The sequence below is a fragment of the Populus trichocarpa genome, chromosome 4 (assembly GCF_000002775.5).
Source record: "Populus trichocarpa isolate Nisqually-1 chromosome 4, P.trichocarpa_v4.1, whole genome shotgun sequence".
Taxonomy (NCBI): Eukaryota; Viridiplantae; Streptophyta; class Magnoliopsida; order Malpighiales; family Salicaceae; genus Populus; species Populus trichocarpa.
In genome coordinates, this window is record NC_037288.2 from 8,318,670 (window position 1) to 8,390,758 (window position 72,089).

General features: G+C 32.0%; 5 protein-coding genes and 1 pseudogene across 7 annotated transcripts; all 6 read left to right on the forward strand.

Moving 5' to 3' along the window:
* The first annotated feature begins 4,860 nt into the window (after window positions 1-4,860).
* LOC7477440 (LEAF RUST 10 DISEASE-RESISTANCE LOCUS RECEPTOR-LIKE PROTEIN KINASE-like 1.3) lies at window positions 4,861-10,805 on the forward strand. The gene is made up of 4 exons (XM_024599645.2): window positions 4,861-5,861; window positions 9,141-9,173; window positions 9,245-9,565; window positions 9,671-10,805. Exons 1-4 carry the CDS (start codon window positions 5,081-5,083, stop codon window positions 10,570-10,572), a joined length of 2,037 nt encoding a protein of 678 aa, XP_024455413.2. The 5' UTR covers window positions 4,861-5,080; the 3' UTR covers window positions 10,573-10,805.
* A 4,993-nt stretch (window positions 10,806-15,798) lies between these two features.
* Window positions 15,799-18,370, forward strand: LOC18097608 (PR5-like receptor kinase; annotated as a pseudogene).
* Window positions 18,371-23,451: 5,081 nt separating this feature from the next.
* On the forward strand, window positions 23,452-27,686 carry LOC18097609 (LEAF RUST 10 DISEASE-RESISTANCE LOCUS RECEPTOR-LIKE PROTEIN KINASE-like 1.3). Its single transcript, XM_024599299.2, has 4 exons — window positions 23,452-24,893; window positions 25,993-26,025; window positions 26,100-26,420; window positions 26,525-27,686. The coding sequence occupies exons 1-4, from the start codon at window positions 24,035-24,037 to the stop codon at window positions 27,424-27,426; spliced, it is 2,115 nt and encodes a 704-aa protein (XP_024455067.1). The 5' UTR covers window positions 23,452-24,034; the 3' UTR covers window positions 27,427-27,686.
* Window positions 27,687-31,641: 3,955 nt separating this feature from the next.
* LOC7477438 (LEAF RUST 10 DISEASE-RESISTANCE LOCUS RECEPTOR-LIKE PROTEIN KINASE-like 1.4) lies at window positions 31,642-46,781 on the forward strand. 3 transcript variants are annotated; one of them, XM_024599302.2, is made up of 5 exons: window positions 31,642-31,749; window positions 43,545-44,263; window positions 45,215-45,247; window positions 45,325-45,645; window positions 45,751-46,781. In XM_024599302.2, the coding sequence occupies exons 1-5, from the start codon at window positions 31,721-31,723 to the stop codon at window positions 46,569-46,571; spliced, it is 1,923 nt and encodes a 640-aa protein (XP_024455070.1). In that variant the 5' UTR covers window positions 31,642-31,720; the 3' UTR covers window positions 46,572-46,781. The 3 variants fall into 3 exon arrangements, with proteins under 3 accessions (XP_024455070.1, XP_052308040.1, XP_024455069.1); XM_052452080.1 differs by lacking the exon at window positions 43,545-44,263 and having other exon boundaries at window positions 31,721-32,468; XM_024599301.2 differs by lacking the exons at window positions 43,545-44,263; window positions 45,215-45,247; window positions 45,325-45,645; window positions 45,751-46,781 and adding exons at window positions 35,037-35,081; window positions 35,165-37,256 and having other exon boundaries at window positions 31,721-32,468.
* Window positions 46,782-50,449: 3,668 nt separating this feature from the next.
* LOC7477436 (uncharacterized) lies at window positions 50,450-51,446 on the forward strand. The gene has a single exon (XM_002305792.4). It carries the CDS (start codon window positions 50,950-50,952, stop codon window positions 51,391-51,393), a length of 444 nt encoding a protein of 147 aa, XP_002305828.1. The 5' UTR covers window positions 50,450-50,949; the 3' UTR covers window positions 51,394-51,446.
* Window positions 51,447-62,918: 11,472 nt separating this feature from the next.
* On the forward strand, window positions 62,919-66,922 carry LOC7456837 (uncharacterized). The gene is made up of 5 exons (XM_002305791.4): window positions 62,919-63,558; window positions 64,596-64,632; window positions 65,019-65,255; window positions 65,334-65,381; window positions 66,277-66,922. Exons 1-5 carry the CDS (start codon window positions 63,233-63,235, stop codon window positions 66,667-66,669), a joined length of 1,041 nt encoding a protein of 346 aa, XP_002305827.1. The 5' UTR covers window positions 62,919-63,232; the 3' UTR covers window positions 66,670-66,922.
* The last annotated feature ends 5,167 nt before the right edge of the window (window positions 66,923-72,089 follow it).

The following is a 72,089-nucleotide window of genomic DNA, read 5'->3' on the forward strand; positions in this document are numbered from 1 at the left end:
AATTAATTTTTTATTAAAAAAATTATCAACTCCTACTCATTACACGCCAACAAGTGGGTGGTGTCTACATTATTTGGATACCGCGTGAGCCGTCATTCGGTGCCCAAAGCTACCCTTCCATCGTGTCTTTGAAAGCACCACAGTTTGTTTTTCTCATGGTTATGGTGGATGAAAGGTGGTTTGTCGCCGTCGTTTCTTTTTCCTTTCCTTCATTTCTCTCCTCTACCTGAAAAAGTACTTGGTTGTCCTTTTTGTTTTTTGTCTTTTAATTCAAGTCCTTATTCTTTTGATTTTTTATTTTTGGTTTTATCATTTTTATAAAAAAAATTATTTGTTTTCAATTTAGTCATTGAATTACAATTTGTCATATAAAAAAGTACATGGTTATTTTTTTTCTTTCTCTTTTTGTTAAAGTTTTATTGGTTTTCAATTTCATCCTTCAATTAAAGTTTATGTTGTTTTATTTGTTTTCAATTTGGACCTAATTCTTTTGATTTGTATTTTTTTGTTAAAGTTATTTCTTTTCAAATTAACCATCCAATTGAATAATTTTGATTGCCCTCTAATTTATTTTTTATTTTAATTTTCACATTCATTCTTTCAATTACAATTTTTTGTTTTAAATCCTTTAGTGTAATTGATTCTTTTTTTCCGGTTTTGTCATTTGACATTTGACTTGTTAGAGATTGAGCTTTATGATTTTTTCATTTGTAGTTTTTCGAATTTAATGACTCGGGTCAGGGTTTTAAAAGTTAATGCGGTTCGATATCATTTTCTTTGATCATTTTCTTTTATGATTTTATCTTTCTACATTATCATTTAAAAAAAAACATTGGTTTTGTGATTATCTTCAAAAAAATCTCTATCAGTTTACCCCGTCTTATAACCTAAGTCACGAGTTTTGCATGCCTTTTGTGAATAGAGTTTTTTTATTTTATTTTTGAAAATATTTGTCTGATCATCTATAATTTTTTATTGTTTTATACAAATGATATTTATTTTTAAAAATAAAAATATATTTTTTAAAATAATATTTCTAATATGTTCAGCTCGCATAATATTTTCTTTTTTTTTTATTCAATTAGCTTCATGTGTATTTATATTTTTATTATATTTTTATTGATTTTAATAAACAAAATCAGTAAATATAATTGGATAAATATTTAATTTTATGGGTTTAAATATTTGGATTTATATCTATCTCTTAATTTTCTAAATTTCACTTTTAGTTATTGTTACTGATTTGTTTTTTTTTATTTACATAAATAATTATTGATTTATTTAATTAGATACTTGTATAAACCCTTTGATTTATATCTTGAATTTTTTTATACAATAAACTTATTAAAATAACTTGTATGTTCAATTCTTTTTTAAAAAATTGTAACTCGCAGCAAAACACGTGTTATAAAAACTAGTTATAATACAATTTTAGGTTTTAAAAATCTAATCTTCATAATAACTTTTTTGGGCTTTTCTCACGTATGCTTTCCAACTTATCTGAATTCTATTAAAAAAAAAATTCGAGCCTACAAAATTTGTTTGGATTTGATTTGATTTTGAGTTTTAAAATTAATTAAAGGGTATTTTAAAATTTAAAAAGTGATTAATAAGGTTTTAAAGATATTTTTTAGATATTTTTAAATAAAAATAAATTTAAATTTAAATTTTAAGATTCAAAATATAATTTTAGTCAAAACCTAATTTTTGACTCCCAGATATAATTAGACATGTTGTCATCTATCTTAGATGAACGAATCTGTTTATTTTTTGGAAAAAAAAAAATCTCAAGCAAGTGACATTGTCCACTTGAGATAAAAAATAATAGACTTTCCTTGGGCTTTTTTCTTTTCAACATCAGTTGCGTGGGCCTAGACTTAACTTTATTGGACCTTTTATTTTTTATTTATTTTCAATAATACAAAATAAAACTCTTTTCTAATAAAATAACTATAATGTTATTTTAAAAATTATACGATGATACAATATTTTTTTAAAAAAATTACAAGTTTTTAATGTTAAAGGTAATGCCAGCAGTTATTTTATAAATAACTATATATGAAATTAGTGCGTGTAATGTTTTAAAAAAGCAATTATCATGAATATTCAATGAGAATGAAATGTCTAATTTTTTTAAAAAAATTTTATATAATTTTCTCAAATTAATTTTTGTTTTTTTTTATAAAGTAGCGTTTTTTTTTGGCCTTTTCATTTAAACTTGTTTTTCAAATCATGGAAAGTTTTTATTCATATATATATATATATATATATATATATAAAAGCATGTTTTAGCTAGAGAAATTTTTGGAAAACATATTATTTTCCCGACACAATTGTATCTCAACAATATTTTGGAGAAAAAAAAAACTTTTCCATGTTTTTCTCTACTTTTTTATGAAAATAATTCGGCCTACATTGTAATAAAATTTTTATATAAATTAAGTTAGTTCACAATCAATAAATTTTTTTTAAAAAAAATAAATTGAATAACATTATTCATTGATTTAAATAGAAACTTTTAGTGTAGCGCAAACAATTAAACTAGTGAAAGTTATTATTTTTATGATATATTAAACCCAACTTAGGAGTTGACTTGAAAAATCCATTACCCAAAACCTAACTAGAATTAAGTTTTAATTTAAACAAAAAATACATTAAGTGAATCAATATTTTAATGATTTGATTGATTTGGTCAAATTATCTAGAGTCATTTTTAAATGTAACAATATTATTGTTATAAAAGAATTAACCTAAATTGGTCTGATAACATTAACCTAATAATCTTGATACTTTTTCAAGTCACACACTAGATGAGGTTTAAGGGCCTGTTAGGAATTGTAATAGATTATAGTTCAAAGTGGTTTTTTACTTAAAAATGTATCAGAATGATTTTTTTTTTATTTTTTAAAAATTATTTTTAAAATCAGCATATCAAAACGATTTAAAAACATAAAAAAATAATTTTTATCAAAAAAATAAAATTTAAAATTTAAAAAAACCCAGTTTTAATCACGTTTGTTTAAAAAAATAAAAAATAAAAGTACAGTATTGCCAAGGGCTAGAAGAATTCACAATGCAATTATGAAATATATAAACAGCGTTTTCAAAATATAGGATTGCCAAGGGGCTACTAGTAGCATTCACAATGCAATTATGAAGTATATACTGTTGTCAATAAGTCAACAGAAACTTCTCTTAATCCCCCACCTAGAAAAAACAGCCCTAGTTGTTCGCTTCTTGCATCTTATTAATTTCTTTGAGATAAATACGAGGCCAAATGAACACTTGCACCTTTAAATTATAGTAATGATTATAGTTTAAAGTATTTTTTATTTAGAAATATATTAAAATAATATTTTTTTTATTTTTTAAAAATTATTTTTGATATTAATCTGAAAAAATATATAAAAAATATTTTAATAAATTTATTTTCAAAATTTATCAAAATTTTAAAAAATATACACTTGTAATGTGCGTGCCTGTCTCCATCTGTTGATGGACTTCGGTGGTAAATAAAGTGGAGATAACTTATTTATCATCTCCAATGGAGCACAAAAATCAATGGTTAATTTGAAGTTCAAGTTTTGTAATGAATTACAATTCTCTTCGAGATCTTTGAGAATCATTAGCCAGGAAGTAGACACTCTAATCCCGGCAAGTTGTAGCATGTAAAAAATAACAACACAATAACTCCACTCGGTAATTAAATAACTGTGAAATGAGACTGTAAAATATAATTTAAAATTATTTTTTAATTTAATTTAACAAACTAATGTTATATCAGATTAAATACACACAAGTTTGAATTTTATATTTGTATTCTATTTGATAAAAAATTAAGGGTTTGCATTTGACGATGTCTATTAAATAATTATATAAATCATATTTTAGGGCTTGGTTTTTTTTTTGACAAAATATCATATAATATAATTTATGCAAATGATCGTATCATTCATCAATTACAAACTTATTCTCAAACTAATCTGCATTATGGTAGTAGTTGTTAGTTACAAATTAAGTTGGTAGTTGGGTGTATCTAGTGGTTAGTAATTAACAGCTAATTAGGCAGGCAATACCTGTTCAACATGCAATCAAATTAATGACGAAAGGGAGCTCTATTTCAGCAGCATTAACAAACCCACACGGATTTGGCAGCACGAGTTGATTTGCTAGAGATTGCAATGATATTATACGTGAAATTAAACCAATAAATTAAGTCAATTTTGATAACCATGTCTCACCATTACCTGTCCATGTTTTTTTACCTCCCAAAAAAAAAAGAAAAAAAAAAGAATGATGCGTTTTGGATATAGACTTCATTTTGCAAAGAGATTAATGCGGTAACCAAGGGCGTAGCGATGAATTTTTCTGTCCTTTTACTATTAAATAAATATATAATTTTTTTAAAATTAATTTTTAAATCATGTATATGAATTTTTAAAGTTAAAGTAAAATTATAATTCAAATATATTATCTAAAATATTAAAAAATAAATTTAAAAGTATATAAAATTAAAGTGAAAGTAAAAATATTAACCAGATTTTTTTAAAATATATTTTGAGATTCTTGTAAAATTTTAGCTCAATCTGATAGTCGGATTGCAAATTATACTTAATAACGTAAAACTAGTTAAATTGTGATTTTTCATCAAATTTTTAATTTTTTTTAAAAATTCAAGTTAAAATATTATATTAGAAAGCTTCATATAAAATTTTAAATTTTTTTAATAACTTAATAAAAAATTATAAATTTTTTTATATAAAATTAATTAAAAAATATTAATAAAATCTTAACCAAAAAAAAAATATTAATAAAATATGTCGTGCAAACCTTTAACACATATGCTTCCGCCCTTGTCGGTAACCTTCTTCCAATAAAAAGAAAATTAGTCAGCTAAGCATTCAATATTCTCAAGTATTGCATCAGCATCTATCACTTCCTGATGCATTTATTTTCCTGAAATTGATGCTTTATCGTGGAGTAACTCGTTTCTCTGTCCTCTGAACTTTCCCTGAAGCAACCAGGCTCACTTTACTAACACACAATTCCATCTCTCCTATACTACTTCCTCTTCGCCAGAATGAATTCCTTGGTTTTTTCGTTATCTTCTTTTCTTTCAGTTTCTGTTATTGTATTGTTGCTATTCATTCGAATTCCTTTATCACTAAGCAACAACGACCTGTTCAGTGACTGTAGTAATCAGTTTGTGTGTGGCAATATTACCGCAGACTTTCCCTTCTGGGGAAGTGCCAGACCTTCTTCCTGTGGCATTCCTGAATTGGAACTCAAGTGTGAGAATAATATCACCAAGATGAATATTAACGAGGTTAGATACCGTGTTTTGGACATAAAACAAGATACTGAAATTCTCAGGATTGCAAGAGAGGACAGCTTGGTTGGATTGTGTCCGCCTCAATTTGTGAACAGCACGTTCGATCCGATGATGTTTGAGTCTGTTACTGGTTACATGAACTTTACTTTTGTTTATGGTTGTCTGCCTTTTGATTTAGATGGCCCTGCACTATTCACTTGCAGAATCAATGGGGTTAATTATCAAAGTGGTTTTGTGCTACCAAAAGCTAGTGGTCCTGGGGCTTGTTACAGTAGTGTCTTTTTTCCAGCTCCTGTAATAGCTTTGCCATCAATTCTGGATGTGCCAGCTTTGAAACAATACTTGAAAAAAGGTTTTGAGATAAGATGGAAGGTTGATAGCACAGCATGTAGAGAGTGCTTAAGGTCTGCAGGAGTTTGTGGTTATGACAGTACTTCTAATGAAACAACTTGTTACTGGCCAAATCAATCTAAAGGATCAAATACATATGCTCCAACCAGTTCAACACCCACTGCTGCTCCTGTTTCAGGTATGTACCTTAGCTATGGCTCGGATCAGTATATGAACTCAAGCCAATGCTAGATGCTTCACGTCTGAGTTCCTTTCCTGTTTTATTCATTTAAATTTTGTCTTAATTATACTTGGACAGAAGCAAACACTGATATGACCATCTTTTTCTTAGAACAGCTTGCCTAGTAGACTAGCTAGGAGGCTCAAACTTCAGAACTAGACCATGGTAATAAGGGATATAGCTTTCCAGTTACATAGTGGTCATACCACAAGAAAATCGAGGCCAGTGGTGTCACTATGATACCAAGTAGTCATAGGAAGTTTTGATAGCAGGTTCTGCAGAAGATTAGGATGACAAAGAAAATAGTGTGGTTTTTGTTTAATACTTGGTCATAGCTAAGAATTTTACTGAATCTTAACAAGGAAAAGCTAAAGACATCCAAGATAAACTCATCATATCAGTGACGCTCTCGCCAATGTTTGCATAACAAAGATGAACTTGTCTGCTTTTAGGATTTGTTGCTCTTGTGTAGACACTGTTCATGTGGTTACATATGAACCATGGAAACAAATTAAGGGCAACTGCACCTTTCCTCTTTCGCTGTTGTGTAAATTCAGTTCATCATATTCCGTTTCTGTATTGCTGAGCTGTTTAGATGTAGCAGAACAAACGTGATTATTAATTACAGGAAATTTACAAGCGGATCCAAAAATTGAGTTCATATCATAGACTCGATGGTCTTGCCGGTAATATCATTTTTGGTTGTAAAATGTTTAGTGGTCTTTTTCCTTGTACAATGTAGTCTAATAACTCAAACTTAAAATCTAAACCCAAATTCTCACCTCTTGTTTCCGTCTGATCTTGCCTTTGTTGGCATATATGACAGTTATTCTGAAACATTGACAGCTTTTACTCTAGGATCTTGAACCTAGAATATCATAACATCACAGCATCTTTATTTTTATCTGCATACCTTACTTTTATTCCTTGCTTTGTCTGCTATACTGTTTGTTATGCTCAGACCTGTCAGGACAGATAGCTCAGTCTCCCGGAAATTAGTTGGAGGAAAATTTATCTTTTTATTTTTTGGTTTAGTCAACCTTGTAAACCAAAATGAATAAGAAAGTGTGTCTCGGTTTGAGTTTGCCGCAGGCCGTAGCACAGCAAGTACAAAGGCTATATCAGACCTGAAACTAGGAAAATTCTACAAGGCCACAGAATTTACGATCAGGATACCAATTATACATTAAAAATTATTTTATCTTGCTAAGAAAATGACCTGCCTGTTTGGTTGGCTACCTAAATTTCAATTGATGCCACTCTTATCGCTCTAATGGAAGCTTCTCGTTGAAAAATTTAATTCCCTTGGTCAAATACTCACTACCAATTCTATTATAATAGTTGAGTGAGATAACTTCCATCTATTTTGTTTTTCCCCTTAACTCAATACTTGATGAACAGTCTTTCCTTTCAATCCTCTCTTTGTGAAAATGCGACCACATCTCCTTCTGGCCATGTCTTGGTTTATCCTGTTCATAACCATAATCTTTGTCTGTGGTTTCACACTTGTGTTCTCTGCTGATGATGAGCGGTATCTAATCTGCAGAAACTTGTTTGATTGCGGAAATATTAAGGGTATTGGTTATCCTTTCTCGGGATCCAACAGGCCTGATTACTGTGGCTATCCAGGGTTCGGGCTCAATTGCAGTAACCAAGTTCCGGAGATCACAATCACTCAATCGACATACAAAGTCCTTGCCATCAATAATCAGTCACGGACTCTTAACGTTGCTAGAACAGATTACAGAGAAAATCTGTGTCCTACTCTCCTACTCAACACAACTTTGAATCCCAGTCTTTTGAGTTACACAACGGATGATCATAACATAACAATCTACTATGGTTGCCCCGCTCAAGCTCCTTCAACTTCCTATCTCTCAACTCAGTTTCCATGCAGCATAAACACCACTGAGATGACGGGCTACTTTACAGCAACAGACGACTTCTCTTTCCTTGGTAACCTTGCTTCTAACTAAATCCATTACCTGGAATCCTGCGACAACAGTGTTAAAGTTCAAGTACGTCAATCAGCTCTTGAGCCAATTATAGGAAATGCAACTGAAGCAAAGTTGCTTGGAGCTCTTAATCAAGGTTTTGGGCTGGTGTGGAATGCAAATGATACCTTATGTGATACATGCAATTCATCTGGTGGTCAGTGTGGGTACGACCAGACAACTAAAGCATTCGCTTGCTATTGTGCCGATCGACCTCGAGATTTTAATTGCCTACCATCGCCACCTAGTCAGTCAACAAGTACATCCTCTTTCCAGTCTCTTTCCTTGATGGCATAATAGGATAAATAGATGTAGCTCAAAAGTAGGAGGATCTTTGGTAATAGAAACAGGCGTGAAACATTCCTTTGAGTAGAGGTAGAAGCCTAGCCAACTATTAGGAATTACTCGTCATCCCCACTAGTCCAGGTTTTTCGTTTAGTAAACTTCAATTATTCCAGGTTCTTCCTTCAACTGGTCCAGCTTTTTTGTTTTCTGAAGTGCAACTAGCCATCCTACTCTTCTAAGCAGTCAAGGAATAAATTCATCTTTGCAGATATTTGCAAGTTCTACCGCAGTTTTCAAGTCTGGTCAGGTTTTAGCTTGCCATATTTTCGTCTTTGGTACTTTATGAGTTTGATAGCTTTCAAGTAAATGCTCCAATGATTTCAAGAACTCGATGCTTGCATTACTTTCAAAGGCTCAAAATTAGGATTGTTTTCTTCAGTCTTGTGTTTACTCTGGCCCTTTAGAGCTCCATCGGGTGATTGTTTGAGCACACAAAAGAATTCTACACCTTGTTCATGGAATTTTAACTAAATCTCAGTTAATCTGTGAGAGTTTTTGTCCATGCCTATTTCTTTAGTAGTTGTGTTTATTGCTTGCAAAAACTGAACAGTTCAATTACTCATAGTTTGTTTCCCCTGTTTTCTCTGTTTTTTCCATGTCTTTTTCGCCACTTTCTAAACCACTGTTATTAAACCTGGCATTGTTCATGGGTTGATCTGGGACCTAGCTGACGCGGGTTGGTTTTCAAAAAACTTTTTTGGGAGTTGATTTGGTGTAGCTTGGTCAAAGACCCTAGTTGACTTGTGTTTATTGTTGTATTCGACAAATAAAAACTCAGATAGCCAATATCATATTTTAGAAGTTAGTCAATTTATCGTGCCTACTGCCTACTGAAAATTTGTTTCAATATGATCATTAATGTTTCAACTGACGTTTCTCGCTTTCATTTTTTTCGCAGAGGAGACCTCTAACCCAGATTCACTTAAAATAGGTATGGTTCTGCTACACGCACATTAAAAAAAGAAAAACAAAAAGCTGAGCAGTTTTTTTTCCTACTTCCAGGACTTAGCATAGCAGGTACTGTTGTTGGTGTCTTTTTGGGATGCTGGATCATGACCATTATACAACTGAAGAGAAGAAAAGCTGCCCTACTGAAAAGCAAAGACCTTCCTATAGCAGCTACTCCTTCAAGCAAAGGCCTTGCTACTTCAACTAACCTCTCTCAAACCACCCCTTCTCTTACCCCCTCAAAGTCTGACATTGATAAGGGCAGTACCTACTTTGGAGTGCGGGTGTTCAGCTACAATGAACTTGAGGAAGCCACTAATTGTTTTGATTCTTCAAAAGAACTTGGAGATGGAGGGTTTGGCACTGTTTACTATGGTTAGAAGATGAAATTATTTTATTTTGCAGTATAGTAACATTGCATATGCTAACTTCTTTGTTGACTCCTTTCTAAAGTTTTAACGTAATTGCTTGAATTATCAGGAGTACTCAGGGATGGGCGTGTGGTTGCTGTCAAGCGCCTATATGAGAGCAACATGAGACGTGCTGAGCAGTTTATGAATGAAATTGAGATCCTAGCTCATTTGCGGCACAAGAACCTGGTGGAACTCTATGGATGCACCTCAAGGCATAGCCGAGAGCTTCTACTTGTTTATGAATACATTCCTAATGGAACTGTCGCTGATCATCTTCATGGAAGACAGTCGAACTCTGGTTTGCTCACTTGGCCTGTTCGGTTGAGCATTGCTATAGAGACAGCCAGTGCACTTGCATACCTCCACGCTTCAGATGTCATACACCGTGATGTCAAAACCAATAACATTCTCCTAGACAACGACTTCCATGTGAAAGTGGCTGATTTTGGTTTGTCGAGATTGTTCCCAACTGATGTTACTCATGTATCGACTGCTCCACAAGGAACGCCTGGATATGTTGATCCGGAGTATTATCAATGCTACCAACTGACGGACAAGAGCGACGTTTACAGCTTTGGTGTGGTCTTGATTGAGCTGATATCAGCTTTAGAAGCAGTGGACACCAATAGGCATCGGCATGATATTAATTTGTCCATCATGGCAGTGAAAAAAATCCAAAACCATGCTTTAAATGAGTTGGTTGATCCATTTCTTGGATTTGACAAGGATTTCGTGGTGAGGAAGATGGTAACATCAGTTGCAGAATTAGCTTTCCGGTGTTTGCAACAACAGAGGGAAATGAGGCCTACTATGGAGGAAGTGTTGGAGATCCTGAGGAGAATTGAGAAAGAAAATTACGGAGCAGAAAAGGCAGATGTATTGGATATTCGTGAGGATGATGTTGGTCTATTGAAGCATCCTCCTCCTCCACTTCAACTATCACCAGATTCTATGAGTGATCAATTTTGAGCAAGCAGTTCTTCAACTACAACACCGCATTCCTACTAGTTGTAGAGATATCCTTATCCTTTGTGCTTAAAATATGTGAGTAGAAATTTCAAGTGTTGTACAATCAATGAGATTGAGTTTTACTTTCTTCTCTTGGTTGGTATTGTTATGATGAAATAATCGCATGATTGATATGCTTGTGGACTGACATAGAACTTATATATTATGCGGGAATTCGTGATTTTCTATCAGAAGGTTAACCGAACTACATTTGTGCAAATCCTCTAAAGCTAAATAAAGCAATGTTGAAGAAGAAAAGGAATAAATCCATCAAGAGAATCAGAACAACATGCTGGAGCAAAATTTCATCAGGTTGATTACAAGATATGTGATGGGAAAAAGGTGGTAGAGCAGTTGTCCGATTCACCGTGATGGACCAGAATTGCTTAGAAGTTTTAGATAGAAAACTGAATGGCGTTGTCCATGACATTTGTTATTGATTGATTGATAGTTTTCCTTCTTTAATTTCTTGTTGATATATCACTTTCCTGTTCATAAAACGATTTGCATTGACAGGAAACTTAATTGGGTAATCAGTTACTGTCTTTCCTTACTGTGTATTGAATGCCTTCTTCTGTTTCTTTCATATGATATGCCTAGAAAGTGTCGTATTTATATTTATTATTGTTTGTTTCAAGCCACTGTCATTGATTTCCTATTTGTATTTATTATTGTTTGATTTAAGCCATTTTCATTAATTAATTTTAATTTCCTTGAAATTAATAAAATATAAATATATATTTTAATCTCTTTGAATATTTATATGCAATGTTTTTGAACAATTATGTATATTGGTTTCATATATAATTATTAAGAATTTAAAAATAATATCATAAAAAGCTCTAATTTTATTTAAAAAAACACAATATAATCAGATGATTTTTTTTAATATTATTGTAATTATTCATTTAAATAGGATTTCACTAGTATTTGGAACTTGGAATCAGAAACGACCTTTTGAATTGTTTTTGAAGAATTAAAGTTCTATATTCTCCTATACTACATGGCATATAATTCAAAAATCTTAAAATTAAATACGTCAAAATCATTCAATCTTTGTTAAAAATCTTGTCTCATAGACACATTAAGTTAATTGTTTTTTTCTTTTTTCCAATTGACGTTAATTTTATTAATTTTATTTTTTTTATAATGTAAGTAATATGAGTTTTAAATTTGTAAGATAATTAAGTTCTTTTCATTTAAAATTTAACAATTATGGACCAAAGTGTAAAATAAAGAGAAATCTCATGGCCAATCTTAAATTTTCTAGAAAAACTTATACTTAGTCCCCCACTTTCTTTTTCTTACTCTATAGTACCTTTAATTTTTGCAATTTTAATTTTGATTCAATATATACAACATCCTGCTATCCCAAAATTTTCTCGGCATACTTTTCCTATTACTTTCTCGGCATACTTTTCCTGCTATCCCAAAATTATCAAATACCTGTCTGTAGGAAATTTCTGCTTCAATTTCCACTTGACTGACTTAAACAACTTTTCAGTCAACGTACCAGAGCCAACCCATTGCCATAACCCAGTCAAGAGTCATATTGTACTATCTAACCCCTCTTCCATTAGGCCAATACCACACTACCCTGTTTCCTTGCAGCATTCCACACCCGGAACAACCACCACCATCACCCCCTTCTAATTCCACCACCAATGCACCCCCTCAGCACCGCTGCTGCCACCTCCTTCCTTTCCACCCTCTTATTGTTCCTCCACTTAACGGCATCATTTCCTTCGAATGACATGAGTAATCTTTCAAACTGCAACCGTCCATGCCCCGTCCTATCCAATAGCACCACTTTTGATAACGTTATCTTCAGCCTTGCCTCCAACCATGAAACCCTTACTTTCTTTTATGGGTGCAAGAAGTTAAGTGACTCTGTCGAGGAAAACTCTAAGTTCTCATGTCCCATGCCAGGAGATTCAGAAGAAGGGTTTTTCAAGTTTGGTGATCATCCTTCTGGGGACCGGTGTCGGACTAGTTTTCAAGTGCCGTTTCTCTGGAGTTGGAAACAACAACTTCAGGCTGAAGGGTCATCATTACTTGGTAAGGTTTCGAAAGATGGGTTTGATGTCAGTTATAGGAATCCTTACGGTGCTAATTGTCAGAAATGTTACAAGCATTCTGGTAGGCAATGTGGGTTTGATGGTAAAGTACCTATTTGCATCTGTAATGATCAACTCTGTACTGGTAAGTTAAAGGCCATGTTTGTTTCCCGGAATTCACTTTCCGGGAAATCACTTTCCAAACTTTTCTGTGTTTGTTTGCCATTAGAAAAGTTGGTCAACGAAAAACACTTTCCGGTCAACGGAAAACACTTTCCAATCAAAGAAAAATTTGGTTTAGTTTCCAAGAAAGTGTTTTTCCTTTTGGCTGTGTTTGTTTTCCGGAAAGTGGTTTCCGAGAAACCACTTTCCAAACTTTCCTGTATTTGTTTGTCATTAGAAAAGTTGGTCAACGGAAAACACTTTCCAGTCAAAGGAAAATTTGGCTTGGTTTTCAGGAAAGTGTTTTCCTGGAAAATTTGGGCGGAAAACACTTTCCGGAAGTTGTGAAAAATTTAAAAATGTCATTATTTGCTGATTATTTCAAATTTCATCCTCAAACTTTTGATTGCTATATATAATTTGTTTTGTATATTTATTTTTCAATTTCATCTCTTAAATTTAATTTTTATATTAATTTTGGTCCTTATTTTTATAATTGCTATTTGCTTTTTCCTTATCATTTTTTTATTGAAATTTTTTATCTATTAAATTTGGTCCTTATTCTTTTGATTGTTACTTATTTTATTTGAAATAATTTATGAAATGTTAATTATTATTATTTTAATTTATTCACTTTTTATTTTTTTTTTAATTTTTTAGATTTGATCTCTATTATTTTGATTATTATTTATTTTATTTGAGATAATTTATGAAATTATATTTTTTTTCAATTTCATTCTCATTCAACTTTTTAATTTGTAAGATTTGTTCCTCATTATTTTAATAAACTTGAGAAAAATAAAAACATTAATAAGTTATTTTCCAGCTCATTTTCCATGACATAACCAAACACTGGAAAATGTTTTCCAACTTATTTTCCATTACACTACCAAACATCGGAAAATACTTTCCCGGAATTCACTTTCCCCGGAATTCACTTTCCAAAAGAAAACTACTTTCCAGCAAACAAACGGGCCAAAATCTATATTAATTTTGACTAGCCAAAATCTATATTAATTTTGACTAGCCAAAATCTTCTAGTTTCCGTACGAGTTTGGTAGCTTTCAAGAAATGCTAGGCCTTCTTGTGGTAATTGATATGGAGGGTTTTTTTTTATCAAATTATGCAAAGCTTCAATGATTTCAAGAATTAATGCTTGAATTGCTTGAAACAGGGAAGTTGTTTTTAAAAATAATTTTTACTAGAAAATATATTAAAATAATTTTATTTTTAAATCAACATATAAAAACATTAAAAATATTAATTTAAAATAAAAAAATAATTTAAATTTAAAAAGAAAAATATTTTTACAATGCAAAAATAAATTCACTCACTGACTTAAACAACTTATTAGTTACTTATCGTGACATATAGTCAACCCACCTTAATATTTTAAAAGACATAAAAGCCCCATTCATGCCAATCAAACAAAATATCAGAAACAACTAACATATTTTCTCACGACTTTGGTCTAATGAAAGATCAAACTCATGATATATGTGGAGAAACAAATAGCATGTTCGAATATATTAGATAATTTTGATTGGACAAAAGATGCACGAAACCATTAAAACACCCATGAACTAACAAATAATCCTCTTTTCACAGCAGAATTCACACCTCAACTACTTTGTGAGAAATAAAACATTTATCATGAACTTGGTATTGGCCTCGATATTGCGAAATTACAGTATTAGCTTTTTTACTGTGTGAATTCACAGTAAAAAGCTGATTTTATCTTTTTTTATGAGCAAAGTAGCAGTCTTGGTTCTAATGATATGAAGGTATTTTCCAAACGGCTCCTAAAAGGAGGAGCTTTTCTTCCATGTTGGAGAAGGTTTAGAATGATATTATCACATAAGAGGTGAGTCACTGTTTCATATTGGTTTCAAATGAAATTATTATTAAGGAAAAGATTTATTTCGTTAGATTACAAGTGGAAATCAAATATATATTATCATTACCGTTGATTTACAAATTAATCAATTTGAGAGAATACTAAGAAAAAAATTAGATATGAAAATATATAGTTTTGAAATTTCAAAGTTGGTTTATTATGCTAAAGATAAGGAGATCTAGGAGGTGATATTTTCTAAATTATATTATGGAGATATTGTAAAAAATTACGATGCTCCTGCTACTAACACTCCAGGACCATAGAAGATTGCAAGTGTCGTCGAACATCTTTATTAGAAGAAGATGATTCGAGTGTTGTTTTCAGTGTCTCTGCTACCACATCAGAACTTCTTTCTGCAAAAGACACCAAAGATTCAGTAGTGTAAAAAGAAGTCAGACAAACCGGAATCAACAATTCCTAAAGTTAAGATTAAACCAATTGATAAAAAGCCATAGCAAGCAAGCTGATATCAAATTAAGAGAAATTAAGTGTTGAATCAATCTTGTAAAATTATCAGTGTAGGACATGTCAATTGAAGTTGCCATCTTTTAAAAGATAGTTTTATATTTTTATGGTTCTAGTGAATTTTTGCCTAGATTCAGAGTTTTTTTCTTGGAAATATCTTCTCTCTAAAATAAGATTTAAGATATTTAAAGTAGTGGTGACAATGTTATATTTAAAATATTTATTTTCTTAAAATAGATTTTCTTATAATTTTCTATTGTAATTTAATTTTAAGGCTTGAAAACTCTAATTTATTTCTTTATAATTTAGAAATGTATTTTTTTAATGATTGTCAAACTCCAACGCTATACACTGTGTGTCAGGTAGAAATGTAAAAAGTTAACAAGAACAGGACAAACAGTATTCAAGAAAGAATTGTAAAGCTGCCATGGAATGGTTAGCTTAAGTTTACAACAATATAGATTAAGACATTAAGGAGTTCAGAAAACAAAAACATTACCTAATACATCACACTTAATCTCAGAATTAATTCCTTAACTGTATTAAATTTTATGTCTGCTGAGACTGATTCTATAATTTGTTTATTACTAATTAACTACGACATCTTCCATTGGTTGTCGTCATCACCATCATCATGAGTCAGCACATTCCACTTCTGTCTTTAGGGTAATTTCATTTTCTTATAATTGTTGCTGATCACCAATGAAAGTTGTAAAATTTTCTTATATCACAAACTTACTTGATGTTCATGTTACAGGAACATGATCTTAAAGGTTTGGTAAGGGTCTTAAGATTGCTATAGGTGAATATAATAATAAGAATCCAATATTTTCATTTGATGACGATGAGGTCGATGATAATGATGATGATCATTTTCTTTTACAGTCATATCAGCAGCTATGGCAGCGATAATTGCTTTTTCTATAATTGCAATTTGTTTCAGTGGAAGAGAAGGCTCATTTAGTGGCATTATAGCAATGACCTTCAAGCTGAAGAATTCACAGAATGTTGACAGGTTTGAACATTTATGATGGACTATCATTGTCTCACCCCAAGGCGTTATTCATATTTAGACATTAAGAAAATCACCAACTCATTCACCAATAAACTAGGTGAGGGGGGATTTGGTAATGTATAGAAAGGAAAGTTAACGGACGGTCGACTTGTGGCCGTAAAAGTCCTGAAAGAATCCAAAGGTGATGGAGAAGAGTTCATGAATGAAGTTGCGAGCATTAGCAGAACTTCCCACATGAATATAGTTACACTTTTGGGTTTCTGCTATGAGAAGACTAAAAGAGCTTTGATCTACGAATTCATGACCAAGGGATCTTTAGACAAGTTCATATCTTATGAAGGAACCCCAGATACAAATTTTGGTTTACAATGGGAAAGGTTTTATGAAATTGCAGTTGGTATTGCTAGAGGTCTCGAGTACTTCCATAGAGGTTGTAACACTCGAATTGTGCATTTTGACATAAAGCCTCACAACATTCTTCTCGATGAAGATTTTTGTCTAAAGATCTCTGATTTTGGTCTGGCAAAGCTATGCAAGAGTAAAGTGAGTAAGGTTTCAATGATAGGTGCAAGAGGGACTGTCGATTACATAGCACCTGAAGTGTTCTGCAGAACTTTTGGAGGAGTATCTTACAAGTCTGATGTGTATAGCTATGGAATGATGGTTCTAGAAATGGTTGGAGAAAGAAAAAAAATTATACTGGATCTTCGGAAACTAGTGAAATGTATTTCCCTGATTGGTTCTATAAGTATCTTGAACCGGGAGAGATTACATTACTTTATGGGGGTTTATCAGAAGAGAAAGAAGAGATTATAAAAAAGATGATTGTTGGAGGTTTGTGGTGCATCCAAACCATTCCATCAGATAGATCATCAATGACAAAGGTGGTAGAGATGTTTGAAGGTAGTCTTCACTCTTTGCAAATTCCACCAAAAGCTTTACTTTCTAAAAGGTCTGTCAAGATTACTCTTCCACTATATCATCATTGCCAAGTGTGTCGTCACAGGGGGGTGGAGTGAACAAATTGTCCGTTGATGAAAGTGACTTGCAACTAGAGACTTCAATACTTTGTGTAGCCTGATGAATATATAAAAAACCTTATTTCATGTCCTTCATCTAAGAGCTGCTTCTAGGCTAAATGGTTCTTTGATATAGCTCACCGGAGGATACTCGCACAGGATTGGTAATAGACATTGTCGTCTCTCTCCATCTCTTTTTTTCACCACTGATGCATACCAATTATAGTATGTACTTCATGTTCAATCTGCTGAAAGTGTAGAACGTTCTGTTCCTACTTGCCTCTTATTGTTTATGGTTTCAAGATCTAGACAATAAGTGAGGTTCAACTGTATCATGTCTATGGTTAATGTCATCCATCCTGCATTGCAACTTTCTTAGTGGACTTTCATATTTTTCTCACTCTGTTTATTTGAGAAATATATTTCCCGGATTGGTTTTATAAGCATCTTGAACCAAGAGTGATATCAAGACCTCAAGAGAGTATGACAGAAGATGAAGAAGAGATTTTAAGGAAGTCCACTATGGGATGCGGAAAAGATGAGAAGATGATCTTAGTGGGTTTGTGGCGCATTCGAACAAATCCTTCAGATAAAGCATCAACGACAGGATAAGTGGATATTGTATGTTAATTGCAAGCACGCAGCACTGATAGGAGACACTATCCTCTCTGCCTCTGCCTCTGGTTTTTGTCAATGGTAATGTGTGTTAATTATGTTTTTGATATGATGCTCAGAACTGTAAAATTAATCTGCCATCCGTCACTATTAAACAAGTTTAAAATTTAGAGAAATAACTTGGAGGTTAAGCTATATCATTACTTGTGGTTAACTGATATCTTAGGGAGATGATGATTCCTTGTACCAATTTCAGACGCATCTCTGCTACCTATCTACTCTGCATTTTGCTGGGGTAAAGGTCTTATTGGATCACTACTGAGCTCCCATACTCTCTTTCATGTCCTGTAAAGCTCTTCCTACTGTTTTGGTAAGGTCCAGGAATGCTTCTTTCTTTCATGCTGAAGGCATTTTGACCTTTTTAAATGTGGCAGAATATGAAATTGTTTGCTCAGCAGAGCTTGACTATGAGTTTATTTGAAATGCTTTCAACATTCCCTATCACCAATCAATAGAACTCATGTTCATATGTAGGGATCTTAAGAGCACCCTCTTCTTAAGGATCATATAAGTTTCTCAACTTTCTATGATCCCCCAAGTTCTGAAAATCCACTCCATCAGATTTCTGCTAACTGAACTGAAATAATCCTAACTATTAAAAATTAAGGACCAAATTGAAATTTTATAGGCTAATTATAGGCTAACAACTAGAATTCCAAAAGTTCTGTGTAGCTATGGAAAAAAATAGCAAGGAATGATGGAAAACCAACGCGTGGTGTTGGGGGTCAAGGAAGTCACTACCTAGTTATTTGGTTTAAGATAGCTAGGAAACTCAGTTATACTGGTTTTATCAGAGATTCAAGGGTAAGTGACTAGTTGTAGCTACATAAAGTATTAGCACCCCTAGCACACCTTATCTAAGATAAGTTGTTTTGTGTGGTTTTGATGGGTTTCTTAAAGGTTTTCACGGGTTTATAACCGACAGTCAATCTATGGCTCAGGATGACGGCAAATGAGTTTCCTACAACTCGTACCTCATAATGAAAAATACTTCCAATTAAAATAAGTGAAAATTCAGAATAATTTTGAGAATTTTCTGGTCAATTTTTAATATTTAAATACCAACCTAGTTGGAGGTCCAACATTTATACTAGAATATTTACAATTAATTCTCATGAATTAAAATTTTATCGGTTATAGAAATAGTGACCAAATTCTCATGAATTCAATAAATTGATTTATTAAATTCAAATTGCATGTAAATATATATATTTTTTTGTATGGAAATACTAAAACACCAAGTATTTTATTTTTGTAAGCAAGATATGATTTTTGTATTTTTGAGAGACTTGGTTGTATGCAAATTAAATAAAGATTGTATTTTTCAAAGGGAGATTTTTTGTTGTTGTTTTTGTGGAAAGAAAATGATCCATTTAATACCAAAAAAGAACCTCGTGTGTAGGTCACAATTCCAAATATTAAATATGTGAGGATAAAAAAACTAGGAAAATCAAAATTGATTGAAAAATTATCTTTTGGGTATTAAGAAAATATTACCAACTAATGAAGGACCTATTTGATAAGACGCAAATAAAAATATTTTTTATAAGGACTATTTAGACCGCGATATCCATTCAAAACTAATTATTGTTTACCGACTCAAAACTAAACAACACCAAACATCCACACAATTTTATTAATGTCACAAACTTATATTCAAATTTCATGCTAATTCAAATAAATCAACATCAATCCAAGCATAAATCATGCATCAATATTTAACGTCCTCTAACACAAATCCAAAAAAATAAACTTATAATTCAACGCAAATAATCAAGTTATATTGAGATCCAAACACGAATCAAACCAAATTAACAATCTAAATATCATACAAAATAATAAGCTTTTTGCTCCAAAATTTCACAATTTATCACAATTTTGTCAAAAAATGGTTTGACTTCATAAATCAACCTTTTGAGATGATTGGAATGTCCGGGGTATAATGCAATGGACACTAGAAGACCGCTGAGACAATGACAGTGCATGGATTAATGCGCTGCCACTAGAGGAGCGTGGAGTCACTCTCTGGTGACCCGAACAGATAGAGATCCATTAGATCAAGTAGATCATCAACCCCTGTTGTTTTTTTGCCAACAGTGAGGCAAACAAAGATCTAAGAAAGGAGATTCGACCACATTAAGCTTTGACTACCTTCTCCTCTCTCTCCTCTTCACGCGACTGCTTTCCTCTCTTGGTCGTGAGAGAGGATGTCTTCACTAGCATTAATGAAGGTCATAGGCGAGGGGATTGATGATGCTGAACAGGGACTTGGTCCTGTCATAGGTGCGATCGATGGCATGTGGAGGGGGGATATATAGGAGGAGAGAGAGAGATATCTTAAACAACTCAAGAGAAGGAAGCATCTATGAAAGAGGAAGCTTGAAGAAATTCTGCTCACTTCATAAGAGTTCTTCTTTCTATTCTTTTTCTCTTCATTACATTTAAATTTAATAAGTGTTTTTGTTTGTTTGGATTAAGAATGAACTAATTTTCTTATTCTAGGGCTAGGATGTAATCTTTGAATTCATGACATGAGTTGAATGTAATTGAATTTTGTATATTTTGCTGATTTTAATTTAATGATTTTGGTTTTCATCCTTGTAATTTATTGGTCATGAATTGCATAGTTAAGGTGTTTAATGAATTAACGAAAGTTGAAGTTCAATATTAGTTCCTGAATTCATCAAATCTTGGTAGTGTAGCTTAGAAATAAATATAAATTATTGTGACATATATTCAAGAGTTCCACAAAACTTAATGAATTTATATATATTAATTTCTATGATCACGAAAGTACACATAATATTAATATAGATATAGTTGTTATACCTTGAAAAAGGACATCATATACAAAAGGGAATTCAGTCATTGCAATTAGCAAAAGATTAGTCCAAGAAACTATATTTAAATTTATGGAAGGAATTCATTTGATGAAATCTTACACCTTAGAAATCTTCATTTTTTATTTTAAATTAAACAAAAAGAAATTTGCATTCCATTATACAAATTTGAAATCTTATACAGAATATAGGAAATTGATGAATTAGTACTTAAACCACATCCTTGTGGATACAATACTTGAATTACCCTATTCTATATGCCAAAATCCATATGTTTATGGTAAAAATCTAGGGACGCATCAAAGTGTAATAAAAAAGATATTGAATATTCTTGTACTAGATTATAAAGGTTTATTAAGCACAAATTAGAGTATAACCAATGATTGATGATTTTAAAGTTGTTTTGCTTTTAGAATAGCTTGTATATAACATATGTTTGGATTCTCTTGTTAATTTTGCAATTAGACAAGCTATATATATGTTTTTAAGAAAAACTTGTCGTTATAATCGTTACAGTCTCACTAACGACTAAAATGGTTGATCAGTTCAGATTGGTTAAGTCAATATGTTGACTAATTCTTGCAGAATTCTCATGTATCCATCACTAATAAATATAGATCAACCGATTCATTTGGTCATACCAAACGGTCAACTAGTTCATATAGAATTTCAATTATGATAGATTAATCTAGGTGAATTCTTAGAATCGTCTATCTTAGATTTTATCATGTGATTTATTAATACTTTAAAGTATGCATGGTTAAGTGTGTGAGTTCATTTTAATTGTGCTATCAAGTAGGATATAAAGATTTACATTAAGCACTTAAAATGAATACTAATGTAAGTCTTCATTTGCTTTCTTCTTTGAATGCTCGATTGATTTCTTCACGAAATCCATCATGCTTGTTTTTATATTCTCACCAAGGCATATTATTAATCTATTTTTATTTTATTGTTATAATTAAAATATTTAAAATATGAATATTTGATTTAAGGGTCAACAATTAGCTTTTAATGAATATGATGACATTCTTTCAAATTTATGTAACTAATGCTATTTAATTTTATTTTTTTGTTGGGTTGAAATGAAGGAGAACTATGGGGAAATCGTTAGTAGAATTTGATTTTTTTGGTTGGCTTGAAATGATCAAGAAATGTTTAGCAATTAGTTATAAATATGATTTTAGCGGGGTTTTTTTAAAAAAAATGTAATGACTTTGTGCAACATTAAGCTTGTGATTTTTTCAAGAAAGTTGTCAATGGTAAGATTGTGGTTTTTCTGTTATTTTTGTTGACTTTTATTTTGGTGTCAAAATAAAGGATGTAAAGTGTATTGAAGTTATTAAAGCTCCCGAAGCAAAAAGTAATTTACTAAACTTTGAAGAAAAAGTGAAAAATGAAAAGTAATTATCCCTTTTTCTATATACAAAGCTAATTATTAGTAATTGTATTACTTATTTCTTTTTTATATATAAAGCTAATTATTAGTATTTCTAATTAATTGTTCAACCTTATTTCTAATTAAGAAAGATACTAAAACACTAATGCAATTCTTAAAAAATAGGTTGATTTCATTCATTTATAAATTTAGGCCTAGCATTATACCTTATATAATATAAGACTTTATTTTCACTAGTAAAATTATAAACATATTTAAACGGGAGAGGTTCATATTATTTGAGATAAATAGAGAAAATGTTACAACATACATGGAGGAGGAGGATCACTTCACTCAAACTCTACTCCCATTGCTCTCACACTGCTGCACAAGGCAGCAAGGCCGCTGCCCTTGGCAACTACTCCTCATTCTCTCTTGTTCTCTCTTTTCTGCACTGCACTCACTTCATCACGTTGCTGCACATGCAGCTACTGCAATGGCAGCAGGGCTGCTGTCATTGGCAGCCCTTCTCTGCAGCTCTCTCTCTCTCTCTCTCGTTGTGCTGCTCTCTTGGTGTTTATTTATAGGCAAGAATGGTGCCACCAACTCCGGTTCTTCTTCAACAATGGTGGCTGCCAAACTTTGACATTTGAGAAGGTTGCATATGGTTGGTGCAGCTCCAGCTCTAGCTGCTGGTGCCGTTCATTTATTGCACATTAATGGCAACAAACCTAACAAAAGTATGCAAGATCGATATGTGATGGGAAAAAGTATGCAGAATTGCTTAGAAGTTTTAGATAGAAAACTGAATGGCGTTGTTCATGACATTTGTTATTGATTGATAGTTTTCCTTCTTTTCTTGTCTGCTTTTAGGATTTGTTGCTCATGTGTAGACACTGTTCATGTGGTTACATATGAACCATGGAAACAAATTAAGGGCAACTGCACCTTTCCTCTTTCGCTGTTGTGTAAATTCAGTTCATCATATTCCGTTTCTGTATTGCTGAGCTGTTTAGATGTAGCAGAACAAACGTGATTATTAATTACAGGAAATTTACAAGCGGATCCAAAAATTGAGTTCATATCATAGACTCGATGGTCTTGCCGATAATGTCATTTTTGGTTGTTGAATGTTTAGTGGTCTTTTTCCTTGTACAATGCAGTCTAATAACTCAAACTTAAAATCCAAACCCAAATTCTCACCTCTTGTTTCCGTCTGATATGTTGGCATATATGACAGTTATTCTGAAACATTGACAGCTTTTACTCTAGGATCTTGAACCTAGAACATCATAACATCACAGTATCTCTATTTTTATCTGCATACCTTACTTTTATTCCTTTTTTTTGTCTGCTATACTGTTTGTTATGCTCATACCTGTCAGGACAGAGAATATCATAACATCCCAAGATCTTTGTTTTTATCTGCATACCTTACTTTTATTCCTTGTTTTGTCTGCTATACTGTTTGTTATGCTCATACTTGTCAGGACAGATAGCTCAGTCTCCCGGAAATTAGTTGGAGGAAAATTTATCTTTTTATTTTTTGGTTTAGTCAAACTTGTAAACCAAAATGAATAAGAAAGTGTGTCTCGGTTTGAGTTTGCCGCAGGCCGTAGCACAGCAAGTACAAAGGCTATATCAGACCTGAAACTAGGAAAATTCTACAAGGCCACAGAATTTTCGAGCAGGATACCAATTATACATTAAAAATTATTTTATCTTGCTAAGAAAATGACCTGCCTGTTTGGTTGGCTGCCTAAATTTCAATTGATGCCACTCTTATCGCTCTAATGGAAGCTTCTCGTTGACAATTTTCATTCCCCTTTGGTCAAATACTCACTACCAATTCTATTATAATAGTTGAGTGAGATAACTTCCATCTATTTTGTTTTTCCCCTTAACTCAATACTTGATGAACAGTCTTCCTTTCAATCCTCTCTTTGTGAAAATGCGACCACATCTCCTTCTGGCCATGTCTTGGTTTATCCTGTTCATAACCATAATCTTTGTCTGTGGTTTCACACTTGTGTTCTCTGCTGATGATGAGCGGTATCTAATCTGCAGAAACTTGTTTGATTGCGGAAATATTAAGGGTATTGGTTATCCTTTCTCGGGATCCAATAGGCCTGATTACTGTGGCTATCCAGGGTTCGGGCTCAATTGCAGTAACCAAATTCCGGAGATCACAATCACTCAATCGACATACAAAGTCCTTGCCATCAATAACCAGTCACGGACTATTAACGTTGCTAGAACAGATTACAGAGAAAATCTCTGTCCTACTCTCCTACTCAACACAACTTTGAATCCCAGTCTTCTGAATTACACAACGGATGATCATAACATAACAATCTACTATGGTTGCCCCGCTCAAGGTCCGCCTACTTCCCATCTCTTAACTCAGTTTCCATGCAGCATAAACACCACTGAGATGACGGGCTACTTTACAGCGACAGACGACTTCTCTTTCCTTGGTAACCTTGCTTCTAACTTAATCCGTTACCTGGAATCCTGCGACAACAGTGTTAAAGTTCAAGTACGTCAATCAGCTCTTGAGCCAATTATAGCAAATGCAACTGTAGCAAAGTTGCTTGGAGCTCTTAATCAAGGTTTTGGGCTGGTGTGGAATGCAAATGATACCTTATGTGATACATGCAATTCTTCTGGTGGTCAGTGTGGGTACGACCAGACAACTAAAGCATTCGCTTGCTATTGTGCCGATCAACCTCGAGATTTTAATTGCCTACCATCACCACCTAGTCAGTCAACAAGTACATCCTCTTTGCAGTTTCTTTCCTTGATGGCATAATAGGATTAATAGAGATAGCTCAAAAGTAGGAGGATCTTTGGTAATAGAAACAGGCGTGAAACATTCCTTTGAGTAGAGGTAGAAGCCTAGCCAACTATTAGGAATTACTCGTCATCCCCACTAGTCCAGGTTTTTCGTTTAGTAAACTTCAATTAGTCCAGGTTTTTCCTTCAACTGGTCCAGGTTTTTTGTTTAATAAACTTCGATTAGTCCAGGTTCCTCCTTCAACTAGTCCAGGTTTCTTGTTTTCTGAAGTGCAACTAGCCATCCTACTCTTCTAAGCAGTCAAGGAATAAATTCATCTTTGCAGATATTTGCAAGTTCTACCGCAGTTTTCAAGTCTGGTCAGGTTTTAGCTTGCCATATTTTCGTCTTTGGTAATTTATGAGTTTGATAGCTTTCAAGTAAATGCTCCAATGATTTCAAGAATTCGATGCTTGAATTACTTTCAAAGGCTCAAAATTAGGATTCTTTCTTCAGTCTTGTGTTTTACTCTGGCCCTTTAGAGCTCCATCGGGTGATGGTTTGAGTACACAAAAGAATTCTACACCTTGTTCATGGAATTTTAACTAAATCTCAGTTAATCTGTGAGAGTTTTTGTCCATGCCTATTTCTTTAGTAGTTGTGTTTATTGCTTGCAAAAACTGAACAGTTCAATTACTCATAGTTTGTTTCCCCTGTTTTCTCTGTTTTTTCCATGTCTTTTTCGCCACTTTCTTAACCACTGTTATTAAACCTGGCATTGTTCATGGGTTGATCCGGGATTTAGGGTAACTATGTGACTCTGTACTTTTCCCGGATAGAGTTTAATAACTATGTTCTCAATTGTGAACCTGCTTCCTTTTAATGTTGCCATTAGGCTGTATGTCTATCATCTGAATGAATTCATGAATTATTTTTGTATTCAACAAATAAAAACTCAGATAGCCAATCTCATATTTTAGAAGTTAGTCCAATTTATCGTGCTTATTAACCAAGTGCCTACTGCCTACTGAAAATTCGTTTCAATGTGGTCATTAATGTTTCAACTGACGTTTCTCGCTTTCATTTTTTTTTCGCAGAGAAGATCTCTAACCCAGATTCACTTAAAATAGGTATAGTTCTGCTACACACACATTAAAAAAAAAAGAAAAACAAAAAGCTGAGCAGTTTTTTTGCCTACTTCCAGGACTTAGCATAGCAGGTACTGTTGTCGGTGTCTTTTTGGGATGCTGGATCATGACCATTATACAACGGAAGAGAAGAAAAGCTGCCCTACTGAAAAGCAAAGACCTTCCTATAGCAGCTACTCCGTCAAGAAAAGGCCTTGCTACTTCAACTAACCTCTCTCAAACCACCCCTTCTCTTACCCCCTCAAAGTCTGACATTGGTAAGGGCAGTACCTACTTTGGAGTGCGGGTGTTCAGCTACAATGAACTTGAGGAAGCCACTAATTGTTTTGATTCTTCAAAAGAACTTGGAGATGGAGGGTTTGGCACTGTTTACTATGGTTAGAAGATGAAATTATTTTATTTTGCAGTATTGTAACTTTGCATATAGTAACTTCTATGTTGACTCCTTTCTAAAGTTTAACGTAATTGCTTGAATGATCAGGAGTACTCAGGGATGGCCGTGTGGTTGCTGTCAAGCGCCTATATGAGAGCAACATGAGACGTGCTGAGCAGTTTATGAATGAAATTGAGATCCTAGCTCATTTGCGGCACATGAACCTGGTGGAACTCTATGGATGCACCTCAAGGCATAGCCGAGAGCTTCTACTTGTTTATGAATACATTCCTAATGGAACTGTCGCTGATCATCTTCATGGAAGACAGTCGAACTCTGGTTTGCTCACTTGGCCTTTTCGGTTGAGCATTGCTATAGAGACAGCCAGTGCACTTGCATACCTCCACGCTTCAGATGTCATACACCGTGATGTCAAAACCAATAACATTCTCCTAGACAACGACTTCCATGTGAAAGTGGCTGATTTTGGTTTGTCGAGATTGTTCCCAACTGATGTTACTCATGTATCGACTGCTCCACAAGGAACGCCTGGATATGTTGATCCGGAGTATTATCAATGCTACCAACTGACGGACAAGAGCGACGTTTACAGCTTTGGTGTGGTCTTGATTGAGCTGATATCAGCTTTAGAAGCAGTGGACACCAATAGGCATCGGCATGATATTAATTTGTCCATCATGGCAGTGAAAAAAATCCAAAACCATGCTTTAAATGAGTTGGTTGATCCATTTCTTGGATTTGACAAGGATTTCGTGGTGAGGAAGATGGTAACATCAGTTGCAGAATTAGCTTTCCGGTGTTTGCAACAACAGAGGGAAATGAGGCCTACTATGGAGGAAGTGTTGGAGATCCTGAGGAGAATTGAGAAAGAAAATTACGGAGCAGAAAAGGCAGATGAATTGGATATTCGTGAGGATGATGTTGGTCTATTGAAGCATCCTCCTCCTCCACTTCAACTTTCACCAGATTCTATGAGTGATCAATTTTGAGCAAGCAGTTCTTCAACTACAACACCGCATTCCTACTAGTTGTAGAGATATCCTTATCCTTTGTGCTTAAAATATGTGAGTAGAAATTTCAAGTGTTGTACAATCAATGAGATTGAGTTTTACTATCTTCTCTTGGTTGGTATTGTTATGATGAAATAATCGCATGATTGATATGCTTGTGGACTGACATAGAACTTATAAATTATGCGGGAATTCGTGATTTTCTATCAGAAGGTTAACAGAACTACATTTGTACCAAATCCTCTAAAGCTAAATAAAGCAATGTTGAAGAAGAAAAGGAATAAATCCATCAAGAGAATCAGAACAACATGCTGGAGCAAAATTTCTTCAGGTTGATTAATGTTCCGTACTTAATTGTGTGCATTATTATTTGATGCATCTTGGGATTAGGGATGAGAGCTCTCTAAAACTTGTATTATTCCAATACAATGAAACTTTTCCTCTTCGCCTATAGATGTAAGCATAGCAGAGTCACGTACGTAAAACACTATGTAGTAGATGTGTGATTCTTTTTCTTTAAGCTTGTTATGATTATTCTCCTTATCTAATTGAGGGATCCTTAACACTCACACTGCAAGAAGTGCTGAAAACATTTTTTTCATGTTTCTGATCTTGATGTTTTAATGATAATACCATTAATGGCTTCAAACACAGCTTTGAGACAAGAGAATAGGTTGAAGCAGATGGGTGCAGCGTTCTTACATTGAAAGGCTGAAGATGAACAAGGAGAGGAAAAAGTATGCAAGATCGATATGTGATGGGAAAAAGGTGGTAGAGCAGTTGTCCATTTCAATTTCCTTGTATCTTCAGTGATAACTAAAACCAGCTTTTTGTTTCTTAAGAATGTTAATGTTTCCTGAAATTATAGCATGGATATGATTCTTCGTGTTGTCTCTTCGATCCCTCGTGGTGTTCTAGACGGCGTTTACTCCTGCATTGTGGAATGCGATCTTGCTGCCAATATCTTTGCAGTCCAATCTACTCGTATACTAATTGATGTAACATATAAAGCTAGGGTTTCTTAATTTCTAAAATTTTATAGCCATAAATTAAAGAGAAAAAAACTAGAATCTCTAAAGTTATAATCCTTAAGCTTAAGTGTAGAGAAAATTGCAGATAAACCTCTTATTTATTTTAAAAACACTTTGTTTCATAAATTATCTTATGAAAAAATAGCTTATAAGATTGTTTACATATAAGAATAATGTCTTAAATAGTAAAATCTTAATTAAATCAAAAGCAAAAATAATTCCAAAACAAAAAAGAATATACTTGTTATTTTAGAATAATGTAATAAAATTTCAATTTAATACAACTATAAGATAAAAATAATATGCTTGTTTTCATCAAATTACGCGTCGAACTCTTTAAGAATACTTCAAAACCTAAAAAAAATTAAAATAAAAAAATAATACAATAAAAATTAATTGTGATAATAACAATAAAGATATATAATGCTACATGTCAAAAACATTGTAATTAAGGATTCAAATTCAATGTAAAACCACCACACGAGGTCTCAGGTTCAGCAATTGATGAACCTACCAAATGTTTAAGCAAGTTTTAAGGGGAAAAGAATATTTATCAAGGAAGAAAAAAAAAAGGCAACAGAAATTTTTAATGAACCGAACAAATGTTTGAAGAAGTTTCAAGGGAAAAAGAAGATTTATCACGAAAAAATGTCAAGAGAATTATTTATCTAAAAATACCTTTAATATTGCCGATATATGATAATAACATTACAATTACAAGATATACTAAAACGCCTAGAAAAAACACCATAGCCGAATCCATATTAGCCAAGGTTTTTCCTTTCTTTTTTGCCTTTGAACTTTTTATTATTATTATTATATTTTTCTATACCCAAATTTATGACCACTTTATAAACATTTGTTAAGGAAAGAAAAATTTAACAATTATGGACCAAAGTGTAAAATAAAAAGAAATCTCATGGCCAATCTCAAATTTTCTAGAAAAAGTTATAGTTAGTCCCCCACTTTCTTTTTCTTACTTTATAGTCCTTTTAATTTTTTCAATTTTAATTTTGATTCAAAAATTTATTTTCTTAATATTCCAATCTTTGAGTTTGAGACAAAAAAAGAAGAAAATCCCTTGAAATGGTGAAGAAAATAGTTAAGTTGGTGAATGACCACTTTTCGACGATGAAATTTGATATTCTTGGTATCAATGTGTTCTATTTAACAAGATGAGTTTGATGGTGGTAGTTTTCTCTATATACATGCCTAAAAAATAGATTAGGCTCCATTTAGAATTTTTTTGTTAATTTGGTTGATTTTTTTTTCTATTAGCATCTTATCTTTTTTTTTTAATCCATTTCCATCACTTCAAGAATCAAAATATACTTCAGTATTCTATTCTTTTTCTATTCCAAATTCAAGAGTACAATGGTTACTTGATAAATCCACATTAAGATTTTTACATCATTTAAAGATATTCCCTCTTCATAATTTGTTTCTTTGGTGAAAATACATTATCAATACCAAGAGTTTATACTTAACTCTCAAAGGTTAATTACAAGAGCGATTTTTGTTATCACAATTTACTAATGACTAAAACAGTTGATTGGTTCTGATTGGTCAAATCAATCTGTTATGACATATTAACTTAGGTAAATTCTTAGAATTGTCTATCTTAAATTTTATCATATGATTTATCAATCCTTCAAAGTATGCATAGTGAAGTATGTAATTTCATTTTAATTGTGCTATCAAGTAGGATATAAAGATTTATATTGAACACTAAAATTGAATACTAATCGAAGTCTTCCTTTACTTTTTTTCTTTGACTACTTAATTATTTTTTTCATAAAATTTATCATGCTTGTTTATATGTTATTGAATAAACCAGTTTAAAAATTATTCTCAACAAGATATATTATTAATCCATTTTACATTTTAGTGTTATTGTTAAAATATATAAAAACATGAATATTTAACTTAAAGGTCAACAATTAGCTTTGATGAATATAACAATATTATTTCAAATTTGTGTAACTAATGCTATTAAATTTTTTTATTTTATTTTTGCGGGGTTGAAATGAAGAGAACTATGGAGAAATCTTTTGTAGAATTTAATGTTTTTGGTTGAAATGATCAAGAATTGTTTAGCAATCTATTATAAACATGATTTTAATATATATGTTTTTGTTAAATATAATGATATTGTGCAACATTAAGATTGTGATTTTTTCAAGAAAGTTACCAACAATAAGATTGTGATTTTTTTTGTTATTTTTAGCTTCTAAAGTTACTTTAGTCATTAAAATTATTATAATAACAAAACTGTAAATAAAAAAAAAAAAACTAGTTGACTTTTATAAAAAAAAAAAAAAAACTGTAATTTCACAAACTTTGAAGAGAAAGTGAAAAACAAACCCAAAATATAGGAGGCTCAAAGTAATTAACTTTCTATATATATAAAGCTAATTATTAGTAATTGTATTACTTATTTCTTTTTCATAAAAAAAAAAAATTATTAGTATTTGTATTCAACCTTATTTCTAATAAAGAAAGATACTAAAACACTAATATAATTCTTAAAAAATAGGTTGATTTCATTCATTTATAAATTTGTCTGCCATAATACCTTATATAATATAAGACTTTACTTTCACTATTAAAATTATAAAAATGGTTAAAAACAAGTCAAATAAAGCCAATGATTCAAATTTAAAAAACAATTAAATTACATCAAGATTTAGAAGTATTAACTAATTCTTTTCTAAAATATTCCATGAGAGTGATGTATGGTATGTTAAGTAATTTTAAATTATATATAGTTTATCGTTAACCAGGATATTGTAAAATCACCCTCGATTCCTCAAAACGGTTTCAAAGCAAGATTAATAAAAGAAAATAGGAAGAAGACAATCAATGACTTTTGAAAGTCTTTACGAAGTCTTGGTAAACCACGGAACAGGATGGATGGCACAACGTAGTCCAGGCGTTAACACAGAAAAATGATGCCATTTCCCATTAAGTTTCCTATTACTTTTCTCGGCGTACTTTTCCTGCTATCCCAAAATTATCAAATACCTGTCTGTAGGAAATTTCTGTTTCAATTTCGACTTGACTGACTTAAACAACTTTTCAGGCAACGTACCAGAGCCAACCCATTGCCATAACCCAGTCAAGAGTCATATTGTACTATCTAACCCCTCTTCCATTAGGCCAATACCACACTACCCTGTTTCCTTGCAGCATTCCACACCCAGAACAACCACCACCGTCACCCCCTTCTAATTCCTCCACCAATGCACCCCCTCAGCACCGCTGCTGCCACCTCCTTCCTTTCCACGCTCTTATTGTTCCTCCACTTAACGGCATCATCTCCTTCGAATTACATGATTAATCTTTCAAACTGCAACCAAAACTTCTCTTGCGGTGCCCTCACAAACATCGCCTACCCTTTCACCGGTGGCCAACGTCCACCCCACTGCGGCCCACCGGAGTTCTGGCTCACATGTTATGGTAACTCACAGACCACCCTCACAGTTAAATCACTGGCTTACCGAGTCACTCAGCTTGACCAAACCAACCAAACCTTAAGGCTCTCACCTTTAGACTTCTACGCTGACCGCCCATGCACATACCCATCCACTAGCACCACTTTTGATAACGGTATCTTCAGCCTTGCCTCCAACCATGAAACCCTTACTTTGTTTTATGGGTGCAAGAACTTAAGTGACTCTGTCGAGGAAAAATTTAAGTTGTTATGTGGCATGTCAGGAGATTCAGAAGAAGGGTTTTTCATGATTGGTGATCATCCTTCTATGAACAGTTGTCAGACTAGTTTTCAAGTGCCATTTCTCCGGAGTCGGGCACAACAACTTCAGGCTGAAGGGTCATCATTACTTGGTGAGGTTTTGAAAGAAGGGTTTGATGTACTTTATAGTGATCCTTACAGTGCTGATTGTCAGAAGTGTTCCAAGCATTCTGGTAGGCAATGTGGGTTTGATGGTAAAGTACATATTTGCATCTGTAATGATCAGCTCTGTACTGGTAAGTTAAAATCTATATTAATTTTGACTAGCCAAAATCTTCTAGTTTCCTTACGAGTTTGGTAGCTTTCAAGAAATGCTAGGCCTTCTTGTGGTAATTGATATGGAGGTTTTTTTTAATCAAATTATGCAAAGCTTCAATGATTTCAAGAATTAATGCTTGAATGGAAAGGGTTAGAAATTGATTTTTTTTGAAAATATATTAAAATAATTTTATTTTTAAATTAGTATATAAAAAAATTTTAAAAATATAAAAAAAATTAATTTAAAATTAAAAAAATTAAAAACATTTACTTAAACAACTTATTAGTTATTTATGATGACATATAATCAACCCTCCTTAATATTTTAAAAGACATAAAGCCCCATTCATGCGAATCAAACAAAAAGACATAAATATATAGTCTAATGAAACATCAAATTAACTCATGATATATGTGAAGAAACAAATAATATGTTCGAATATATTAGATAATTTTGATTGGACAAAAAGATGCAACGGAACCAATAAAACATCCATGAACTAATTAACAAATAATCCTCTTTCCATAGCGTAATTCACACCTCAACCGCTTTGTGAGAAATAAAGCAGTGAAAAGCTGATTTTATCTCAAGAACACAGAGTATCATGTCTTGGATTTAGGGGTATGAAGGTATTTTCCAAACAGCCTCTAAAAAATAGAGCTTTTCCATGTTGGAAAAGGTTTAGAATGATATTATCGCAAAGTCACCTGTTTCATATTGGTTTCAAATGAAATTATTATTAAGGAAAAGATTTATTTCGTTAGATTACAAGTGGAAATCAAATATTATCATTACCGTTGATTTACAAATTAATGAATTTGAGAGAATACTAAGAAAAAAATTAGATATGAAAATATATAGTTTTGTAATTTTAAATTAGTTTATCATGCTAAAGATAAGGAGATCGAGGAGAGTACTAATTTTTCAGCTTCAGTCTTTCTGTATTAACTTGGAGAAAATACAAGCATGCACACTGTTATTTTTAAATTATAATATGGAGATATTGTAAAAAATTGCCATGATCCTCTTTTTAACAATCTAGAACACCTTATTGAAAATGTGTTTATAGTTGTTTTTTAAAATGTTTTTTATTTATAAATATATCAAAATAATATTTTTTTTTATTTTTAAAAAATTATTTTTAAAATCAGTGCATCAAAATGATCTAAAAAATATTGATTTTAAATTAAAAAAATAAAAAAAAAATTTAATTTTTTAAAATTCTTTTAAAACGCAAAAACAAATAGGACTGAAAAATAAAATTTCATCGAACATCTTTATCAAAAGAAGATGATTCGAGTGTTGTTTTCATTGTCTCTACTACTACATCAAAACTTCTTTCTCTTAAAAAAAAAATTAAAACAAATCGAGGCAAAAGACACAAAAATTTAGTAGTGTAAAAAGAAGTGAGACAAACCGGAATCAACAATTCCTAAAGTTAAGATTAAACCAATTGATAAAAAGCCATAACAATCAAGTTGATATCAAAGAGAAATTAACGTTGTTGATGTCTCATCCGAACAAAAAATATTAATCATGTTGAATCAATCTTGTAAAATTACCAATATGATTATGACCTTGATTTTATGATTCTAGAGAAGTTTTGTCTAGATAGAGTTTTTTCATGGAAATATCTTCTTGAAATAAGATTTAAGATATTTGAAATAATATTATATTTAAAATATCTATTTTTTTAAAATAAAAGAGTTTAATTTTTTTATCATGAATTCAAAGACAAGTTCTTGTCAAGTAAGGAAGCATAACGTTGGGAATAGTTTTTATTTTTTATTTTTTTAGCACATTTATTTTATTATATTGTGTTAGCTAATAAGATTTTCTAAGATTTTTTTAGTTTCAAAATTCTAATGTGAGTTAGATTTTGTATTAGCCATGTGATTTTCAATAAAAAAAAAATCATTTTACAATGAGGATTTTAGTTCTAGAATTAGTATAAATAGGGAAGATTTTTTTTTTTCATAAGAGAAAATCTTTTAAATTATAGACTTTTCAACAGATATCATAGGTTTCTTTATAATTTTCTACTGTAATTTAATTTTAAGGCTTGAAAACTCTAATTTATTTCTTTATAATTTAGAAATGTATTTATTTAATGATTGACAAACTCCAAGGCTATACACTGTGTGTCAGGTAGAAATGTAAAAAGTTAACAAGAACAGGACAAACAGTATTCAAGAAAGAATTGTAAAGCTGCCATGGAATGGTTAGCTTAAGTTTACAACAATATAGATTAAGACATTAAGGAGTTCAGAAAATAAAGACATTACCTAATATATCACACTTAATCTCAGAATTAATTCTTTAACTGTATTAAATTTTATGTCTGCTGAGACTGATTCTATTATTTGTTTATTACTAATTAACTACGACATCTTCCATTGGTTGTCGTCATCACCATCATCATGAGTCAGCACATTCCACTTCTTTGTCTTTAGGGTAATTTCATTTTTTTATTATAGTTGCTGATCACCAATGAAAGTTGTAAAATTTTCTTATATCAGAAACTTACTTGATGTTCATGTTACAGGAACAGGATCTTCAAGGTTTGGTAAGGGTCTTAAGATTGCTATAGGTGAATATACTAATAAGAATCCAATATTTTCATTTGATGATGATGACGACAATGATAATGATGATGATCATTTTCTTTTACAGCCATATCAGCAACTGTGGCAACGATAATTGCTTTTTCTATAATTGCAATAGCAATGACCTTTAAGCTGAAGAATTCACAGAATGTTGACAAGTTTGAAAAATTTATGATGGACCATCATCGTCTCACTCCAAGGCGTTATTCATATTCAGACATTAAGAAAATCACCAACTCATTCACCAATATACTAGGTCAAGGGGGATTTGGTAATGTATACAAAGGAAAGTTAACGGACGGTCGGCTTGTGGCTGTAAAAGTCCTAAAAGATTCCAAAGGTGATGGAGAAGAGTTCATGAATGAAGTTGCGAGCATTAGCAGAACTTCCCACGTGAATATAGTTACACTTTTGGGTTTCTGCTATGAGAAGACTAAAAGAGCTTTGATCTATGAATTCATGACCAAGGGATCTTTAGACAAGTTCATATCTTATGAAGGAACCCCAGATACAAATTTTGGTTTAGAATGGGAACGATTTTATGAAATTGCAGTTGGTATTGCTAGAGGTCTCGAGTACTTACATAGAGGTTGTAACACTAGAATTGTGCATTTTGACATAAAGCCTCACAACATTCTTCTCGATGAAGATTTTGTACCAAAGATCTCTGATTTTGGTCTGGCAAAGCTATGCAAGAGTAAAGAGAGTAAGGTTTCAATGATAGGTGCAAGAGGGACTGTAGGTTACATAGCACCTGAAGTGTTCTGCAGAAATTTTGGAGGAGTATCTTACAAGTCTGATGTGTATAGCTATGGAATGATGGTTCTAGAAATGGTCGGAGAAAGAAAAAAAAATTATACAGGATCTTCGGAAACCAGTGAAATGTATTTCCCTGATTGGTTTTACAAGTATCTTGAACCGGGAGAGATTACATTACTTCATGGGGGTATATCAGAAGAGGAAGAAGAGATTATAAAAAAGATGATTGTTGTAGGTTTGTGGTGCATCCAAACCATTCCATCAGATAGACCATCAATGACAAAGGTGGTAGAGATGTTTGAAGGTAGTCTTCACTCTTTGCAAATTCCACTAAAACCTTTACTTTCTTCACCTAAAAGGTCTGCTCAAGATCACTCTTCCACTATATCATCACTGCCAACTGTGTCGTCACAAGGGGGTGGAGTGAACAAATTGTCTGTTGATGAAAGTGACTTGTAACTAGAGATTTCAATACTTTGTGTAGCCTGATGAAGATATAAAAAACCTTATTTCATGTCCTTCATCTAAGAGCTGCTTCTAGGCTGAGTGGTTCTTTGATATAGCTCACCGGAGGATACTCGTACAGGATTGGTAAGAGACACTGTCGTCTCTCTCCATCTCTTTTTTTCACCACTTATAGTATGTACTTCATGTTCAATCTGCTGAAAGTGTAGAACGTTCTGTTCCTACTTGCCTCTTATTGTTTATGATTTCAAGAGTTAGACAATAAGTGAGGTTCAACTTTATCATGCCTGTGGTTAATGTCATCTGTCTTGCATTGCAACTTTCTTAATTAGTTGACTTTCATAGTTTTCTTACTCTGTTTATTTGAGAAATATATTTCCCGGTTTGGTTTTGTAAGCATCTTGAACGAAGAGAGCTATCAAGACCTCAAGAGAGTATAACAGAATATGAAGAAGAGATTGTAAGGAAGTCCACTATGGGATGAGGAAAAGATGAGAAGATGATCTTAGTGGGTTTGTGGCGCATTCAAACAAATCCTTCAGATAGAGCATCAACGACAGGATATGTGGATAATGTATGTTAACTGCAAGCACGCAACACTGATAGGAGACACTATCCTCTCTGCCTCTGGTTTTTGTCGATGGTAATGTGTGTTAATTATGATTTGTACGTGATGCTCAGAACTGTAGAATTAATCTGCCATCCGTCACTGTTAAACAAGTTCAACATTTAAAGAAATAACTTGGAGGTTAAGCTATATCATCATTTATGGTTAACTGATATTTTAGGGAGATGATGATTCATTGTGCCAATTTCAGAAGCATCTCTGCTATCTATCTACTCTATATTTTGTTGGGGTAGGGTCTTATTGGATCACTATTGAGCTCTCATACTCTCTTTCATGTCCTGTAAAGCTCTTGCTGCTGTTTCGGGAAGGTCCAGGAATGCTTCTTTCTTTCATGCTGAAGGCATTTTGACCATTTTAAATGTGGCAGAATATGAAATTGCCTGCTCAGCAGAGCTTGACTATGAGTTTATTTGAAATGCTTTCAACATTCCCTATCACCAATCAACAGAACTCATGTTCGTATGTAGGAATCTTAGGAGCACCCTCTTCTTAAGGCTCATATAAGTTTTTTCTACGTTCTATGATCCCCCAAGTTCTGAAAATCCCCTCCTTCAAATTTCTGCTAACTGGACTGAAATAATTCTAACTATTAAAAATTAAGGACCAAATTGAAATTTTATACATAATTCTGGGACATGTATGAGTTTTACCATCAATTCGTTATTATCTTGTGTAGTTGAGGAGCTTATGTGTATTTTCTTTTTAAAAAAAATCAGATAAGAAGGAAATACTAATCTAGATATATGTTCGATTAAAAAAAAAAATTGTTAATCAAAGAGGTAATTATAGGCTAACAACTAGAATTCCAGAAGTTCTTTCTAGTTATAAGAAAGAAAGAAAAAAGCAAGGAATGATGGAAAACCCGTGCTTGTGAGTTGTCGCACGTGGACGCACAGTGTTGAGGGTTGAAGGAGTCATTATCTAGGTCCCGTTTATTTGCTGGAAAGTAGTTTCTTTTTAGAAAATGAATTCCGGGAAAGTGAATTATTTTCCGATGTTTGGTAGTGTAATGAAAAATAAGTTGAAAAATATTTTCCAGTGTTTGGTTATGTCATGGAAAATGAGCTGGAAAATAACTTATTAATATTTTATTTTTTTCAAGTTTATTAAAATAATGAGGAACAAATATTACAAATTAAAAAGTTGAATGAGAATGAAATTGAAAAAAAATATAATTTCATAAATTATCTCAAATAAAATAAATAATAATCAAAATAATAGAGATCAAATCTAAAAAATAAAAAAATTGAAAGATGAAGAAATTAAAATAATAATAATTAACATTTCATAAATTATTTCAAATAAAATAAGTAACAATCAAAAGAATGAGGACCAAATTTGATAGATAAAAAATTTCAATTATAAAATGATAAGGAAATAAAAATAAAGACCAAAATTAATATAAAAATTAAATTCTAAGGGATGAAATTGAAAAATAAATATTCAAAACAATATATATATATATATAGCAATCAAAAGTTTGAGGACCAAATTTGATATAATCAGTAAATAATAAGACATTTCTAAATTTTCCACAACTTTCAGAAAGTGTTTTCCGCCCAAAATAAAAGGAAAACACTTTCCTGGAAACCAAGCCAAATTTCTTTTTGACTGGAAAGTGTTTTTCGTTGACCAACTTTTCTAATGACAAATAAACACAGGAAAGTTTGGAAAGTGATTTCCTAAAAACCAGTTTCCGGGAAACAAACACAGCACTAGTTATTTAGTTCAGGATCACTAGGAATTTTATTAGAAATTCAAGGGTAAGTGACTGGTTGTAGTTAGAGAAGGTATTAACATCCTTAGCACACTCTACCTAAGGTAAGCTGTTTGTGTGGTTTTCATGGGTTTTAAAGATTTTCATGGGTTCCTAACCTACAATCAATTTATGGCTTAAGATGAAGGCATATGGGTTTTCTACAACTCGTGCGTCGTATTGAAAAATACTTCCAATTAAAATAAGTAAATGTTCATAATAATTTTAAGAATTTTCTGGTCAATTTCTAATATTTAAATACCAACTTAGTTGTAGGTCCAACATTTATACCAGAATATTTACTATTAATTCTCATGAATTAAAATTTTATCGGTTATAGAAATATTGACCAAATTCTCATGAATTCAATAAATTGATTTATTAAATTAAAAATGCATGCAAATATATATTATTATTTTTTTGTATGGAAATACTAAAACACCAAGTCTTTTATTTTTTTAAGCAAGATATGATTTTTGTATTTTTGAGAGACTTGGTTGTATGCAAATTAATTAAGATTGTATTTTTCAAAAAGAGATTTTTTGTTGTTATTTTTGTTGAAGGAAAACAATCCATTTAATACCAAAAAAGCACATCGCGTGTAGGTCACAATTTCAAATATTAAATATGTGAAGATAAAAAAAACTAAGAAAATCAAAATTGATTGAAAAATTATCTTCTGGGTATTAAGAAAATATTACCAATTAACTAAGGATGTATTTAACAAGATGCAAATAAAAATATTTTTTGTAAAGACTATTTTGACCGCGATATCCATTCAAAACAAATTATCATTTACCGACTCAAAACTAAACAACGCCAAACATCCACACAATTTTATTAATGTCACAAACTTATATTCAAATTTCATGCTAATTCAAATAAATCAACATCAATCCAAGCATAAATCATGCATCAATATTTAACGTCCTCAAACACAAACCCATAAAAATAAAGTTATAATTCAACGCAAATAATCAACTTATATCGAGATCCAAACACGAATCAAACCATGTTAACAATCTAAATATTATACAAAATAATAAGCTTTTAGCTCTAAAATTTCACAATTTATCGCAATTTTGTCCAAAAATGGTTTGAGTTCATAAATCAACCTTCTAGGATGATTGGAATGTTCAGGGTATAATGCAATGGACACTAGAAGACCGCTGGGACAATGACAGTGCGTGGATTAATGCACTGCCACTAGAGGAGCGTGGAGCCACTCTCTGGTGACCCGAACAGATAGAGACCCATTAGATCGGGTAAATCATCAATCCCTATTTATTTATTTTTTCCAATGGTGAGGCAAACGGAGATCAAAGGAGGGAGATCCGACCACATTAAGCTTTGGCTCCCTTCTCCTCTCTCTCCTCTTCACGCGACTGCTTTCCCTCCTAGTCGTGAGAGAGGTTGTCTTCACCAGCGTTAATGAAGGTTATAAGTGAGGGGATTGTTGCTGCTGAACAGGGACTTGGTCCTGTCGTGGATGCGATCAGCGGCATGCGGAGGGGAGGATATAAAGGAGGAGAGAGAGAGATCTTAAACAACTCAAGACAATGAAGCATCCATGAAAAAGGAAGCTTGAAGAAATTCTGCTCACTTCATAAGAGTTCTTCTTTCTATTCTTGTTCTCTTCATTATATTTATATTTAATAAGTTTTTTGTTTGTTTAGATTAAGAATGAACTAATTTTCTTATTCTAGGGCTAGGATGTAATCTTTGAATTCATGACATGAGTTGAATGTACTTGAATTGCATATATTTTGTTGATTTTGATTTGATGATTTTGATTTTCATCCTTGTAATTTATTGGCCATGAATTGCATATTTAAGGTGTTTAATGAAGTAACGAAAGTTGAAGTTCAATATTAGCCTTTGAATTCATCAAACCTTGGTAATGTGGTTTAGAAATAAATGCACTTTATTGTAACCTGTATTCAAGAGTTTCACAAAACTTAATGAATTTATATTAATTTCTATGATCACAAAAGTAGACATAAGATTAATATAGATATAATTGTGTATACCTTGAAAAAGGATATCATATACAAAAAGGAATTCAATCATTGCAATTAGCTAAAGATTAGTCCAAGAAACTATATTTAAATTTATGGAAGGAATTCATTTGAAATCTTACACCCTAGAAATCTTTTTATTTTATTTTAAATTAAACAAAAAAAATTTGCATTCCATTATACAAATTTAAGATCTTCTAAATAATATAGGAAATTGATGAATTAATACTTGAACCACATCCTTGTGGATACGATACTTGAATTACCCTATTCTATATGCCACAATCCATACATTTATGGTAAAAGTCTAGGGATGCAACAAAGTGTAATGAGAAATATATTGAATACTCTTGTACTAAATTATGAAGGTTTAATAAGCATAAATTAGAGTATAACCAAGGATTGATGATTTTAAAGTTGTTTTGCTCTTAGAATAGCTTGTATATGATATATGTTCGGATTCCCTTGTTAGTATTAAAATTAGACAAGCTATATATATATATATATATATATATATATATATATATATATATATATATATATATATATATATGTTTTTAAGAAAAATTAGTCTTTTATAATCATTACAGTCTCACTAACGACTAAAATGGTCGATCGGTTCAAATTGATCAAGTCAATCTGTCGACCAATTCCTACAGAATTCTCAAGTATCCATCACTGATAAATAAGCATTCCACCGGTTCATTTGATCATACCAAACGGTTGACCGGTTCATGCATAATTTCAATTATGATAGATTAACCTAGGTGAATTCTTAAAATTCTCTATCTTAGATTTTATCGTATGATTTATCAATCATTTAAAGTATACAAAATGAAGTATGTGAGTTCATTTTAATTGTGCTATCAAGTAGGATATAAAGATTTAGATTGATCACTTAGAATGAATATTAATCTAAGTCTTCATTTGCTTCATGCTTTGACTGCTTGATTGATTTTTTCATGAAATTTATCATGCTTGTTGATATGTTCTTGAATAAACATGTTTAAAATTTATTCTCAACAAGATATATTATTAGTTCATTTTACATTTTATTGTTATCGTTAAAATAAATAAAAACATGAATATTTGACTTAAAGGTCAACAATTAGCTTTTAATGGATATAACAATATTATTTCAAATTTGTGTAATTAATTCTATTCAATTTTTTTTTATTTTTGTTGGGTTGAAATAAAAGAGAGCTATGGAGAAATCTTTTTGTAGAATTTGATGTTTTTGGTTGGCTTGAAATTATCAAGAATTGTTTAGCAATCAGTTACAAACATGATTTCAGTGGGTTTTTTAAAATGTAATGTTTTTTTGCAACAATAAGATTGTGATTATTTCAAGAAAGTTGTCCGTGGTAAGATTGTTGTTTTTTTGTTATTTTTAGTTTTCAATGGCACTTTAATTTTTAAAATTATTATAATAACAAACATGTAAATAATGACAAAACTTTGTTGATTTTTATTTTGGTGTCAAAATAAAAGATGTAAAGTGTATTGAAGTTGTTAAAACTCTCGAGAGAAAAAGTAATTTACTAAACTTTAGAGAAAAAGTGAAAAATGATGAAAAGTAATTATCCCTTTTTCTATATATAAAGCTAATTATTAGTAATTGTATTACTTATTTCTTTTATATAAAGCTAATTATTAGTATTTGTGTTCAACCTTATTTCTAATTAAGAAAGATACTAAAACACTAATATAATTCTTAAAAAAAGAGGTTGATTTCATTCATTTATAAATTTAGGCCTAGCATTATACCTAATATAATATAAGACTTTATTTTCAGTAGTAAGATTATAAAAATGGTTAAAAAGAAGTCAAATAAAGCCAATGATTCAAATATAAAAAACAATTAAATTACATCAAGATTTAGAAGTATTAACTAATTCTTTTCTAAAATATTCCAAGAGAGTGATGTATGGTATTTTAAGTAATTTTAAATTATATATAGTTTTCATGTAATCTTGTATTAATCATAGGTAATTCATCATATCATTAAATATGTATATTTACCTTTCTGATGAATCTAGATTTGGTAGCTATATTTTACAATTGTTCTCAATTGACATAAAAATAAATATTTTCTCTCATTTCTTTATCTCCCTAAACTTTCCCTTAAGAAACCAAGTTCCCTTTACCAATACGTAATCTCTCCTGCGGTACTTCCTCTTTACCATAATGAGTTTCCCAATTTTTCCTTCCTCTATACTGTCAATGGACGAGGTTATGATTTTGAAACTAGAAAGACTAAGTTATCATATCGCTAAAACTACAAGGACTAAATTACTATTTACCAGATTATCTTTAACCAGGATATTGTAAAATCACCCTTGATTCCTCAAACGGTTTCAAAGCAAGATTAATAAATGAAAATAGGAAGAAGACAATCAATGACTTTTGAAAGTCTTTACGAAGTCTTGGTAAACCATGGAACAGGATGGATGGTACAACGTAGTCCAGGCGTTAAAACAGAAAAATGATGCCATTTCCCATTAGCATAGCTCTTAAACCAGTTTCCTATTACTTTTCTCGGCATACTTTTCCTGCTATCCCAAAATTATCAAATACCTGTCTGTAGGAAATTTCTGCATCAATTTCGACTTGACTGACTTAAACAACTTTTCAGTCAACGTACCAGAGCCAACCCATTGCCATAACCCAGTCAAGAGTCATGTACTATCTAACCCCTCTTCCATTAGGCCATTACCACACTACCCTGTTTCCTTGCAGCATTCCACACCCAGAACAACCACCACCATCACCCCCTTCTAATTCCACCACCAATGCACCCCCTCAGCACCGCTGCTGCCACCTCCTTCCTTTCCACCCTCTTATTGCTCCTCCACTTAACGGCAACATCTCCTTCGAATGACATGAGTAATCTTTCAAACTGCAACCAAACATTCTCTTGTGGCGCCCTCACAAACATCACCTACCCTTTCACCGGTGGCGAACGTCCATACCACTGCGGCCCACCGGAGTTCCAGCTCACATGTGATGGTAACTCACTGACCACCCTCAAAGCTAACTCACAGACTTACCGAGTCACTCAGGTTGACCAAGCCAACCAAACCTTAAGGCTCTCACCTTTAGACTTCTACGGTGACAATCCATGCACATACCCATCCACTAGCACCACTTTTGATAACGTTATCTTCAGTCTTGGTTCCAACCATGAAACCCTTTCTTTGTTTTATGGGTGCAAGAACTTAGGTGGCTATGTCGAGGCAAACTCTAAGTTCTCATGTGGCGGGCCAGGAGATTCAGAAGAAGGGTTTTTCATCATTGGTGATCATCCTCCTGTGGACCGGTGTCAGACTAGTTTTCAAGTGCCATTTCCCCGGAGTTGGGCACAACAACCTCAGGCTGAAGGGTTATCATTACTTGTTAAGGTTTTGAAAGAAGGGTTTGATGTCAGTTACAGGAATCCTTACAGTGCTGATTGTCAGAAATGTTACAAGCATTCTGGTAGGCAATGTGGGTTTGATGGTAAAGTACCTATTTGCATCTGTGATGATCAGCTCTGTACTGGTAAGTAAAAATCGATATTAATTTTGACTAGCCAAAATCTTCTAGTTTCCTTGCGAGTTTGGTAGCTTTCAAGAAATGCTAGGCCTTCTTGTGGTAATTGATATGGAGGGTTTTTTTTATCAAATTATGCAAAGCTTCAATGATTTCGAGAATTAATGCTTGAATTGCTTGCAAGGCTCACAAGTCCAGTAGCTTTATTTACTGGTAGTGAATACTAAAATCTAGCATTCATTCAATGTTCATGTTAAGAGGTTCAATGTTCAAAATTATGCTTCTTTGCTTGAGTCTGTGTTCAATTCTATGGGGTTATCATTTGAACTCAACAATATGATCCATTTCTTCTTCATCAGATGTTAAATAATTCTCGTTTAAGCTCTGCTAAATTATTTTGCAATAATTAATGCTTATTTCTCTGTTTTTACCCACCATTTTTGCTTGTTTCTCTAGTAGTTGCGGTCAGTGATATGATTTGATTGGATTTTCTTTTCGTGGAGAGATATTTTCCTCACTTCATGCTTGAAGGGAAGGGTTAGGAAAACGTTGCGCTATTCAATTACTCAAAAGGATTTTCCCCCTGCTTTTCTCTCTTTTTTCCCACCATTTTTGCTTGTTTCTCTAGTAGTTGCGGTCAGTGATAGGAAAACGTTGCGCTATTCAATTACTCAAAAGGATTTTCCCCCTGATTTTCTCTGTTTTTACCCACCATTTTTGCTTGTTTCTCCATGGATGACCTGCTTCCTTTACTGTGGCCGTTGTTTAGGACCATAGCCTGGGTGTCCATAATCTGACTGAATTCCTGAATTAGTTTGTATTTAACAAGTAATAATTAAGATAACCACAATCAAATTTTAGAAGTTTCTTGCTATCTGATCTTGCTAACAAGTCCCAAATTTGTTCCAAACTTTTTATTCATGCTTCAACTGATGCTTCTCGCTCTCGTGAATTATGCAGAGAAGTCGTCTAACCGAAAACCACTTATAATAGGTACAACTCTGCTACATTACTGTATTAAATCAGCACTGAAAAGAAAAGCTGAGCAGTTTTGTTTTTATCATTTCCAGGAGTCAGCTTGGCAAGTGGAGCAGTTCTTGTTATCTTTGTGGGATGCTGGATCATGGTTGTCAAACAAATGAAGAAAAGAAAATCTGCCCTAGTGCAAAGCGAATGCCTTCCTGCAGTTGCACCTACTTCAGGCAACGGCCTTGCTACAATTAATTTCTTTCGAACTACTCCTTCTCTTGCCATCTCAAAGTCTGACCTTGATAAGGGCAGTACCTATCTTGGAGTCAGGGTGTTCAGCTACAACGAACTCGAGGAAGCCACTAATTGTTTTGATTCTTCAAAAGAACTTGGAGATGGAGGGTTTGGCACTGTTTACTATGGTTGGAAGATGAAATTATTTTATTTTGCAGTATAGTAACCTTTCATAAATTAACTTCTTTGTTGACTCCATTCTAAAGTCTTAACGTAATTGCTTGAATGATCAGGAGTACTCAGGGATGGGTGTGTGGTTGCTGTCAAGCGCCTATATGAGAGCAACATGAGACGTGCTGAGCAGTTTATGAATGAAATTGAGATCCTAGCTCATTTGCGGCACAAGAACCTGGTGGAACTTTATGGATGCACCTCAAGGCATAGCCGAGAGCTTCTACTTGTTTATGAATACATTCCTAATGGAACAGTCGCTGATCATCTTCATGGAAGACAGTCGAACTCTGGTTTGCTCACTTGGCCTGTTCGGTTGAGCATTGCTATAGAGACAGCCAGTGCACTTGCATACCTCCACGCTTCAGATGTCATACATCGTGATGTCAAAACCAATAACATTCTCCTAGACAACGACTTCCATGTGAAAGTGGCTGATTTTGGTTTGTCGAGATTGTTCCCAACTGATGTAACTCATGTATCGACTGCTCCTCAAGGGACGCCTGGATATGTTGATCCGGAGTATTATCAATGCTACCACCTCACCAACAAGAGCGACGTTTACAGCTATGGTGTGGTCTTGATTGAGCTGATATCAGCTTTAGAAGCAGTGGACATCACTAGGCATCGGCATGATATTAATTTGTCCAACATGGCAGTGAACAAAATCCAAAACCATGCTTTAAATGAGTTGGTTGATCCATTTCTTGGATTCGATAAGGACTTCGTGGTAAGAGAGATGGTATCATCAGTTGCAGAATTAGCTTTCATGTGTTTGCAACATGAGAGGGAAATGAGGCCAACTATGGAAGAAGTATTGGAGGTATTAAGAGGAATTGAGAGAGAAAATTATGGAGCAGGGAAAGGAGGTGTTGAATGTTAGGGACGATGATGTTGGCTATTGAAGCATGCTACTCTAGTCCTTTTTTCTAAGAAATTTTCAAATGTCCTACAAATATCCGATATGACAATGGTTTTGAGGTTTATTAATTATCCTTTCTTTGTATGGTGTTGATTTGTTGTTAATATGCAAAAAATGTGACGAATGCCACTGTAGAGGCTTCTAAGGCAATGCGCATTTTGAATTTAGCCATCTGTTGCTCTTTTGCATGGGGTGAATCATGACTGGCTGCTTTGATTATTATCTAATGTTCAAATGTTTTGAAGTAAATCATCAAGAACAATCTGACCGAGTTCCTGCTAACTAGGATGGCTGGCTGTTCCAGTTCAGTTTAGCCGGTCTAGTGAGGCGTTTGCTAGCCGTTGACTCCAACAAAATTGGAGACTTGGTATTTTGTTTTGTTTTTGAAATACAACCGTGTACCCAAGCTGTCACGTACTAATTTTTTAAACCTATTTTTATGTAATTACGTGGTAGTTAGAATAAATAGTTTTAAAAATAAAATTATTTATATTTCTTTTAAAATTAAATTCATTGACCTCAAAATCAAAGTTATAGATAACAGAATCAAACTACATGAGAACTATCTTTTCTTTACTTTTTTTACGACTTTCTCTAGAGACTAAAATATAACAAAGAGAGTTTAGGGTCAAAATATAATAACCTAAAAAAATAGAGATAAAAGATAAAATTAAAATATAACTTAAGAGATTAAATAGAAATTTTTTGCGCTTTTATGAAAAGTCCTTTTGTTTCTTCCTTTATCTTAATCTTGGTTTTTTTATCTCTCAATTTAGTTTTAAAAAGAAAAATAAAACTTTATTTTATAAAATTTATCATTAATTTAATGTTGCAACATTTGACAACACATTAGAATAGTGAAGGAAAACATATTATTTAAGCACATAAAACATGGAGACATAACTTCAAACAAACGATGCAATTGAAAAGAAATAAAGAGTAGTGATTAAATTGTAAAAACACCAAACTTTAGGGACTAGATTGTAAAAAAAATGCATTGTCATTAATAGTTTTTGTAGGAGCGTGAACAGTTTTCTTAGGCAAAATATAAACACCTAGGATTTCTCTCTTCTACTTATTAAAAAAAAATTAAAGTTGGAGGGTGATTTAGCATGTACATACAACTCACTATTCACAACAATAGTGTAATTGCAATTTTACCATTTTCAAAAAAAAACACATGACTTTATGTTAGAGGTATTTTGATTTTTTAAACAGACTATTAGTCATTAAAGATTTAATCTAAGATATAATTGTTTTTTCATATATTTATAATATAGTGAAATGATATAATTACCCTCTAGATTAAATTTAGGGTAGGCTAAGAGGTGTGTTTTTGTCTTTACATTTGTAAAAATATAGCTAAATGACATGCCTACCTTTGGTATCAAAAAAATCTAACCATGCATCCAGGAGCTTTTTAATCTTTTAGCACTGTTTTGTTTTTTTTATTATTATTATTCCATGACCACCTAGGACAATTTCATCTTTCAAGGTCAATTAATTAATTTCTTAACGCAAGGTTATGGAGGCATGCGGGAGGCATTCGTTCACTTTGGATGACACGTATGACGCTTATCCTAATAGAAAAAATGTCTTTTTTGTTGTGTTTTTAGATAAGTTACCGTGTTCTCTTCTTAATGATATTACACGTATCGATAAAGATGGGGTGTTTTATTGCTGATGGGTCTTTTTTTTCTTATTTTTTTTTCCCCTAAAAATTACAGGTTAGTCATATTTTTTTTATATTTCAATTTTAGTCATTATTGTTTTATCTCTAGTTTTTTTTATTGTCCCTTTTATAAAAGTCTTTATTGTTTTTAATTTCGTCATTCAATCCCAATTTGTGATATATTATTTTTTTAGAAGTGGTACTTATATTTTTAATTTCTAATTTTTTTCTCTGACCTTTTTATAAAAATTTTATTGATTTTCAGTTTCATCATTCATTCTAAATTTATGGTATATTATTTTTTCTGATTTGGTTCTAATTCTTTTCATTTTGTTACCCTTTTGTTAAAGTTAGTTTTGTTTTCAATTCAACCCTCAAATAAAATATTTATGGTTGCCCTCTAATTTATTTATTTTTTTTCTATTCTTACCCACATTCTTTTAATAGCAATTTTTTTTATTTGGCGTTCTTTAGTGTAATTTTTTTTCCAATTTCATATTTTAACGTTTAATTTTGTTGGGGATTGGACTTTTGTGGTTCTTCCATGTATGTTGCTTTCAGACTTACTATCCAATTCACGAGTTTGAAAAGTTAGCAAGGATTGTCATTTTTTTTTTACTTATTTTTTTCTTATTTTATAGCTCAATGTTAGTTTTTACTTAAAACAAATTTGGCTTTGTAGTTTTCTTCAATTTCTTTTCTGTCAAGTTATCCCAACCTCATGATCCCATGCAGGTTTGGCAAGTTGACCATTTTAGCCTGTCTTTTATTACTCAGGTTACATGTTTATCATGCTTTAAATCACACTATTTTTTCTCATTTTATTCTTCCATGTTTAATTGGCTGGAAATTAAACAACATTGTTTTTTCACACTTAAAAAAAGGATTTATTTTCACAAGTTATTGATGTTGCTTTAAAAAAATACATAGGTTTTCTATCATTGCCTTTCTTTCATCTGATTCAAATAAAAAAAAAACTTATTTAATAAGTTGAAACTATTACTCAAGTCATTGATTTTTTTTAATAGGCTTGCAACACCTAAATATTTATGGAAAAATATAACACGGACTCGCGGTGTAGCATACGTCATGTTTAGCTGTAGACTAATTTTAGTGATGTAAGGTGATATGGGGCATTAGATCCAAGTCCTATCTTGTTTTTAATTGAGTGATGTGATATAGAGTTTAACAAGCATGGTGAATTACATGTGATATTGCTAGTTGGTTTGACACCACGTTAAAAAAAAATGTCTGCCTCACCGGCCAAATATGTTTTGTGTATCACACTGCAATAGATTATTTTATTTATTTACTTTGGTTCAATGTTTTCATACACAAGCTAGTGTGTACATCTATATCCAATAGAAAAGCTATGGAAAATAAGAAATTTTCATCATATAGGAAAATTGGAAGGAATTTATAAGATTAAGTATAGAGATCTTTTTTATAAGAATTTGAAATTAAAAGATTTGTTTTTCCTGTGATTTCAGATTCGAGTAATGTGATTGTTAATATGATGACCACTGGAGGCTTACACGGTCGTTAATTTTAGAATTTGTGAGATTAGTCGAGATACACGCAAGCTGTCCGGACACCCACATTAATTAAAAAAAAAAAAAGGTATAGAGATCTTCTTTGAAAAAAATTGTCTCCTAATCCCCTTTTTCACGATCGCCCTCTACCTCATTTTGCATAATTGATCCTGTTCTCTAGCCGATGCAGGTTTCAGAGTCCAAAATCCTAGCAAATCCAAAAAGAAAAAGGGTCATAATTAGATTATTGCATACGCTATTAAAAGAAATTAGAAACAGAATCATACTTCGTGTGCTGTCCTTTTTTTTTTTTTTTTTTTATTTTACCTTCATGGATTCTTAACTCTTCACTGCCAAAGATAGATAGATTATCACTTTTCACTGTCGAAGAATACCAGGAAACAGACAAGAAGAAGAAAATAAAAGAGAAATTAACGTAGAAAAGTAAAGAGAAGAAAAGGGACTCTTCTAGGAAGAAGACTCGTTGCTGTCACTTCTTCGAAGAGTTATTTCTGCAAATAATATATACTTAGCCAATAAATAACAAACATGATCCATTCATTATTATTTAATTCCTAGATTAGATTTAACCGTTCCTGAACTTGTTTTTGGCAATTATCATGCCAACACTACACTATTAAGTGAGGACCAAAGCAACAGTTCATCTCCCTTCCCCCTCTACAAAAGACAAACACAACATTATTTATTAATCTGATATACTTTGGACTTAACCAACATTAGATTAGATCGTACAAGGTAGCAGCATTACATGCAATTTTCCATGGCCTCAAGCTCTCTTAATCCCATCATCATCAGCCATCGCTAAAACAAAAACACAATTCTATCTCTCACACTCTACTCCTTGGACTCATTCACTAGCATCAATTCCTATATACCGAAACCTCCCCTTCTCCTCCACTTGTCATCACATAACAAACACTACCACCCACCCTTCAAATCCAGAGAAACAACAGCATACAATTTAAGAGATTAGATCATAAATAAGTATTCTTCTTCTTCTTCAAGAACGGCAAACAGCATAAACCCGAAGAAAACCCAGATGGGTTCAATAAATTAGATCTCAAGATTGTATAGAGAGAGAGAGAAAGTGGGGTCTTCTTGTTTTCGTTGATTAATGGCGACGCTGCATAAATTCAAGCTATTAGCTACACAATGTGCAGTGACAGCAACACCAACGCAAAGTCCAACGACAAGTCCCGTCTTCCACATCCGCCGCCGGAGGAAGACTCTTCGGATGCTACTTTCAAAGAACTCCGATGTTCGCCGGAGGATTCCACGGCGAGAAGATGAATCGGAAGAAGAGGAAGATCCGTTGCCCGAGAAGAGGGTGAGGAGGAAATTGAAGGATTTGTTTGTGTCTTCGCCGCCTTTTGAGGAGATGGAGAGGAGGAGTGGTGAGCGTGGTGGCGGTGAGGAGGTGGGGTTGATTAGTGGTGGTGCAGCGGCGGTGAGGAGAGGTGGTGTCGGTGGCGGCGCGTTGAGACCGGTTGCGGCGTCGTTGAGATATAGATTGTTAAGGAGAGCTTGGAGACCTGTATTAGTTACCATCCCTGAGTAGTAAATTGTTTCTGAAAAATTGTACGGACAAATGGAATATTTTTGTTTCTTCTATTATTAAATTTTGTGAAGTATTTATTTTTACTTGAGAAATTATATATATGATGCTTGTACGTAGAAAATGATTCTCAAAGAAAATTATTTGTTTTTTTTTTAAGATTTTTTTTTTTTTAAAAAAAGGATGGTATTAAACATTTCTAGAGAAATTTACAAAAACTGTTAATTGTAGCAATTATTCAAATAATTGGATTAAAAAAAAGATTAAGAGAAAAGATATTTATAAGTACATTTAAATAATCTATGATATCAAAACTTGGTTGTCTTTCCCTTGCTACCAAACTTACATGTTTTTTTAAAAAGAAGCAAAATGTAAGTTTGGTAGCAAGGGAAAGACATTTACAGGGCGCATGTTAGCATAACCGGCGCATTTTATCGCAGAGTGCCAGGAAGAAGACGGCAGGGAGAAGGGTCAAGGGGATGCTTTATGAGAGCAAGGAAGATTCTAAAGAATGGATTGATTTGTCAAATAGTTTTTGTATATAAGGTGGGGTAGGAGCATTGAAGATGCTATAGATCATGTAGACAAATTGAAGACAGAGATATGATGGAGTTCAATAATTTTTAGTATAAAGTCTCTCTCAATCGCAGCTTCCATGTGTTGATGATGCTAAGGGATTGTATTTAATTATATCAAGATGGTGCAAGGGCTATGTGCTCGTATACTTGCTTTCAATTATTTGTTGACCCGTGATGAAGATATGGATCATACATGCATGGTGGTGGTCCTTATTTAGTGTAAATTTATGCTTGGGGGGTTAAATGATGATGTTTAAACACAAAGTTTAAGCATAATCATGTTTGGAGCTTGAGGGGTAACATGCCTCATTCAAATTTGATGCAATTCAGCTTTTAAAGACCCAACAAGCTTTGTCCATTTTTAGGGTCTTCAACAACATAAATATATCTATGTGATTTTCAATAATAGTTTTCTTTTCTTTTAAAAAAATACAAATAGTAGAAGCAATGTGAAAAACATGTTTGTTTACGCGAGCATGTTGTGTTTTGATATGTTGTTTAAAAAAATATTATTTTAATATATTTTTAAATTAAATTATTTTAAAAAATAATCGTTAATATAATGATAGACACCACCAAAGTTTTTTTTTTTTCACAATAAACAATATGAACTTCGAATTGAAAGGCGCATTTGAGTGATGAGTTTTAAGGTCCGGTTAATATCAGGCTTAACATAATGCATTTTCGAAGCGCTAGCTCCTGCATGCGGGTGTCCAGCGAAAATAGAGCAAAAATCCTGAGCCCTATTCATAGAAGGGGGAGAAAAGAAGACAAGCCTGGACACTCTTGGTTGAAGTTTGAAGTATGTTCATTCTTTTTGGCAACAGCCTCCTGTATTTAAGGCACTTTGGGGACACTAAGGATCCACTTTGCCCTAAAGTGATCATAACAGCTTGCTTCCCTAATCAAGTTGGTTAATGCCTTTGCTTGTTATGTATTCAAATCAAAGGTAATATGATTAAGTTATTTAGGGCCAATCCAGCAAGCACAGGAACTACAAATTAACCATTGTTCCTCTTCTTCTTTTTTTTTCTTTTTTTTTCTTTCTGGGTCCCGGAAAAGGCCATATGCTCATGCAGCCGGCCTCCTAGCAGCCACAAAACTGGCGGAGGAGAGTTCCAAATAACCTCTTCCACCGGACTTTGAGCTCCCATCGATCTTAGCAAGGTAATAAGCACATCTATTACCTTGCCTGAGAGCATGAATAAGTCTGCAATCCAATCTACGAGCAAGAAGAGTTCTTATATCCATCCTCTAAGATCACATGACAACAAGGTTGATAGAATTTGGCAGCTTCCAGGATGGCTCTCACCGTCTCTTGGGAATCTCTTTCTGCAGTAAATTATCAGTATGACTTGTTTAAGATCGCCTACTTCATATTAAAATCTTCTAAACCATTTTGATTGATACTTTTATATTTATTTCTCTTCTCATTTTAATATTAACAAAACACCGGAGGGTGTGGTTAAATATTGTAGCAACACCATAAAATATTATTTATTAAAATATTTTTAAAAAATTTATTTTTAAGCATCTTAAATTTTTTTATTTTTTTTTAATTTCATCATTCGATTATTTTCAATTTCATCTTTTAATATTATATTATTTAAGAATTTAGTTTCATAATATTTTTTCAATTTGCTTTACGTAAAGTTATCATGGTCTGAATTTAATTTTTTTTCTTGATTTCAACCTTTGATACCGAATTTGTTGATGGAGTTTCATGATTGTTCTTATATTTACTTTTATGAATTTATTCCGGTCTCATAACTCAGGTCAAGAGTTTAAAAGATTAGTCTGGGTTGATCGGTTTTTTTTTCAGGTCTTTTTTTTATTTTATCTTTCAATATTGGATTGATTGAAAATTGATCCTTATATATATATTTTTTATTTGCTTTCTATAAAGTTATCACAATATTATAACCGGGGTTGCGAATTTGATAGTTTAACTCGGGTTGATTCAGGTAGTTTTTTATCCTTTTATTAGTTTAATATTTTTTGTTTAAATTCATCATTTAACATTGGATTGATTATTGAGAATTGACTTTGATAATTTATTTTGATTTTTTTTTCTAGAGATAGAAATATCACAATCTTATAACTCGGATCACAGTTTTAACAAGTTAACTCGAGCCAATATAATATGTCGTCGTCTCAATATTTAATAAAAAAATTTCATTTAATATGTCATTATATCAATATTTAAAAAAGATATCTAATATGTATTTTATTTTAAATTCATAATTATATTTTTTTATTAAAAAATACCTTAGTAATGTTTGGATTTTTTTTCACATTAAAAAAAAATTTAATCCAACACCCAGCATATTGTTGATGAATAATCTTGTATTTACTATTGGGTGGATTGAGGATTCATTGTCAAAATTGAGCAACAAAATTCTCCATTTTCAGGCATTAAATCACTCCAAAAAAAACAAATTACAGAAACAATTTTTTCACCCTTGCAAATAACATTTCATCACATGAAAAACCATTTTCAAACTCAAAACAAACATACAAGAAATTTGGGTTCTAGCTTATTGATTCAAAATTGAAAATCTTAAAAATTGAAAATTTACGATGATGGCTTGGTTCAAAATTGGTATGCATAAACTTGTGGTCATAAAACTTTTTTTTTTTTTTGGAGATGTACCCGCTATTAATAATAGCCAAGATTTTGAAAATAAGGCTTTTCATTTCAAAACACATTAAAATAATATTTTTTTTATTTTTTAAAAATTAATTTTGACATCAGCACATCAAAATGATCTGAAAACATCAAAAATATATTAATTTAAAACAAATAAAAAATAAAAAATTTTCAAAATTTTTTTAAAAGCACTTTCCAACCACGGTGTCAAACGTTGCCTAAAGTCGATAGGATCTTAATCAAAAGACCTAATAATTCATGCATTAAAATTAAAAAAAAAAAACAAAAAATTACACAAGATGTCAATTAAGATTAAAACAATTGACAGTTCAAGAGGGAGGAACTTATAAGATTAAACTTTTAAGACCTGCATAGATAAGTATTTAGTTTTTCTGTGTCAAAACTATTCCAAAAATACTTAACAAGTCGAAGTAGATTTTGGGTTGGCTTTGTTTATGTTTTTGCGTTACAATCTATACTTAAATTATTTTTTTATTTAAAAATATATTAAAATAATTTTTCAAGTGTTTTTCTAATGATTTTATTGATGTCAAAAATAAAAATAAAAATATTTTAATATATTTTTTAATTAACAATATACTTTTAAAAAATATTATACATTATAATATCAAACATGCTTGAAGCATACTTACTCTTTCCATATTAATGTCATGTTACTATCAATATAATGTTCATCTATATTTTAGTTAGTTAGAACAAGTTGTTAAATTATTTCATATTAACATTGACTACTTCTTAGATTTCTCCCATAGTTTATCTTCTAACTTTAGTGAATAGCATTTTGGTCTCTCTTAACTAATAAAAGGGGTGTGTGAGAGTGTGTAAAACTTCTTTTTTAAAGTATTTTTTATTTAAAAATATATTAAAATAATATATTTTTTATTTTTTAAAATTATTTTTGACATTAACATAAAAAAATAATCTGAAAACAAAAAAAAAATTAAATCAAATAAAAAAATTAATTTTTTTAAAACATTTTTAAAATAAAAAACAAATTCAAAGCTTTAAAGCCCACCATTGACAAATCCATAATCTTCTTCCTAGGTAAAGGCTTTGCTAATTTGCAGTTAGTTAAACTAAAGCCCAAAAGGAGAAAACAGAAAGCTAATTTGAAGTTCATTATGCCGCCGTGAATAAATTCTCCGGAATGGTAATACAATCTGTGTGGGATAAAGGTGTTAAAATCCAGTTTGTTTTTTATTTTAAAAATGTTTTTTAAAAGAATTAAATTTTTTATTTTAAATTAAGTTTTTTAATATTTTCAAATTATTTTTATATATTAAATTAAAAATAATTTTAAAAAAATAAAAATATATATTATTTTAATACATTTTTAAACAATATTTGTTATACCTCCAATCACTCCAAAACCAGCAATCATTCAAAATAAAGGTAATTATTTTGGTTCGGTTTAGTTTTTATATAAAAAAAGTAATCAAACTAAATTGTTTTTATAAAAAAAACTGAAACCAATTCAAACCGACCGGTTCGGTTCGGTGTTTTTAGAACAAAAAACGGTTCAAACCGGTTTAGCTCGGTTTTTCTGGTTTGGCTTGGTTTTTTCAGTTTTGGCTCAGTTTTTTTGGTTTGGTTTGGTTTTTTCGATTTCAGGCTTATAAAACCGAAACCGAACTGAACCGGTCAGTTTTTTCAAAATTCTAATCGGTTTTTTTTCACGATTTAGTTTTTACAATTACTTTTTTTTAATTTTATCGATTTAATCAGTTTTTAAATTTTTTTTACTGTATCCTAATTCAAAGCTTGTATAACTGCACAATAAAAATTTAAATACAGTAGTCAAAATACATCAATAATAAGTTAAAAGCTTATTAATACGATGGACCTAGACTCTTTCTATAGTAGAGGTCTTCTTTTTCCAGGAGTTGATTGACATGAGAGTTACAGCTTCTCCCCTCCAATAGGATGGATAGCTTATCTTGTTTGGATTCCATATAAATTGAAATCTTTGAAAAAACAATTAGGATTACAGTGATTGATTCACTATGTATTCAGACATTGGATAATGTAAATAGGATCCTTTTTTCCTTTTCTTATTAAGTAACAAAAACTAAATAAATAAAACTATCCTTTTTTAAATCTTACTCATTGAGGTTTTAACGATCATTATTAATCTCAAAAAAATTGAGACAATCTATAATTGGATCGAATTTCACTAGTAGGAAATTGTGTGAGTCTAGTGGGATCCTCCTCTCTTGTGATGTGGAATAAAATTTATTGCAAATTTATAATAAATTAGTTAGAGTTCTATAATTATTAATATAATAGACACTAAAAATTTACATGATTATTAATTTTAAAATCTATAAAATTATATAAAATTAGTTAAAATATATACAAACTGATTTAAATATCCACGTTAATAAATTACCAAAAAAATAAAAATAAACCCTATATTGGCTTTATATATTAAAAAATGTAATAATCACGCGCTTATGTTTAGTGCGTGAGATTCCTTTTTTCTTCTCTTTAAACTTTAAACTTTAAACGACATGTCCTCTTTTGTCCCCACAGTTCCACTACAAGAAGAGAAAGTCTCAACAGTGTGCTCATAGCCACAGATGCCTTGTAAGTACGTCATTACAGGACCACGGGCGTTATATAAACAGAACAAACCCCCGCACAGATTGACACGTTAGCAAATCAGAGTACACATCAGTTTTTTCTAAGAATCTTTTTATTTTATTTTATATTGTTTTAATAGTCTGGTGTTAAAAATAAATTAGTGATGGAATCCTAATTGTTTTTGATGGAGTCCCTTTTGCCTTCTGCATCCTCAAATTTTATCCTTTAATATTTTTATTGTTTTGAAAATTAATTTTTATAATTAATTTCAATTTATTTTTTATAAAATTATGACAATCTCAAAGAAACACCTCAAAATTTAATTGATATTTAATTTTACAAACATCTATTTTTATTATTATATCATTAAGTAAAAAATAGTTAAAAAATAAAGTTGTTATGCTAGATGGAGTTCATGATCTGGATTGCAGATTTGATGGGTTAATCCGTGAAGCCCGGAGCGATCCAATATATCGTTGTCTCAATAAAAAAAATATCATTTTAGCTTTATTTTAAAACCAAACTATATTTTTTACCTGTCATCCAAGTTGTATTTAGATCCACCAAGTTGATTAGATTACATCAGAATAACTTCCACGCATGTTAACTTTAAATCCAAGTTAGGTAAGGAGTTGAATCGAGAGGTTTTTAAGGTTGACCTGCTTGATCAAACCCCTTTTTTTCCTTAAAAAAATCATCTTTTATTTTTCCTCTTTAAATTGAATTCTTTTTATTTTTTTTTTAATTTTATTCTTCAATATTTGGTTGATTTTGAATTGATATTCATAATTTATTTTGATTTTTTTCTATAAGTTTATTGCAATCTCAAACAAACATCCCGATATTTAATTGATACTCAATTTTATAAGTGTTTATTTTTATTATCAATCATTAAGTAAAAGTGGTTTAAGAAAACAAAGTTATTAAATCCAACAAAGTCCATGGTCTAGGTCGCTGGTTGGCGGGTTAAGTTGCGAAACTCAGGCCGGTCAAATATGTTGTTGTCTCAATATCAAAAAAATATCTTCTTGAATTTATTTTGTAAAGCCAAACAATATATATATTTTTTTTTACCGATCATATAGGTTGCTTTTAAATCCACCAAGTTGAATAAGTCATATTAAAACAACTCACATATGAGTTAATTTTAAATTCAAGCTAGACAAGTAATCGGACTAAGAAATTTTAAAAGTATTTAAGATTGAGTTTCAACCTGTTTTCTATTAAAATTTGAAATAATTTTAATTTTACTTTAAATTAATTTTTTAGTATTTTTGGATGATTTTGATGTGTTAATGTCAAAAATAAATTTTAAAAAATAAAAAATATATTATTTTAATATATTTTCAAATAAAAAATACTTTAAAAAATAATTAATATTAAATACTTAAACATTTATATCCTACCTATAAATTTATAATAACCTTTTTTTTCCATAAATATTTTGTTATCCTAGTGCGGGCAGTAAAGTCGTACTATCCAAGGTTGTCAAAAACGTATTTTTGACACGGTACGGAAAATGCAAAATAAACTCGGATCGTAAAATCGTAAGAAATTTTTTTTCATACATAGTTCAAGCACCTTAAAATAAATGGTTCAAATAAAAATTCATACATAATTTAAGTAACTTTTCATTAACTAACAATTAACAAACTTAAAACAAACAATCTACTAGTGTGTCATGTAAACTAAAACTAGCTTCATTGCCTTCATCTTGCTCATTATTCCTTAGACATTCATCAATATCATTATCATCAAAAGGATTATTAGTATCACTACTAATACCAACACCAATATTATGAACATTAGTGTTACTACTAGTACCAACACCAATATTATCAATGTTATTTAACTCAAAACTCCTTGAATTCTCTAAATTATCATCAATTTGAATCTCCAAATCATCTTCAATACCATGACTCTCCATTTTAGCATCATTAGGAATTTCTTCTTCATCACTTTCATCTTCTTTACTATTTTTTCTTCGTGTTGCACTATCAATAGCACCAAGCAAATCAAAGTTTGAATGTTTTTCTCCCTCGATTATCCAATCATCATCAGATGAAAGATCATCCACTACACCAAAATCATCAGCTTGCTTTTTGACTTGGTTATCATTCAATTTCAGATTGCATATTACAAATACCAAGTCATTCATTTTTTTCTGGTGCAAACGATTTTTTCGTTTTGTATGAACCTAAATAAACAATTCAAATTTATAAGATTTTATCAAATATTTCAACATTTAAAATAAAAAAAATAAAAAAACTCACCATTTCAAATGCACTTCAGTTACGCTCACATCCAGATGAAGTACAAGTCAAGCTTAGAACTTGGATTGCAAACCTTTATAATTCTGGACATTCATCCCCGTAAGAATCTCACCATTGAGCTGGAGCTTTTTTCTTATCTCTTGCTGTCTTGGCAGCCTCAATGCCAAACAACCCTTTTGCATCCTTGAATGATTCAAGTTGTAAGTCAATTTTGCACCTTTTAATTGCATTAGGCACCATCCTTTCTAAGCATTGATATAATTCAATTTTAATGTTGGCATTAACCTTAAAATTAGATTATAATGATCATAGAGATTCAAATAATAAGCTGCTGCATGTAAAGGTCTGTGGAGTTGAAGTTCCCATCTTGCATCAACAATATTCCATATAGGTATATAACTATATATATAAAAAAAACAATAAAAATATCATTACAATTTAGGAATATCTCAATTGGAAGTTTTCTAAAGACATTCATATTAATAGATGACAACATTTGAAATAAACAATTAGCAAGATATATACCTTTTTTTCCCAGAACCAAAATTCACTTATATCTTCTCTTTTGCTTCATCCATTGCTTTATAAATAAAACCCATAGCTGATTTCTCATCTGAATCAACTAATTGAAGAACTTTAATTAGAGGATAGGTTGCCTTAATATATATATATATATATATATATATATATAGTGACATCATGCCAAAACCTGTTGTCCAAAACACAAATTTGAATTCGTTTCCCTTCTTCTATTCTTGCAAACCTACATGAACTCCACTGTTTGGAAGTAAACATAGTTATCAGCTGTATTTTATGATCATTCAAACATCCTAGAGTCAAATATGATGTAGCAAACCGAGTGGCAGCAAGCCTAATCAAATCCTTTCCTTTCGTAAAGTGCCTTAGCATGGAAATAAGAATAATTCTTGAATAAATATATGAGGTGATTCTCCTCTCATTAGCAATAGTTACTTGATGAACCTTTAACTTCTTCTTAAAATCTTCCAATATCAAGTCAATACAATGGGCAACACATGGTGTCCAAAACAAACATTTTCTTTTTTCCATCAATAATTGTCCTGCTGCCTTATAATTTGCAGCATTATCGGTGACTATTTGGATAACATTTTCCTTCACAATCCTCTCCACAATGACATCTAACATCTCAAACACCTTATTAGCAGTCTTGGACATATTAGAAGTATACACCGATGATAAAAATACTATCCCTTTAGGACTATTAACCAAAAAGTTACAAATACAACGTCTTTTTTTATCTGTCCATCTATCAGACATTATTGAACAACCTTTTTTTTTTTCCATTCTAGCTTGTACTCCTCAAGCAATTTCATTGTTTGATTCACTTCTTGCTTCAAATACTTCTCTCTAATATCATGGTAGGATGAAGGCTTGAAACCTGACCCATGCTTTGCAACCAATTCAAGTGCCTTAAGAAACTCAGGGTTTTTTACACAATTAAATGGAATTGTACTAGTGTAGAAAAACCTTGCAATTTTTTGACATGCTTCTTCTCTAATATCCATTTTTAGTAATTGATTTAGGCTTGTTTGTGTACTTCCACTCCCATTAGCTGCTCTATTTCCTTTTTTCCTTGGAGCTAATTTCTTTTATTTCATCATCATCATCATCATTTCCACTATATTGATGAACCTTTCTTTTCTTTTCAGTTGCTTCTAAATTTTTCACCAAAACACCCAAAATAATCTGCTTAACATTTTCTAATACTTGCTGACATGGTTCAATATCCTTACGTGTGCAAGCTAAATGCTGTTTGAAACGAAAAATACCTCCACTGATAATTTTTTACAATATTTGCACTGAACTTTTCTAGAATTCTTATCAATATCTATACCATGTTGCTATCCCACATCAAGCCTATTATCAGAAGAATTTTTTCTAGATGCCATAAGTTTAACAATTCAAGAATAAACTCAAATCAGCCCTGTAATCAATCCAAACATTTTATGATTGTAATTATTTTTTTGTTAAAAAAGAAGTACCATAATACATGACTAGTAATATAAATCAATAGTGACAATAAAATTAGCCAAGATTGTTCTCTATGATTCATGCAGCCAGTATTATCCAAAACCTTATCAGCAGCTCGAAGACAATTATAAAAATTGTAGTGACAATTTAGAAGACTACAATCATGACCAGTAATATAAATCCTCTAAGCAGAGTGCGTCTAGACTGTAATCATGTTACACCACCGAAATCTGGGCAAGAAAAAGAAGATATCCTCTGATGCTCAACAAGCTCAACTATAAACAAATATAATTTAAGCAGTAAACTATCCACAAAACCAATTAGCCAAAAACTGCAAATCCAGTTCCATCAATCATAGCTTATTCATAGAGCAGAACCATATTGATGAAGAGAAAGGGTGTAAAGTTCACAACCCACATATCAGCCCATAACATAAAATAATAATAATAAAAAACCCATAAAATCCTCTAAATTTCTTCCCGATTTGAATAATTTCATACATTTTTTCTTATGACAGTCTACTTCTGGTCTATCAAAATCTAAACTTTCATCACCTCAAAATCATTAGCAAACCAAACCGATATTAAGCACAATAATTTATCAAGAAATTAATTAAATTTAGTTCAACTAATCAGCATATAACAATAAAAAGGTCACATCTTTTTCTAAAACTTTCTCAACAACCAAACAAAATGACATTATAAATGGAACAACTTACAGTGTAGAGTGTAAACTGTAGAGGAAGTTGTTGATGATGGAAAAAAAAAAGACCGCTGTTGATGAAGGCTGAAGAGTAAGTCGTTGTTGAAGACTGAAGAGGAGAGCGTTGTTGATGAAGAGTGAACAGTCTAAAGACTGAAGAGCGTTGCCGCTGTTGATGAAGAGGAAGCTGTGAGCCGTTGATGATGGGGAAGAGGAAGCTACGAGGTGTGAGTCGGTGTTTGGCAGGCGTGAGTTGTTACCAGGAGAGCGCTGCCGCTATTGATGAAGAGGAAGAGGAAGCTGTGAGGCGTGAGGCCGTGAGCTGTTAATAGAGAAAGAGATTAGATTTAGGGATTTAGAATTTTAGGGATTTATATTTTGTTTGTTCTGTGTGTGTGTGTATCAGTAACTGAAATAAAGATGAAAGAATGCGCAATAACCAATGGCCCAATAGCCGCTGGACAACTGGAGCCTGGAGGCAAGGGTTACGACAATATATATTTTCTGATGAAATCGTTAAAATGGTCTTGAAATTATGTTTTTATGTGACTTCACCCGATTTTAATGATTTTACATGATTTCAATCTAATTTTATCTATTTTTGAAGTTTTTTAAATGATTTCGCATGTTAGATATATATTAACTTATAAAATCAAATGTTAAATAGTGATTTTAACAACTTTGAACTATTCATGTACTATACTGTGCTTTCATGTACAAAATAAAGCTACCGTCCCTCCCGTCCTTCCCTTCTTAATAATAAGTCGCCGTCAGGCGACAATTCCAACTGAACCATCCCTCTCTCTCTCTCTCTCTCTAACACAACTGAAATCTATAACTCCAAACATTTCCATAAAATCGAAGATTCCTTCCTCCAACTTTATCACCACACTCCCTGTACCCTACGCGCCACTCTCCCTCATCTCACGCGCCCCACCACTTTGATAATTTCTAAGATCTGAAGAAGGCTTTTTTTTTTTTTTTTTGAATTCAAAGCATCTAATGATAGGGAAGATAATAACAACATGGGTGGAGTCACTTCAACAATTGCCGCGAAGTTCGCTTTCTTTCCACCAAACCCGCCTTCTTACACGGTGGTAACTGATGAGTCTCTCTCCGCCGTGTCTGGTGGTTTTACTACTAGACTGTGTATACCGGAGGTGCCGAGGAAGGATGAGGTGGATTTTTTGAAGTTGAGGACTCGGCGTGGAAATGAAATCGTGGCTGTTCATATAAAGCATCCTAGAGCTTCAGCTACTTTGTTATATTCTCATGGAAATGCAGCTGATTTGGGTCAAATGTTTGAGCTTTTTGTTGAATTGAGTAATCGCCTTCGCATTAATCTTATGGGGTTAGATCCTTTCCTTTTGAAGTATTACTTTTCTTTTTTTAATGTTATTATTATTTTGTTTGGTTTAGTTCTTTTAGTTGTATTAATTGACAGTATTGAACTTTATGAGTGTTGGTTTGGTGGGTTGATGCAGTTTTGGTGGTATCTTTCTTGGATTTATTCCTTTAGTATAATTAATTCATCAAGCATATGGAAGAGGCTTTCCATGTGTAGGTTTAGTGTTGATGGAGAAAAGACTTGGTCTTTAATGTCTGTGGTTGAGTTTGATGGGAGACTCTTTAGTAGTGAACTTTGTAGTTTGTTTGCATGGGGAGGAAGTAATGTATGCCTCTGGTGAGGGGAACTTCTGTACAACTGGTTTTGAAAGTGAACTCTAATGGTGGAAAGAGAGGTTTAGTTGTGTTTTCCCCCCCTACAAGTCTGCAATTACAATTTTGAATATTATCCATTTATTAGGACTTGAGAGAGTCTGTTGAAGATTACATATGAATTTTAGTGTGGATGGAAGTTTACTAAGTTAAGGTTGGGGCAATTGCAAATCCTGATGTGAATTGGATTAGTCTTTCATTTAGATACACCTTTTTCTGTCTCTCTGGAATCTATTGATACAAAATTACTGCTCTTCCTAGCATATCTGAAACAGAATGACTTTCATGGCAATAAGAATGGTCTTTAAAGGTAGATTTTGGGTTTTAACTTGGCATAGTTTAATCTCAGAAGTACCAATGGAATGGTTTTTACCTTTTAGGATAGGCCTTATGGAAGCAATGCAGAAGATATGGTATTTACTTTCCAGCACTACCTCATATCATGTGTACTTGTTCCCGTTGTAATATAATGGAGAAATATAGGCATATAAGAACCTAATAGTTGTCTTAAAAAACCAGAAAGAATGCAAAAAAAGAAAAAAAAATGATTAATATTCATATTCTTGAGAAATTGTGTTGCTTTTCTACTTGGTGTTTTTTTTTATTATTATTACTGTAGTTTGCTTCAGGGTTGATTTCTAATCTTGTATTACTGTTTCATTTTCCCAGATACGATTACTCAGGCTATGGGCAATCAAGCGGAAAGGTTTAACCAGCTTTCCCTATTCCTTGTTTCTAATGATCGGAAGAAATTTTTATGCCTGCCCTTAACTTCAGCAATTTTACATGCCCTTTGACATCTATTTCTGATGCATGCTTAGATATCCTCGTTGTTAAGTTTGCTTTGTTGGTATAATTATATCCTTGTTTCAGAGCATAGATATTCAAATTCAGAAAATGAAACATAAGTTCTCCTTATGCATTTTGATTTGCATATTTTTCATGCTGCTTCCATAAAGCAAGAAGTTTATGGCAGTATAGATGTGTATCAAATGCAACCATCGTATAACTTAAGTTTCTCAAACATTTAGCATTGTTTGTTTGTAATATATGGCATTGCTCTCAACATTTGTCACCTTTCATTTGAAACAGCCAACTGAATGTAATACATATGCGGACATAGACGCGGCATATAAATGCCTAAAGGAGCAGTATGGGGTTAAAGATGATCAACTAATATTGTATGGTCAGTCTGTTGGTAGTGGTCCCACAGTTGATCTTTCTTCACGTTTACCAAATTTGAGAGGTGTGGTTCTGCATAGCCCAATATTGTCTGGGATGAGGGTATTGTACCCTGTCAAAAGGACTTACTGGTTCGACATTTACAAGGTAATTTTTGGGGTGTTGATCCCATTAAACATCTGTTTGATTCTCTGTGCGAGCACTTATGTTACTTTCTCCTTTCAGAACATTGACAAAATTGGTATGGTGACCTGTCCTGTTCTCGTAATTCATGTAAGTATTATTTCCCCTCTTCAATTTTTTCTCTTTCTTTGAGTTGTTTATAATCTCTCTTTGGGACATAATTTTATGCGTTGCATGAGTTGGCAACTAGTGTGAAGAAGCAGGTCTTTTGGTTTTGATGTTGTTCTTGTGCTAGAGTACAAAATTTTAGACCATCATTGAAAAAAATTAGTAGCTGCAAAACCTTCAAAGATATGAATAAAGGAAATTTTTTAGTTTCACGGGTTTAACAAAAGCTTTCAACAGGATTCAACTCTGGTTGCAGTCATAACTCATAAACCAAAATTCTAGCATTCCAGAAAAAAATTTAAGGAAAATATTTTCTTAATAGCCATCATGAGCCTGTATTCAGTGTCAACATAAATCAATTTGGTCCTTAACAAATGAGCATTTCATGTGGCATTATTGTCTGATGTAATTAATAAAAAAGGCAAAGACAAAGTAAAATAACAGAACGAGGATCTCTTTAAACCTCAATTTTCAATTCATCATGTGCTAAGGGTGTAAAGGTGGCCCAATTAGCATCTATAGATATGTAGTTTGCAATAAACTACTTTGGCTTTTGGGTAAATCATGTCCTTGCTTAAACTAGATAGTGTTGTATAGACAAGTCCAACATAGATTTTATTGTTGCTTCTATCAGTCAGAAGAACAGAACAAAAGGTTGATATTTGCTGACCCTCCATTCAATAGCTTAAATTTTCTTTTTAACGTTCATTTTGCAGTTATTTGTATGTACATTCCATTGTTCTGACATAGTTTGTAGTCAGAGAGATTTATGTCTCATCACCCCAAAATTATGTTTATGGAAGTTAGAGATAAAATCATTATGCCAACATGTTTTTATGGATATAAGAGATTTTTATTTATTTATTTGCAAATTCAGGGGACATCAGATGAAGTTGTTGATTGCTCTCATGGGAAACAACTTTGGGAGCTTTGCAAAGAGAAATACGAACCATTGTGGATCAATGGAGGTGGGCATTGCAATCTTGAGCTATATCCAGAATTTATCAAACATCTGAAGAAGTTTGTTTTGACCATAGGCAAATTAAAAACAGCTACAAATGGTTCTAAGAAAACACAAGAGTCTGAAAATCAGAACAAACAATCTGAGAGTGGAAGCTCAGACACTTTTGAATTGGGTGACCTTCCTGTAATCTCTAGAAATAGTTTAGATAGCAGGCTTGAGAAGTCAAAGAAGCCAAATAAACCTGAAAAGTCTCGGATGAGCACTGATCGTGTTGATAGATTTAGAAGAAAAGGATTGGTCTGGTGATAATTTATACCAAGAGCTTCTTAAATAAAATGCATGCATTAGTTGACTCGAGAAGGTAATTTATTTTTCACTTCAGCTTTTGTAATGTGCATTGAGTCTAGTACAAATTATTAGATTGAGTGTAATTTTCCACATAAATATTACATCTGTATGTATGCTTAGAGCATGAGTCAAATTAAGCGAAATCTTGTATTTCAACTCTGCTGTGGAATCAGCTGCTGTTCATTTGAAGATGAAAATGATGTGTTCCCAATGATCATGTGTTGCAATTTTTCCATCTGAACCCAGTTTTTCGTACTCTGTAGATTTGAGGAAACTGGTATATGCCAATGGTAACTCGAGTAAAAAATGCTCGTCTGGTGCTGACCATTTTCTTTCTTGTTTATGATTAACTTTGGTTGGGAAATGGAAAGCTTCTAACTTTCTGGCCTGGCAGTCGATACAATTAGAGTAACTTTGAGGGTATATCCCATCTGCTGCTAAAGCGCACACCTCTGCGAGTTGACGAAAGAAGTGATAAATCTTTATATTTTCTTCCCGCTATCAGCATGAATCTTCTTCTGTACTCAGTCATACTACATGTTCAGTCATCACTTTACTTTTCAACAGTACTATTAACGAGTGGGATTTGAGAACGGTATTGTACTGAAAAAAAATCATGCCCAATTTGCTCGAACACCTGCAGATTGTCACTGTAGCCTCTTTCCATCTCTGAAAATGCAACACCATCTCTTTCCTACCATGTCTTGGCTCATCATATTTCTGATAATAATCTTCGTCAATGCTCCATCATCTGCCTTTGCCAATGATGATGAGCGATATCTGAGCTGCACGACTCATTTGATTGTGGAAATATTAAAGGTATCAACTATCCTTTCTGGGGATCCATCATGTATGATTACTGTGGCTATCCAGGGTTCTAGCTTGATTACCGTAGACAAGATCCGGAGATCACAATCATGCTATTGTCTTATTGTTATACATTGAAATTCACCAGAGAGTTATGAAGTTTGGGCCATGAAAAACATGACAAACATGATTGCAGACCATATTTAATACAATCCAGATTTACATAGGTGACAGGTCACCTCAAACACGTAATAATATACAAAGTTAATGGATTTGAGCAGTTTTGGTCAGACGGTAGTAACATGGGCATAAGAAGCCCACATAATATAATGTTCTAAAAATAAAGATGAAATGGAGAAAGTGAAAAGTTAACAAGCGATTATTCATGTTTTTCCTATTTAAAGCAAGGCACAAGGAAAAAAAACAAGATAACAAGGATAATTCAACAATATTTTCTTTGCAATTCAATTAAGTTCACAAGATCTACAAAATCTGTTTATCAAGTAGATTGATAATTAGTATGCTTGTAACCAAGGGCGGAGCTATGATTATTTGTTAGAGGGAGCCAAAATTAATATAATAAGATATAATATTTATTTTAATTTATTATACATGAGTTGTAAAACAAAATCTGCATGATTTAGTTTTATTCAAATAACTTACTACAAACATATAATGACATTTGTATAAGGTAAAAGGTTTGGAGCAATACTAATCTTCATCCTCCATCCAATTATCATATCAATTGTGAATTTTTCAGCAATCTCTTTTTCTATATAGACAATCAAATAATTTGCAAAAAAATCATACTCTATCCGATTGCGAAGTCTTATTTAAACAATCTTTATCGTTGAAAAAGCTCGTTCAGCAGTTGCTGTCGAAACAGGAAGTGTAAAAAAAGCACATCGTTCCCCATCATTAACTTTCTTCCAACAATTAAATCTTTTAACAGTAAACGTGTCTGCTCCTGGCTTTCCAGATGGTTTACTTGGAAATAAATAGAAAGGAAAACAAAATGCAGTATTTTTCTCCGAATATTCAAGCCACGGATAACTTTTGAACCAATAAGACTGAAATCGATGAGGATGCTTTTTACCAGTCAGTGGATATTAATTCAGACATCAAAGGTTGATATGGCCCCAGATTTATGTATGTCCTTCGAATTTCATCTTGTTGATTCACCGGGTATTTTCAAATTTGAGGACGATTGCTTGGATCTCTAATTAAATGAGCAATGTCGATTCTGGTAAGAGGATGCTCACTAATCAACACAAGTTCTTTGTAATCTGAAGCACATTGTAATCTGAAGCACATTGGGGCTGCTCAACCATAACTTCAACATTACACATTGGAGTTGGTTTACTAGGCTGTGAGTCATCAATATTTTTTCTTTTTTTTTCAAAAAAAAGGAATCAATTCTTCTTATTTTGTTTATGGTTCAATCTAAAATTTTTGGTGGCTCTGCTAAAAATAAAACATAACAAAAAATCCAAGCATAATAAAAAAAAACCAATAAAATATATCTAATTAATTAGAAAAAAAATCACTATAACAAGAATTCAAAAAATAATTGGTAGAATTAGCATATCTGAGAAAAAAAAGAGCGAAAATGGTATAATTATATAAAAAAAAACATCATTAAATTATTAACAAACTTCTCAAAACAAAACAAAAATAGACTTTAAATTTAAATTACCTTATTTTGTTTGATGAAAAATAAATTAATTGGTGGCTCTGCTTCAATTTTTTTATAGAAATTATTTTTCTGTATGATTGGTTGCAGGATTTATATTAGGATAAATTAATAGCTTTATAACTCTGTTTTTTATTTCATAAAGTAATGTATTTATAATTTTTTTTTCTTTTCACGTAGGGTGACGAGTAAATTGAAAATCAAAAGTAAAGTCACTGTAATAAGTTCCACCTTGACCTCTGGGTAATGAAAAAAATTAAAATGTTTTGAGGGGGGACCCGGGCCCCTGCTTGTAACCAATAAGTTGCAACCAGTAGGCTGATAACCAATATATTTGTAATGATATGCTTGTAACCACTAGGCAATAGTTTCCATAGCAAGAAAATCCAAAAATATCAATCTATGTTCACCTATCAAGGATTTCCACTGCGCAATTATAATAAGATCAAGAATAACACAAATTTATGAGTAATGAAGAGAGAGATATAATATTTGAACGTAAGGTGGAAGAAGCTAATAAAATACTTGAAGAGAGATATATGATTTGTTTTTTAAAAAATGAGGAAAAACATAAGCTAAAAATAAAAATAATTAAGGATATTATAATGCGGTTATGACAATGAATAAGAGATTAACTCATGTCATTTTAGAGTCAATTGTCAAGACAAAGACAATGTTGAGAGAAGTTTACAACATGAGGTAGGAAAGTTGCAAAAACTTAAGTAGAGAATCCTATAAAGAGATAACCAAAGCTATAGAAGATGTCAATTCAAAATTGAATGCCAGAATAAAGAAGGGAAATGATGAAGTAATTTATGAGTTTAATCATACCATTATAGAAATAATTAATAGGATTTCCAAATAAGTAATTTCTGAGTTAAATATGTATTGAATAATTCTTTTCAGATAATCATAAATCATGCTTTAAATTAGCCGATACATTGTCTCATTTTAAAAACAACAACTCATGTTTTTAATGAAACATGTTAATTTATTTCCATACTCCTAACTTATGGTTTATATCAATTTTGCATTCATTAATCTATTCCAATAATCATATCTAGTGCTTCAATCCGGTTAGGGATTCATTAATCTCATACCATACCTATAACTTATGTTTTAATTTGATTAGAGATCCATTGCTCCAATATCCAATTTCCTTTACCCATACTTTAATTCAACTTCTAGATTCATCAATCCGTTTATGTCTTAGAATAACCACATTCATTTATCCAATTCAATACCTCACCTTTATCTTAATCATGGATTTTACTTTATAATAACCATATTGATTTACCCGATTCAATAATTATCATAGCCCATTATTTTACATGTATCACTTGGACCCCCGAGTCATTTTGGAACTCAAAATTCATACCTTACATCTACTGTATTCACCCATTTATTTCAATATTCATAATGCATGCTTTACATCCACTATAACTTCATTGATTTATTCTCATAATCTTAGAGCTTGTGGTTTACGTCAACCATGATTGTTTATTCATTTTAATGGTCATCATTTCATGCCTTAAGTTGTTGTATATTCATAGATTTATTTGAATAATCACTGCTTGGAATTTACATGGACTGTATTCAATGACCCATTTCATTGTTTGAGACCTATATGTTACCTGCACCAGACAATCATTAATTTATCTCAACACTTATAACATGCACTGTACATCAACCATGTACTCATCAATTCAATACGATAGTTTTGGTTTATGTTTTATATCATCCATATTCATCAATTCTTCTCATTACTTGCAGCTCGTGCCTTTGAACACTTTCTAGCCATTGCCATCACGACATACATAAGTTTAAATTAAAAGTCACTGTCATAAGGCATATTTCTAATCATGGCTTTTCATTCCCCATTCCTTTCAAATAATAAAAAAGTTCTAAATAAAATAGAAAAATATAGCAAATCTCCAACAATAGCTTCTCTGGGAATTATCAAAAGATCTTCTCGATTTTTGATTGCTATAAAATTTTAATCCTATAGAAACAAGCCTAAGGAATCTTCTATCAATTTTTCAGTACAATCCAATGATCAAATTGAAAATTATATCCATTAACATATTAAGTTGCATGTTCAGAAAAAATCTCTGCATCATTTTAAAAGGACTCCTTCCATAATGAAAGTATTTTGAGCCATTAGGATTCTAGCCTATGAAACTTTGCATGGAATAGGAGAACTATAGTTGGAAAATGAAAGGATTATAGTTTTGATATTTTAGATCATCTTGTAATAAAACTAGATAACCTTTAGGATTGAGGTTGTATTCCAAAATCCAAACTGCTCCAGGATCAATACCAAGACAAAATTAACGGAGCAAGGTGACATGCTCTAGGCTCTAGGTTGTTTTTCTTTTTAGACCAAGTTACATATTTGGTAAGCATTTTAGTATCTTTTAGTTCTATATATGAGTGGACTTTTAGTATCTTATTGCAAAGTGTGTCATGGCTCGTGCGCGCGGCGTTGAAAAAGACAACATTTGCCTTCTGAGAGTGTGGTGAAAAAAGGGTTTGGGGATAAGATTATGATTATAAAGTTCAGGAGTCGCCACCTAATACTATGATTATCAGAAAACCTTTGGTCAGTGAGAGTCCGAGTAAGGGACTGGTTGTGCAAGAGAAAAATGCATCACCCCTAGTACACCCTACCTAAGGTAAGCTGTATTGTTGTTTGATTGTTATTCTAAGTCGCATTTGTGTCTATTGGTCTTAGCTAAGGTTCAAGGTAAATCTCCCTTAATTCATGAGAAAGTTTCTACCTTATCGGGTTAAATCCTAACCATTTTAAGATTTAAATTTTAGTATCACATTTATTTCTTTGTATCTTTAATACATGAAAGTATACTCTACTATGTAA

What these genes read in the sequence shown, in the direction of transcription:
- LOC7477438 (XM_024599301.2), top strand. Translation starts at nt 31,721, where the DNA reads ATGCACCCCCTCAGCACCGCTGCTGCCACCTCCTTCCTTTCCACGCTC. An exon ending in TAATGATCAGCTCTGTACTG is followed by an intron (nt 32,469 to 35,036) that starts GTAAGTTAAAAT and finishes TTCATGTTACAG; the next exon opens with GAACAGGATCTTCAAGGTTT. An exon ending in GGGTCTTAAGATTGCTATAG is followed by an intron (nt 35,082 to 35,164) that starts GTGAATATACTA and finishes TTTCTTTTACAG; the next exon opens with CCATATCAGCAACTGTGGCA.
- LOC7456837 (XM_002305791.4), top strand. Translation starts at nt 63,233, where the DNA reads ATGGGTGGAGTCACTTCAACAATTGCCGCGAAGTTCGCTTTCTTTCCA. An exon ending in CTTCGCATTAATCTTATGGG is followed by an intron (nt 63,559 to 64,595) that starts GTTAGATCCTTT and finishes TCATTTTCCCAG; the next exon opens with ATACGATTACTCAGGCTATG. An exon ending in GTCCTGTTCTCGTAATTCAT is followed by an intron (nt 65,382 to 66,276) that starts GTAAGTATTATT and finishes TTGCAAATTCAG; the next exon opens with GGGACATCAGATGAAGTTGT.
- LOC18097609 (XM_024599299.2), top strand. Translation starts at nt 24,035, where the DNA reads ATGAACAGTCTTCCTTTCAATCCTCTCTTTGTGAAAATGCGACCACAT. An exon ending in CCCAGATTCACTTAAAATAG is followed by an intron (nt 26,026 to 26,099) that starts GTATAGTTCTGC and finishes GCCTACTTCCAG; the next exon opens with GACTTAGCATAGCAGGTACT. An exon ending in GTTTGGCACTGTTTACTATG is followed by an intron (nt 26,421 to 26,524) that starts GTTAGAAGATGA and finishes TTGAATGATCAG; the next exon opens with GAGTACTCAGGGATGGCCGT.
- LOC7477436 (XM_002305792.4), top strand. Translation starts at nt 50,950, where the DNA reads ATGGCGACGCTGCATAAATTCAAGCTATTAGCTACACAATGTGCAGTG.
- LOC7477440 (XM_024599645.2), top strand. Translation starts at nt 5,081, where the DNA reads ATGAATTCCTTGGTTTTTTCGTTATCTTCTTTTCTTTCAGTTTCTGTT. An exon ending in CACTGCTGCTCCTGTTTCAG is followed by an intron (nt 5,862 to 9,140) that starts GTATGTACCTTA and finishes TTTTTTTCGCAG; the next exon opens with AGGAGACCTCTAACCCAGAT. An exon ending in CCCAGATTCACTTAAAATAG is followed by an intron (nt 9,174 to 9,244) that starts GTATGGTTCTGC and finishes TCCTACTTCCAG; the next exon opens with GACTTAGCATAGCAGGTACT.